Source organism: Sturnus vulgaris, chromosome 1 (genome assembly GCF_052056855.1).
Source record: "Sturnus vulgaris isolate bStuVul1 chromosome 1, bStuVul1.hap1, whole genome shotgun sequence".
Classification (NCBI taxonomy): Eukaryota; Metazoa; Chordata; class Aves; order Passeriformes; family Sturnidae; genus Sturnus; species Sturnus vulgaris.
Genome location: NC_142243.1, coordinates 18,091,345 through 18,161,961, shown reverse-complemented (window position 1 = coordinate 18,161,961; position 70,617 = coordinate 18,091,345). Strand labels below are relative to the sequence as shown.

General features: G+C 42.4%; 3 protein-coding genes across 4 annotated transcripts; all 3 read left to right on the top strand.

Moving 5' to 3' along the window:
• The first annotated feature begins 10,499 nt into the window (after positions 1-10,499).
• COMMD3 (COMM domain containing 3) lies at positions 10,500-14,039 on the top strand. Its single transcript, XM_088160604.1, has 8 exons — positions 10,500-10,663; positions 11,550-11,661; positions 11,766-11,829; positions 11,920-11,954; positions 12,262-12,322; positions 12,408-12,464; positions 12,568-12,627; positions 13,669-14,039. Exons 1-8 carry the CDS (start codon positions 10,531-10,533, stop codon positions 13,726-13,728), a joined length of 582 nt encoding a protein of 193 aa, XP_088016730.1. The 5' UTR covers positions 10,500-10,530; the 3' UTR covers positions 13,729-14,039.
• Positions 14,040-15,441: 1,402 nt separating this feature from the next.
• Positions 15,442-26,160, top strand: BMI1 (BMI1 proto-oncogene, polycomb ring finger). The gene is made up of 10 exons (XM_088160599.1): positions 15,442-15,979; positions 20,992-21,125; positions 21,528-21,624; positions 22,341-22,396; positions 22,519-22,569; positions 22,834-22,942; positions 23,034-23,079; positions 23,618-23,716; positions 24,053-24,133; positions 24,219-26,160. The coding sequence occupies exons 2-10, from the start codon at positions 21,014-21,016 to the stop codon at positions 24,546-24,548; spliced, it is 981 nt and encodes a 326-aa protein (XP_088016725.1). The 5' UTR covers positions 15,442-15,979; positions 20,992-21,013; the 3' UTR covers positions 24,549-26,160.
• Positions 26,161-36,233: 10,073 nt separating this feature from the next.
• On the top strand, positions 36,234-69,596 carry SPAG6 (sperm associated antigen 6). 2 transcript variants are annotated; one of them, XM_014882150.2, is made up of 11 exons: positions 36,234-36,298; positions 36,390-36,485; positions 47,052-47,218; positions 50,622-50,805; positions 57,403-57,608; positions 58,464-58,637; positions 60,231-60,383; positions 62,715-62,906; positions 64,066-64,182; positions 66,861-67,006; positions 69,201-69,596. In XM_014882150.2, the coding sequence occupies exons 1-11, from the start codon at positions 36,274-36,276 to the stop codon at positions 69,265-69,267; spliced, it is 1,527 nt and encodes a 508-aa protein (XP_014737636.1). In that variant the 5' UTR covers positions 36,234-36,273; the 3' UTR covers positions 69,268-69,596. The 2 variants fall into 2 exon arrangements, with proteins under 2 accessions (XP_014737636.1, XP_088016716.1); XM_088160590.1 differs by lacking the exon at positions 36,390-36,485 and having other exon boundaries at positions 36,245-36,298.
• The last annotated feature ends 1,021 nt before the right edge of the window (positions 69,597-70,617 follow it).

Sequence of the window (70,617 nt, the reverse complement as noted above, 5' to 3'; positions counted from 1 at the left end):
AAATCCAAAGAAAGCGGGGACAAAACCAGAGTACATATGTATTTAAAGACTCTTCCTTTGTTTCTAAGGATAAAAATCCCCAAATCAAAGAAAAAATTCAGAGATGACACAAAAGGCTACCCAATTATAGCATAATAAAAAATTGATTCAAATCTATTTAATTTTTATTCCAATTCAAATTAAATCAAATGTATCATCTTAGATAACAGAATATTTGTATATTTCTGTGAAAGTACTTAGATTTGCTATGTAACACACAAAACTGTCTTTCCCAATGACAGCTTACAGTGTAAGTGGAGCACACAGAGAGTAGTGCACCTTGGGAAATCCAGAGAGGAGGCTGTACATGCATATGTGTGTCCACAAGCATTAGAGAGGAAGATGGGAGAGAGTTTATTTGTTTCTCTTTGACTTCACCAAGAAAGTAAAAAATTTCTCAGCACTGACTTCTTGTAAAGCTCCTCGAAATCAAGACAATGACCATATCCCATGACTGATATGGAGCAAAAGTCACATTTCACTCATATGCTCACTTAGGTTTCTGTTGAAGATTTCAGGCTGTCCCCACTGAGTTTTTGGGGGAGGAGTGAGGGGAGAGAAAGGATGAAAGAATAACAACATACTGGCATTCCATTTTTAAGGCAAATTCAGGATAAACCTGGCCCTGCTAATACAATGATATGCTACATCTCATTCATTGCCTGTGAGAGGCAGAGAAGAGAAAAAGGGGAGGGGTAAGCAAGAGACGGAATGAGACAGAAAGCAGAAGCAGAAACAAAGATGCAGCATTGGGAGAGAAAATGAAAAGTGGGATGACATGGGGGAATGTGCACAAGATGCCTCTTCTTACATTTGTTAAAACTAAACACACACACAAACTATAAAGCTGAAATGAAAAGCACGGGCAAGCTTATTTGGCTTAATCCTTTCAAGCAGTGAAATTATTTTCTCTATTATTTTTTTCCCTGTCACTTCCTGTCATTTCCTTGCAATGCCTTCTCCTTTCTCACTTGTCTTTTCTCCTTTTCATTTTCAATGTCATCTTGCTTTGTTCATTTTTCTTTGCTTCTGTCTGCTTCTTTCTTCCTTTTCCTTTCTTCTCTTGCTCTCCCTTGTCTTTTTTGTCTTGCTCTTGCTCTCCCATGTGTTCTCTAAGTACATGAAGAACATGAGCACAAATAGTCAAAAAGCTTTTTTTTCCTGATGCTCCTTTTCTATCCCCATGTGGTTTTGTCTGTTGTAGATCTGTTAGGTTTCAAATGCACGTGGGGAACCCACTTGTAGTCCCATGTGTTTTAGAACTATCTACAGTAGCACACTGCAGGAAAAACATGTGGGAAGGGAATGTGTCAGAAGAGTTTCTCATACTCCCTCCAACACGTGGGCCACATTTAACAAGGTCAAGGGACAAGTGTGGCTCACAGGCATTAGTTTGACCGGTACGATAAAAAAGGATCAGACATTCTACTTTCTTTTACCTGCACACACTCTGCAGTTAATCACTCACACAAATACAGCTTATGCAGTCTCAATTGATCTACTTTTATTTTTGGGCTAGATGATCAGCTTAACATATTTTAGACAGAGAATATTATACCTTTTTTCCTGATTTGATTGTTCCAAGATAATGAAGTATATAAATGTAACAGAAGGAAATCTTTTTTCTTTCCTTTGTCTTCCCTCCTACATCAGAGCATCATGCACGCTGTGATCGAGCAGACAAGGCTCTGCCTGTTAAACTGGCTGGCTGTTCCTAAGGCAGATAATCTCTGCTGAGGGTTCCTTCTAAACTTTCCTGATACAACACCAAATTCACACAAAATGTCTGTGAACTGTTGGTTCATGTTATTCACATTTTGACACCTTTCAGCTGGCTTTCACAGATTTTCAAAGCACCTGTTCCAATACAACCTTTTTGGCAGCAACCAGTACCAGTAAACCTCTGATTTTCTTTCCTCTGTTGCTTAACCATTTCTAATAATGTAGATGTCAAAAAATATAATTAAGTGAAAGAAGGCAAATGCTGTCCAGTTCTCCAAGATACTGGACCACACTTCCTGCAGGAAAAAAAATTGTTTGCATTGTTTCAGAGCAACTGAACTGTTCTTCCCTGTCACTCATTTCTTAGAGGAAAGGTCCAGCTCACTTGCAAGTGGGCTGTTTGCCATGTGAGCAGATGGGCACAGGGTTTGACAGCCAAGAAATGATGGATCAAATTTTGAAATTTGTTGCTCAGTCTCCACTCTAGTAGTTCCTAATTGGCCTCAATGGAACTTTATTGCTGTAAAAATGGTATAATGGCAGCAACATTTGAGGGAACAAACACACATCCCGTGTAGGTGCTGCAAGCAGGCGTCGTGGCTGACAGAGGCAGTGAATATCTGCTACAAGCTGACGTAGCCCTCGAAGGTGAACGTGCTCCTGGTGAGCACACAGTGGAGCTGAAGGGACCTTCTAAGGCTTGTTTTGAAAGGTGGTCTAAGATACAGTCTTCTGCCTGCAAAGATCCTTCTAATAAATATAACCATATAAACAACTAAAGGATTTACTGATGTTTTATAATAAGCATAATGCAAGAGGAGGGAAGAGGATTTTTTCAGTGATGCACTGTTTGTAATACTTTATCTAAAATTGTTATCACCTCTATAATAAATGTAATTCAGGATTTTATATAGAAAATGGACCAAAATTAAATTATATTTGACTGCTCCAAAGAAATTAATAAAATAAATTTGCCTTTAGAAAAACATTATTTCCCAGATTTCTAAGAGCTGCTACAGCAATATACATTCACCTCAAATTCCTGTGTACTCAGTGAAAACATAGAATGTGAAAACAACACAGATTTATCATTGATCTCATCTATCTATCTATCTATCTATCTATCTATCTATAATACAGTTCTGGTTTGTATCATCAGTAATTTGAATTATTACTGATTGTTATTTAACCTACAAAATAGAGGCTTCTTAAATTTCTTCATATTGGTTGTACAGAGCTGTGTAATTTTAACCCTGTCTTTCTGTTGCCATTTTAACTGTATCAGCACTGTGTTAACTAATGCTAGCAGCTGCAAGACAGGATCTTAACATTTTGTTTACACTATAATTGCAATTTCTCACTTTGTGCTGCTTTCTTCTCTACATTTTGACAGATTCCTGATGCATTTGCAAAAATAGTTGAATTCTATGACTGCATAAATAACAAGTGATTATTGTTATTATAATTAGTGTTATCTTTAGAAATTACATTGTATTTTTAATAAAATTGCAGATACAAAAAAGATGATAAAAATCTTTATAAGCACCTACACAATACATTTCATTAATATTTTCAAGGAAAAGAAAGCAATTTCCCAGGGTCTCTTCCAATTTTTCTCCACCACCTTAGGCCCAGTGCTATTTGGTATGGACAGATTAGGGTAGCTGATGATTCCTATTGATTTAAATGTCGTGCTAGGAAGCCTAAATCCCCAAGAGCAATAGAATCTCCCCTATCACTATCCTACTGCTTATTGACCTAATTCACTAACCAACCATCAGGGTTTTCTCTCACAACAAATAAATCTTGCATGAAACAGAGAGTACATGGACACTCGTAGTTTTCAGTGGTGTTGCCAGTGTAATAAATTTAGAGTCACCAAAGCGTTCTTCTTTGTTTTCTCTGAGTGATCATAATGTCATTTGGTATTTAAAATGAGCAGAAACCACAACTGTATTTTTAACAGCAAAACTATTTCCACAGCCTGAAGTAAACTTGATGTCATATAAATGATGCAGACAATTCAGCATGTGTAAAATTCCATGTACTTCAATGCTCCAATTTGCCCGTAAGTTATTGCTGGAGCATCTGCTGAACAGGTTTAATGGTTGCAGCATCACATCCACTAATTGACATAATTCTTAGTTCCAGTGTTTACTGCTCAAAATTCTGATAACTAGTAAATTTTCATTAATTGAGCCAAACAAATGAAGAATGAGCCAGGGTTTGTTATGTTACTCTGGGTCTCACAGGGTTGTCATTTCAACTAGAACTTTTAACTTGGAACTCTGCAGATGCCTCTGTGGCTGAATAACTCTTGGTGATTTTACTGAGTTGAATAACATGTTTGTTTATATGTAAAAGCCAGGATTCTAAACTTGGTGGTTCTGTAAAAAGTGGTTGTTACAAGATATGAAATAAGTGAAGCAGGAGAAACCAAAAAATATACTACAGATATAAAATACATTTTTAAAAGGAAAAAACCCAAACCACATCATACTACTTTGATAGGTAGGTCTGTTTCAGAGGAGAGGCCTCATTCTGCTCCCACTAAAGTTAATTAGAGCAACAGCAAGATCCTAAATTACTAGTCCTCTCATCAATATCAAGTTAAGCTTTTATCAATGTAATTTGAAGCAGCATTAAAAGCAATAAGTGCTAATTTCTAATTGTTGATATTATCAAAGCAAGATCCTTTGCATACCATACATAACTCTGCCAGATTTTTATCACACTATAAAGGTTAACATAAGTGTTACAAGAAACATCAATGAGCTATGTACACTACGTTTGCTTTTGGTTAGATAAGTATGCTTTGTAGTAGTTGATATTCCCTCTAGATAATGGATATGGGCCAGATTCTCTGCTGACACAATGCAATATAAGTAATTTGAAGGCAGATAGGCTGATTCACACGAACTGCAGATCTAGCCCTAATTTATTTAGATACAACCAACCATCTTAAGTAAGTCAGTTTCCTAACTGTTACTCAGCCATTCCTCGCTGTTGCCAAAAGGGAACTGTGAATGCCAAGGTCTGCAGGACTTTATTTATCAAAGCTTCTTTTAAAGCATCTATCATTTTGGCATGCAAGCCTTGCTTTATGACCAGAATCAAACATTTTCATGAAACAGCAGGTCTAATTCTAGCAAAAAATGCCACATAGTGCTTGCTCTTTCTGCAATATTACAACATCTATTTCAACAATTTTTTTTAAATAAAAACTGTTTATTACATTAGCAGAATTAGATACTTTTGCTGCTTAATACTGTGGAACTGTATACAGAGAATTAAAAATGCTATGTCACGTACCTCTAAATACTGGATTAATGATAACTCACTGTCTGTATTTCTGCTTTTATCTAATTTGATAGGAAACTAAGTGCAGAGCTAAGAAAATCACATTTCTGTTGGTTATATAAATACAAAATTATTTTACATAGCAAAATTAGGTGCTATGCTAAATAACATTTTAGTGTCGTGACATTAAACATCTGGAGACAAATAGTACCTAAGCCACACAGCTTAATTTTCCTTTGAGGTTTGTCTATTTTTACTTACATTTCCTGGATGTCAGCTTATAATAATTACTCTTCTACACACATCACTAGCACTAATGTGACAGACTGTGAATGCTTCTCGACAATAGAACATAATATCCTCCTTACAGGTTTCCACCAGCAAGGCTACAATCTTACCATCACATGTATAAACATGTAAAAAGCTTTACTTTAAACATTAACAAATTTCAAATGTATTTGGCTCACTGTTAAAAATCACATAGCGATTAGACTTTTCTCAATACATTTACAAAATAAAGATAGATGTAAAGAACTTTGGGTACAATGTGTGTCTGTATCTGAGAGCTGCCTCAACTTTGAAGCATCTGTAAATTATGTCAGATCATTTGAAAAGTAGCAAAAAATTTTCGTTTAAGATCTGCTTCCAATAAGTGTTGCTTTCAAAGACAGAATAACAATATAAAAACTAAAAAGCAGCTCCTGGTATTTTTGTGAATATGACAAACTGTTCATCTGTGACACAGGACTAGACATGGAATTACAATAGCAATTCCAGTAAAGCAGCAGGGATGTTTGTATTTCTCCATCTGACATTAAAAGCAGCATGCTTTTTGTAGGCCTCATTTGTAAACCTCCACGAATTTAATCAAAGACATTAGAGTTTTGTCCAAAGAAAGAGAAAACACATCATGAACTACAGAGCTTTATTTCTCTGTGAAAGAAAAAGAAGGAAAGAGAACGACTGAAAAATCAGTAAATGCAGGACTTTCATTTAATTAGAAGGATTTCAAAATAAGTCAAAACACACAAAACAACAAAGCTGCTATCCTGGAGGGTGTGCTGTCTAGTACATCACAGTGACTCCAGCTCACATCCACGGATCTTTACTGATTCTTTTATTACTCAGGTTTTTTGCATGATCTTAGACAGAAAGTATGCAAATTATCCCTGTGATTTTTTTTTATTTGGCAAGAAATTATAAAATGTAAATTCAAATAAATTTCTAAAGTTTTGTGTTTTCATAAAATAAGGGGGTAATGGAACTGTTATAATACATAAGATTTTCCTGAATTGTTAAAAATCAGAGGAACTACAATGCTTTAAGCAATGATACTTCTCTGGTTACCTCTATTCCTGAGCATTTAAATAAGAACTAAAATATCAATAGCTTAAAAGTAAAATTAAAATGTGAAAGCTCTAGATCTTTCCTTTTTTTTTTTTAATTTTCTACACAGCCTAAGAATATCTGGCTTTTTTTATGTATGAAGGGAAAATCAGAAGACTAAGTTTTGACAAATAGAAGATAAAAGCAAGTTGAATAAAGCTATTCAAAATGTAAATAGATAAGACCTAGTTGTTTTTTAATAAATTAATCTCACTTAACTTCAAAAATACTACGTAGTAAAAAAAATGGTTTTCAAGTTAAATAGTCCAAAAATATTAAATACCTGGTAAAAAATGTATTCAACTACTACAGGTTTTATCTTAACAAAATAAATCAAATGCTTTCACATATTTAAATAAAAATCTAAGGTCCTTAGCTGTTAATCAGAACTATTTGCAAGCAAATAAAGCATGTTTTATTGAATAGTCCTTGTGTCTAGACAAACAAAGCATTTATTGAAATTAATACATACCAAAAATTTCTGAAAGCAAATATTTTCTTATTAATATGTGACAAGTACTGCATTTTCAGCAGATATAAGTACTGCTTACAATAATCATACCAATTAAATAATTCACATAATTGCCTGGTTCAAGGCAGTATTTTATTTAATATCGCACTTTTGTGCCTGTGATTATGAGAGAAATTTTCCTGGACTTTCTGGCACATGCAGGCTCCTTTTCTCTATTTCTGTGATTATGTCAGTTACTGGCATATGGATATCATGCTGTCTCTAAAAATATTAATCCAGCAAGAAATAAATTTTGTAGAAAACACTGACTTATTTTTACTGTTTTGATCTGCTTAAAATATTTTATTCAGAAAAATATATTTTGTAATGAAAAAGGCTTGATACTGACTCAAAAGAAAAGTTCAAGGAGCATTCCATTAATGTGTGGAAGAAACTCTTGGAATTCAGTAATAAATTGGCAGAAAACTGGTGTTAGAATATCATCTTACGTTACTGTCTCTTAACTCTCTGAAGAGCAATACACAGATAAAAAAATGTTAATTTGGGACTTTTCAGAAATACTTATGCCAATGTTTGAATTTTATGAATTAGTCCTGTGGAGATGCTAATGATTTCCCTTCATTTTGAATAGTTGAACTTTTTTGTTTTAAGTAACCAAATTCAAGCAGTAAAAATTACTATCTGGCATGGGCTGAGGTAGTCTGTAGTCTGTTTCCCTGATTAATTATTATTCAAGTATTTATGCATTTCAATCATAATTTCTTTATTCAACATACAAGTTAGATTTCTATAGGAAATTGTAACGAACAGCTCTTTAAAATGTGTATATGCTCTAAACAAGTAGTAAATTCTCATAGCAATCTTTCCATCTGAAGCCATCTCATTATCTTCTTGGAGGGAAAAAGAAAGAACAAAAAGTCAAGCTGAGAGACTGGGTAGAGGACTTAATAATATAAATTTTGTGATGAAATTGTGATAAGAATTACATGTACTACATAATCCTGCAATGAATCTTTAGCAGATGTTTTGCCTTTAAAGCTGGATGTTAATCTATAGATTTCAATATGCTATAAATGATAAGGGGATGTTGAAGATGAAATTTCTCTAAAGTACAACCATACCCTAAGTGTACCTATGTGTACCTTTTAATATATTTTAGGTGACAACCCTTTTTTATAGCCCTGGTCTCTTTACCTTTGTAATTCTACAGCTCAGAGCTCTGTCCTCTCCTCCATGTTATGATTTTTCTTCTCCTCCATTTTACGCTGGTTTTTCTTAGGTATCATGTATATATTTGACAACCATACAAAAAAAATAAAGAGAGAAAGCCTTATTTTGTCAGCTCACCTGCCTGTCAACACCCCTTTCTTGTTTCTTGCAAAAAAAAAAAAAAAAAAAAAAAAACTGTGACTTCTCTCTCTGCCAGACTCTGAAGCTTGGAGTTTGTCAATTCAGTGGTATTAATTTTATGTATCAAGCCAGAGGTAATATTTCAGATCATATTCCAAAACATTCCATGTTCATTCTTCACAGTATCATGAGGCCTAATATTGTACATGAGAGTTGGAACTGAGAGCCAGATCCTGCAGCCAGGAGATTTTCGTCTTTACCTTAATTTGGGCACAATTGAGAGCTAGGTATACAAATATGTGTTTTTTATAACTCAGTGGCCAGACAACCCACAGGAGGCAGGAAACTGGAGGCAGAGTGTTTTGATAGACAGCATCCATACTGAAGGAGATGCACACACTGGATTTGCAGAAAATATTAATTAATTAACATCACAAAAATATTAAAATCACAAAAAATGAGAAAGAAAAGAAGTTGAGAGATTATCCCAAAGATAGCATAATTCAAATAAACATAAAAGGTGCTGTGGTGTGATGTGATAAAGCCTAATCTTACCATCTGTACTAGGACAAAGCTGGAACTGGCCTCCAAAGCTGGACCAAGCTTTTAGATGGTGGATTGTAATTAGTGAGAGTGATGGATACAAAATTCCAAAAGGCTTTTTGATTAAATCAGCTACCAGTCAATTACCATGAAAGTTCAGAAGAAATTAAATTTCTTGTTCTTTTTAACATTGTATAGACATTATTTTAAAATAATGAATCTGGCAAAGGCCCCTAGCTTTCACCCATATTTTTTAGGCTGAGTAGCTTTCAGCATTGCATTTCCCTTTAAGAAATGCTCAGCAGAAATGTTTGTTCAATAAAGAATGCCAAGTAACACAGTAACATTCTTGACCATTCAGAATAGACACACACAAAGGAAAAAAAAAAGAGATCCAAAATATTTTCTGTACATGAACTCCAAAGGTCATATACATCATGATTCGTGTAGCACACTAAGGCCTTTTACCTTTTTTTGATTACATCAGTCCCAATTTGGTCCTTAGCTGAGATATAACCACACAGTATTTCATTGTTTACTTTCAAGTTACTTAAGTAAACTTTAGTATTTTTGAGGATTATGGCAATGCTTCAATACTTAAAAAATAAAATGCTGACATAAGAGGTGAATACTTCGTGAAGAATTTATTAGATTTTCATGGAGATGTTTTCAGATAGCAGTTGGATGCCTTTCGTAAATCACCACAAAAGGCTGTTTTGTCTATCTGTAACTATTTTTTGTATGTCAAAATGTGCAAAACCTTTTGCCAAAATGCAACAGCAATCCTGGTTAGAAAGTTAGATTAGGAAAACAGGAATTAGTTTAGTAGTAAGTTCACATTTCAGCTGGCCATAACCACAGGCAAAAAACGTGGTTTGACACACAAATCTCTAACCACGGGGAGAGGGGGGGAATATGTGATGATATACATAGACATTTCAGAAGCAAAATAACATTCTTTACCGGAAGAGTGGTTAAGCATTGGAACAGGCTCCCCAGGGAGGTGATGGAGTCACCATCCCTGGAAATGTCAAAAAACCCGATTGTGGCACTCTGTGGTATGCTAGAGTGGGCATGGTGGTATCCAGTCGAGGGCTGGATTTGATGATCTTGAGCATCTTTTCGAACCTCAATGGTTCTATGATTCCCTATAACAAAGGGATAATCCTGTTCCTGAGGATTTTATATAGCCGGCAACACGTTTTTGGGCTGAAAAGCTTCACACCAACACATGCACGCTAGACATCTATTGAGACACAAGCCCTTTAGGGATTTCATAAGATACGAGCACTTTCAAATTCATTAAGGGCTAATTACACCACAAAACACCCTTGCGGCGCATCTCCCACCGAAACAGCATCACCTCCCATTCCAAAACCCAAGCAGCGAGGGGGACGGTGTGGACACGAGTGGTCAGGGCGGCGGCGGAGCGGAGCGGGATGGGGTGAGGTGGGGCAGGGGAGCGGGGTCGGGCGCGGACCGCGCGGGGCTGCGGGGCTCCGCGGCCGCGCACCGACACCGACACCGACACCGACACCGACACCGACACCGACACCGACACCGACACCGACACCGACACCGACACCGACACCGACACCGGCGCCTCCTCTATCCTCCCCTCCCCGCCCCGCCCCGCCCCGCGGCGCGGCCCCGCCTCGCGCCCGCGATCAGCTGCGCGCGCGTCACGTGGGCGCGTGTCGAAGGTCACGGCGCCCACAATGGAGCTGTCGCCGTACGCGCAGGGCGGGTGGCGGCTGCTGGGCGACCCCCGCCGCTTCCCCCGTCGCCCGTTCGCCGCCCTCCTCCGCGCCGCCTTCCGCAGCCTCCTGGATCACCCGCAGGCCGGGTTGGGTAAGGCGTGGCGCGGAGGGGCGTGCGGGCCGCGCCGCTCCGCGGAGCGCGCAGGCGGGCGCGGGGCTCCGTCCGCCCCCGCGGGTGTCCGCGCGTGTCCGCGCTGGAGCGGGCGCTGCCCGCGCACACTCGCGGGGCGGCTCCTGCCCGCGGGCGGCTCCGGGGTGTCGCTGCGCGGGGTGTCATCGCTAATGCGCGCCCGCTTCAAGAAAGCTCCGACCTGTCCGAAATAGAGGGAAGGGTCGGGAAGGGTCCCTCCGCGCTTTCGTGTCCGCGGGGCGGCGTGGGCTGAGCAGGCGGTGCTCCCCCGCCGCTCCGCCGCGACCCTGCCGGCGGCTTCGCGCGTGGACGCGTCCTACGGCAACCCCAGCACGAGGGTGCACGGCCGTGCAATTAATTTTGCGGTGTTAATGACTCCGCCGCCGCCTCCGCGGACCGAGGGTGCCGGGCAGGGGCGGCGGACGGTCCCGGTGCCCCTCTCGGCCGGTGGCCCCAGTCCCGCTCCTCGCCGTTAACAGGCTGCTGAGCATCGCGGACGGGGCTCACAGAGGAAATTGAGGTTTTCCTTCTTTCTTTCTTTCTTTCTTTTCTTCTTTTCTTTCTTTTCTTTTTTCTTTAATGGGAAGGGGATGTAGAGGCGGCGGGGCGCTCAGCGCCGCACAGCCCCGCCTGGTACGGCTTGCCCCAGCCAGTGCTTCAGCCCCTCACCTTCTCCTCTGCCTCCTCACCTTGCCTTACCTGCTCTGTCCTTTGGCTCTGAAGCACCAAACGTGTTTCATTTTGAAGTTTTTGCGGGAAAGATAGCGTTCTAAGGGCGAGCAGCAGCCTTTGGTACCGAGTGCAGGGACTTGGCAAATGCCTGTCATCAGTAATTCATTTATTTTAGACGATCCAGACCTGAAAGATATTGACCCTACAGTATTAAAACATTGCCATGCTGCGGCTGCAACGTGTATTCTGGAGGCAGGGAAACAGAAAGCTGACATATCTGCTATAAGGTACTCATACTTGGAAGCTACACCATTTTTCTAGAGGTTGTTACTTAAAAGTATATTACTGAGTTAATGTTATCAGAAAACTAATAAATTCTTTTTCCCTGTAGCACATGCCTAGAAGACTGCAAACTGGATAAAGAGAGAATAGAACAATTTTGCACCGAATATCAGGTTTTTAAACCAATTTTAACATATTAATTTTTCTCCTTTCATAGGAATGTATTGAAACTAGCAATTTTTTTTTTTTTTCTCTTACTCCAGAAAAACAAGGATGCATTGGAAATCCTATTGGGAAGGTAGGTTAATCACTCAGCAGAGACATGATCTCACTTACAGTTAGTTTGAAACTGTCCTGGAAAACACTTCTGCGTACTTTAGGTGATTAAAGTAATATTCTTCCATTAAAAAATAAAGTGCATTTTAAACAAACTCTAGAAAACAGCTGTTGAAACTTTTCTTCATTTGGAATTCTACTCTAAAGTAATCTTTTAGAGCTTCCCAAGAAGCATTACCAGGATGATGAAAAAGTTCTTTATTGATGGACGCATTGGAAAATTACCTTTTCTTTTAGCATAGGGAACTTGTAACTGTTGTGTCTTTCAGCATAGGCAGATCTCCTCTCCATATAACTGATGTGTCTTGGCGCTTGGAATATCAGATCAAGGTAATTTTAACAGATCAAGGTGTTTCTTTAATCTGTTTTAATGCTGAGACCTGGCTTTTTTATATGTTCTTTGTTTTTTATTTAGAACAATCAACTTCATAAAACTTACCAGCCTTCCTATTTGGTGACCTTACACCTAGAGGTACTGTACTCTGAGCACCCTTAAAGGAAAAAATGCAATTTCATTATATTTTTTTTTAATAAAGTAGACATTGCTGTTTCTTTGCTTTTTTTTCCCCCTTCAGAACAGTGATTCAGGATCACACCCAGATGTTAGTTTTAGCTGTACAATGGAGCAATTACAGGTACTTGTTTCCTTCATCGTTCTATGCTTAGCCTCAATTGTGGATGTACATGGTTTTAACAGCTTGCCAATCAAAGTGAAATCATATACACTATGGCTTAAAAAAAATTCCAGTACTGGGAGAATAAGAGAATTTTCCGTAAAAGTTATCCAAGTCTACATTACGGAATTTTCAAATAAAGTTGGAAAGTGACTGAATTTAGTTGTGTGGGGAGTATTTTACATACGTGCATAAATATTTTGCCTGTTTTCATAACTGTAATCCATATGTATATGTGGGAGGAAACTAATCATTTTCTGAAACTCTGATTTCCCGTGCTTTAGAGAAATGATTAAAGAAGCTAGTTCAGTGATTTAAATGTGTCATGATTAAAAATAGGGAAGGAACTGAAGGCTCTTCAGTGGTGTTAATGACATGTAAGAAATGTCCTGAAACAAACGTTGATCTTTGTTTAGCGATTTAAATGTGTAACTGAACAATAGAGGTATTGTAATGCTTGGAAGTGACCAAACTGTAGAGGATCGGGAAGAGGGGTTGGTGGGAGAGGAAAAGCAAGATATTAAAACTTAAGGTTTACACCTCCTCTTTTTAAATGTGTCTCAAAAGTTGTCCTTCTGTCAGTAATGAGTGTTTCTAGTCAGTTTGCTGGCATAGTGTAATCTTAATGTGCTTTGGCTGGAGAATGGTTCTGGTAGAAAATTACACTCAAAATATTTTAACTGTTTTAGAAATCCATGTAGTACTTCAGAGCCTGAAGCAAATGACAGCATTAGCCATTGTGGCAATACCAATAAAATCTACGTGTTAATAGTAATTATGTATTTTAGGAGAAAATTAGGTTTCCTTAAGTTCCCACTTTTCTGGCTACATTGTAAAATACAGAGCTATTTAATTATTTGCTTGCATTGTTCATCAGTCACAACATTTCCTAGTGCTACAAGGTGCTGGTTTCAGTTGTATCTCTGTATAAAAAAAAAATTCAGTTCTTCTGGCTGACCTTTTAAAAGTGTGCTTATTCTAAGACACTATTTCATCTCTTAGGACTTAGTGGGAAAGCTAAAAGATGCTGCAAAAAGTCTAGAACGAGCGACTCAGATGTGATTGAAGGAAGGTGTCAGCCTGCTGAAGCACTCTCCTTCCAAAGTGTCTCCTAAATGACAAATGTCTTTCATCTCTTGATGCAAACTGGGGTTTTTTTTTAAGTTCTTGGATGTGAATTAAATGAAACAACTTTTTTTGCATCTGCATTGGTTATTCTTTGCTCATGTAAATTTTTTTATTAACTCCTGTTATATATTTGCTGAGCTGTCATGTTAAAGTATTCCTTCTATCTTATTTTGTATATTTTTACAACTGTCGCTGCTTATTTTTCTTCATGATCTAATAAAAGTTTATTCACGCCTGTTGTCCAATTTCTATGGATGAATTAGCTGTACCTAAAAGTAAGATGCTAAACGTTAAATCAGCTCAATGAGGCAAAAGCGCCTTCTTCCGTGCCGCGGCTACGGCGCGTTTGCTAAATCGCCCGCCGCGCTTTGTCGTTTCCAGCCGATCTTACATCTCTCCTGCGAGGAAAAGTTGGACCCCGGCGCGGGGGACAAGAAAGAACTCGGTTTAATCTTATGGAGCCGGGGCGCCTCACAGAAAGCCGGCAGACGCCGCGGAATGGAGCGGAGCCGGGTGGCGACTCCGGCTCGACGGCGCGGCTGCTGCCAGCATCTGCCGCTCGCCTTGGGCCGTGCGCGGCACCGCTGCTCTCCGCGGGGCCGCCCGCTCCGCCGGCAGGTGCGGAGGGGGCTCCGAGGCGCGGTTCCGTCCGCACCTGCCAGCCAGGGAGAGCGGCCCGCGGAGGATGCGCGGCGGCGGCCGGTGCCTCGCCGCGAAGCACGGCTTGTTCCTCTCCGCTCCTGCGCGCCCGAGCGGCGGGCGGCGTCTTATCCTCGGCAGAGGCGAGCACCGCGAGGGTTTTCCCGGTTCCCTCCCCCTCGCTCCGGCGGCTGCCCGTTCCGCCCGCGGGGTGTGGGGGCACCGCGGGTCCCCGCGACGCTGTCCCCTGCCGCCGCTTGGGGCCGAAAAGCGTCCGCGCGGCCCTCGAGGGGACGCGCCCCCTCGACGGCGGCGGCTCGCGCGGCCCCGGGCGGGCGCGGCGCGGCGAGGGGCGCGCGGCAGCGCGCACGCGGTGGCGGAGGCGCGAGGCCGCGGTGCGGGTCCTCGCGGGGGTTCCACCGGGGTGGGAGCGCGCAACAAGTGCGCGGAGGGAGGCGAGGGCTGCGGGGTCGGGAGGACGGGCGTCGTGTGGGGCCGGCGGGCTTGCGGGCTGTGGGGCTGCGGCGCGGGGAGGATGGAGAGGGCAGCGGCGGGCAGAGCGGGGGGCGCGGGGCGAGAGCGGGGAGCGCAGTGGCTGAAGGGGAGCCGCGGCGAGGGCGGAGGGAGAGCGGAGAAGGAGGGCGGGAGGCGCTGGGGCTGCGGCGGGCGGGAGCCGCGGAGCGGGGCCGGGGGTCGGGGCGGGCGGTGAGGAAAAGGAGGAAAAGGAGGCATCGGCGGCGCGCGGGCGAGCGCGTGCAGGGCCGGGGGAGGGGAGGGAGGGAGGAAAAGAGGAGGGAGGGAAGGGAGGGGGTGGCGGGCGGGGGAGGGGAGGGAAGGAGCGAGGGGGGAGGCGGAGGGGGAGGAGGCGGCCGGGTTGCGGGATTGGGTCACGGGGAGGCTGCCGGGCCCCGGCGGCAGCGCCGCTAATTCCCAGGCCGCCCTTAAGGAATGAGGCGCCCCACGTGACGCTGGCGGGGCGGGCGAACTCCGAGCCATTTTGGGGACGGTGTCAGTTTCCACTGTGTGCCTTCAGCGTTGCATTCTTCCCTCCTCCGCCCTCCTCCCGCCCGCCCGCTCGCCCGCCCTCCTTCCCTCCCCGGGTCCCCGCCACCAACTATGAAATAACAACAACAATAATACTCGTAATAATAACAATAATAATAAAGGAAGGAACGCGAGAGAGGCCGCGAGGCGGAGCGGGGGGCAGAGGGAGAGACAATGGGCTGGTGGAGAGAGGACCCATCCGGACCGGGGAGACTGTGCGCTCCCAGCGCCTGAGCCGCCCGGGCGGCCAACTCGGAGGGAGCGAGAGAGCGAGGGAGCGAGCGAGAAGGGCCCGCGAGGAGCGGAGGAGACCCGGGCGTTCTGTAACTAAAATGAGCGGAGCGCAGCGGCGGCGGCGGCAATAAGCTTATTGCAATTGACAGCGTCTGCAGTTCATTTCAAGATGGCCGCTTGGCTCACATTCATTTTCTGCTGAACGACTTTTAACTTTCATTGTCTTTTTTGGCCGCTCCGATCATCACCCACCGGCTCCGTTTTCCGGGTACGTATGAAGCGAGGTGTCGCCTTACCAAGGGCGGGGGGCGAAGGGGGCTCGGCGGCGGTTTTCGGCCGGTTTGGGGGCTGCAAAGGGGCGCCTAGGTGTCCCCCGAGCTCTCCGTATGGGAAAAGCGCTGACAGGCTGCTCTAGCCACACACACACATACAGACACGCAGCAGCAGCAGCCTGTGCACTCGCTCGCGTTACGCACCCACATTTGCAAATTTTAGTTCCTTTCTTTCTCCAGACGCCCCCTAAAACCTTTCTGTGCACATGGCCCCCGAGGAGAATATTTATATTTCCCGACCCTGCTGCCAGCCCGGCCCGAGCGCCCTTTGTTTAAAGGCAGATTTTGATTAAACAGGGACGTTCGTGAAATCTGGAGCTGCCTGGGTCAAGTGATTTCAGTCCTCCCCGAAAGAAATGTGTCTGGGGGGGGTTAAAATGTCAGATAACGCACCCATTTTATAGAGACGGAGCCAGCGGGGGGTAGCGATCCTCCTGGGGGGGTTGTTAGGAGCCGGGGCACCCAGCAGAAAATGTTATTAACTTAAGTTGGACAAGTACTTCTGTGAAATTGGATGGGTTGTAAGATGGCGGTTCCCAGTTGTTTCCAATGTCTCCTCTTACATTTCTGCTCTAAATGCTGAACTTTAGGGGTTTGTGCCTACTGGGAGAGGCAAGGGGTGGTCAACGCCGAGAAATAACTTTTTTGGGGGACAAGGATAGCACTTTTAATGCGGTCTTGGGGAGCTGGGGCGAGCGGTTTGCTGGAGCCTTTGGAGCAAAGGTGATGTGTCTGCGGGACGCGGAGGGGGGGTGGTGTGTGTGAATTTCTTTTCTCTGGTCGGTATTTTTTTTCCCCCTGAGCCCGGGAAGGGTAAATTTACATGAAATCCTTTGTCAGATCTTAAAGATGTCACGAGTGGGCTCCTCGTGCTGTTTATGGACAGCACTTGAAAGTTGCTGGTGTTATGTTTTTATAATTGAATGGCCTTGGCAATATATAAAGTGGGATGTTTCTCTGTGTTTGCTGTAAACATTTGCAAATAATCAGGTGAAAATAAGCAGGAAAAAAATCGCATTTCCATAAAAGTGAGGCAGTAACTTTTCAGCCTCTAAAAACTTTGATTCACTTCTCCACTCTCCAGAAAAGTCGAAGAAAACCTGGGCATGTGTGTCCATTTGCAAGCTTGGCGCTAAAAGAATTTTTTTTTTTGCGTAGTCTGTAGTAGTGAGAGCAGCTTCTGTTATGGGACTGTCTCTAAGACCAGGGACGTTCAGTACAGTCCAGTAAAACTACTTTGAGTGACTCTCTGCATCCCGTCCTGGAAACTAAGACTTGTGTAGCACTTTGCCAGAGACACGAAGCCTTTACCTGCCTGATCGCTTAGATATTACAAAATTAACATTTTAGTGTATTTTTAAAAGTAGATAGCTTGTGTCTTACGTCTAGTCCCAGGGAGGCGATTTAAGAGACTGGGGGTCCTTTTGCACTCTGTTGCCAATATTCAGGTCTTTTCTCGCTACAGCGAGTTGTGCAGAGATACTTGAGGTTCGTGTGCCTCCTCTGAAAGAGCTACTGTCCTCTCCTTTAAAACATATGCGGCCATTCTTAAGCGAAAGAGTAATAACAGGCTCGATAGTACAAGTGGCTCTGGCTGATAATGGGTGAAGATGTAGAATGAAGGCTTGCTTTATTCCTGATGAGAGTTTTCCGAGAGGAGATGGGTACAAAGTACACAAACCTACCCGAGCGATGCTTCTATTCTTTATGTATGTATTTTCTGTTAGAGACCTGTCGAGCAAGGTTTGATAGCTTATTGCCTTTATGGATTTTTAATAATGCAGCTGATTCTTAGCAGGAGAATGCACTTCTGTTTTTCTTCATTTTGACATAACTTGTTTAAGGCCTCTGTATAATCGGTTGGCTGGCAGTGTTTACTTCTAGCAGGTATTATCCACATATATTTTAAGTTTAGTTGTTCCATGTGTCAATGTGTAAATATATATTGTCCTGGCTAAGAGGCTGTTTATATTTCTGTGAAGTGTTGGCATTCACCGTGCGATCAGCAGGAGCAGAAAAAAACATCTGAAAGGGTTTCTTCGTACCAAGATATTAAACTCAGGCTGCTGTAGTAAAATGTGCTGTGTTCATTTACATCCCCGCAGGCACAGACACGCGTGTGCCTGTGCGGGTGGCTTTTGGGGAGAAATTAGGTGCCTAGTTCAGCTCGCTGGGGAAAATCACTGGTTTTCAAGATAGCTCATAGCACGTTGAAAATGTGCTAACTTTGGGCAATAAATAATCCGCATTTAGGGGTTGCTTCGACAAAACAGGTTTCACGGTTGAATTTAATCCCCCTCCATTTAGGAAGGAGCTATGCCTGCGTGAAATAAACGCGTTAATGTCTTGAAAGGTTTGTCCCAGTCTGTCAGGGCTGGGAAGGAATTCTCGGTCAGCCGACTTGTGTGACCCCGGTCACTGCTGGGTTTTTTTTTGGGGGGGGGGGGGGGGTTAGATATTTATGAATTATAAGGTACTGACTTGAACAAATAAAACACAGAACCGTGAAAGCAGCCTGTCCATGTGTAAGTACCTAAAGGGACTCGAGAGCCGCCGGCTTCAGGGCGCTGGGTTCTTCAGAGAGGCGTGCAGAAACTCCGTCTCTGCCTTTTCTGGGAAAAGCAAAACCTCGGTATCAGTTTAAAAGGAAGAAGCGGAGGGTCAGGGACCCTGGAAGCGACATTTAAACCGCAGTACAATGCAGCGGGTGTCTTGCTTTCCCGCACAGTGCTGGGAGCAGATCTGGGGACCTGGTCAGGCTTGGTGCTTCTGAAACTTTGCTTTTCTTTTTGCTGGCCGGCTATGGTTTGATGTTGGGGTGTTTTATCTGCTGTTCACTCGAGGGTTCTCCTGCAGCAACAAGAGAAGTTTCCTGGTCGGGGTCGCTCGTTGGCGCTGTGCACACTTCTGGCGAATATTGTACCCCTGTTCTGGTCAGTTTGGCTGACGTTCAAAGCTTTTAGAAAGTGTAGTGTGTTGCCTCTTGTTGCCTCTTTTTTTATTTTTTTTTTTTCTTTTCCCTTCTTTTTTTCCCTGCCTAACATTGAAGTTTGCGAGTGGCTGCTCGCATCTTGAGCATACGGTGCTGCGGTGAGAGGTGGCTCTCAAGCTCTGCCTCGGGAGGAGAGGGGAGCAAGGACAGGAGCTGGTGTTCTGGGAGCACTGACCTGGGGAAATTAATAGCTTGGACTGGAGCAACGTTCTTACATTACATTTTTCAGGATCTGGTTGACAGAAAATAATTTACAATTGATGTGGCTGACAGGGTTTTTTCCCCGTGTGTGCTTTTCCCTTTATCTGTTATTCCCTCTCATTTTAAACAGCGTGTATGCGTCTAGCGTTGGTGCCAGTGCATCCGATGGGGTTTTATGGATTTCAGACTATGAAAATGACATTTGTTTTTCACTCTTGTCTCTGCATTGTGTTGACAAGGTGTTGATTTAGCTTTAGGAATGATCTGGTCACATGGTCCTTCGCATGTTTACACTAATGTACCGTTTAAAGTCGGTTTGGGCTTTTCCCCCCTTCTCGGTGTGCTTTATTGCTGAAAAGGGAGGTTACTTAAGGAGCCGGAGACTTGTTTTCTCCCGTCCAAGCACCTTACTTTGGTGATGCAAATCGCTTTACATCTTTTGCAAAACTTTGCACCGCGCTTCGCCTCGTCCGCGGGATGATTTTCAATCAAGCGTCAAAGGTCGGAGAAGGAAAGAAAGAGAAAAAGAGTTGGGCGTGAGAGAAAGCTAGGAAGGAGAAAAGTGAGGAAAGCAGAGGAGAGCCGGGATGCCGGCGCGGTGGAGCGGGAGCTGGGGCTCGGCACCCCACTGGCGGTGCAGGGGGCTCGGTCCCCGGGAGCGCGGCGCGATTCTTCTCTCCGGAGGGAGGGAGCGGAGGGGGAGAGGAGCTATCTCAGACCAGCTCCTCGCACCGAGTCGACGTGGAGAGAGGCCCCTGAGAGGATCCGAAATGGCCGAGGCTCGGGAGGAGCCTCTGGCACTCGCCTCCGCCAGGCTGAGACCCCAAAGCCCGGCGCCGCCCCCGCCGCCCGGGCTGCCCCACATCGCGCCCGGGCACCCTCCGAGCTGTGGCACCCGACCCCACCCGGGCCGCTCCCGCCTTTCCCCTCCCCTCCCTTCGCAGCCGGGCTCCCAGACCCCCGCGGGCTCCCTGACTCCTCCACCCCCTCCGCCAGCCCCCGGGCCCCGCGTCCCACCCCCTGGCCCGGCCCGGCCCGGCCCGGCCCGCCCCCCCGGCCGCCCCCCGCCCGGCTCTCGTGTGTTCCCAGCGGTGGCAGGATGCCAAGTGTAAGTGTAAGTTGCTATAGCAACCCCCTCGGAGAGCGGAGCAGATCCGGATCGGCACCGAGCCGCAGCGGCAGCCGCCCGGACCCCCCCGGCGGGCCGGCCCCGCCGTCCCGGTGCCCGGCCCCGCTCCGAGGTGCGTGTGTCCCCCCCCCTCTCCGTCCCTCCCCCCGCCGCCCCTCCCCGCGCTCCGGAAATGCCAGGGCAGCCGCACCGGGAGGCGCTGGTTCCCCTTTGTGCTGCTCGCCGGCAGCCCGGTGCCCGCCGTGTCGCCCCCGGAGCTCCCCGCCGCATCGCCGCCGAGCCGCCCGCGCAGCCCGAGCCGGCCGGGGCCGCCGCGCCGCGGGAACGGCCCGTGCCCGCCGGGGAACGGGGCGGTGGGTGCCGCGGAACGACCGCCTCTCCGCGGGGCTGCGCCCAGGCCGGCCCGGGGCGGTGCGGTGCGGGGACGCCCCGCCGGCCTCGGGACCGGCCCTCGCCCGCCGCCCGGCCCCGCGCCGCCGCCGCCTTCGTCTTCCGCGCTTGGTCTTCCTCTGCGCCGGAGGATGCGATGCGATGCACGGGGGAAGGGGATGCGCCGGACCGCGGCACCTGGGACGCCGCCGCGCTCGTCCCCGCTGACCGGTCCTCTGTGTGTGTGTGTCTTTCAGAGCCGCTCCTCGCCACGCCAAAATGCACCGAACAACCAGAATCAAAATAACCGAGCTAAACCCCCATCTCATGTGCGTGCTCTGCGGCGGGTACTTCATTGATGCAACAACCATCATAGAGTGCCTCCACTCCTGTAAGTACGACCGGGCGCTCCGCGTTTTCCCCCCGCCGCTTCCCTCTTTTCCCGGCATCCCGGGAACACGGGAAAAAAAATCCTCCCAACCCCAAATCCCCCGAGGGGCTCGGGACCGACGCCCTCCTCTCCGACGGGAGGGGAAGTAGGTGTTCCAGCCGCGGTGCAGATTTTCTGAGGATGGCCCTGCGGTCTTTGTTAAAAGTAATAATATATGTACTATAAGGTCTCCTTTTCATGGTAATTGCAGCTTATTTGGGTAGTTGTTTAGCTTAAGCAGCGTGTTGCTGACAATGGACGATTTGCTCTAGCTTGCATAGTTTAGAAAATCGCACCTTTATCTATGCATATCTGAGCGGCACCTAGGAGCATCACTAAAAGCCTGTGGTGTTTGACTTACAGTCTGTAAGACCTGTATCGTGCGTTACTTGGAGACCAGCAAGTATTGTCCTATCTGTGATGTCCAAGTTCACAAAACTCGACCGCTTTTGAATATAAGGTAGGAGAAAGTTGCGAAGTGCACACTGCATCTCTCGTTTTGCTTTATATGGGGAGACCAGCAGTAGTCGGTGTCAATGTTATCTCTTCGTCTGCAATTTAAATCTGAAAGGGCTTGTCAATTTACAAGCTACCTCGTGTGTATGTACTCTCTTTGGAGTTTCTTCACGGATTAAAACTGAAGATGCCTCTGGATGTTTTTGTGGGTCTATTTTAGCGTACACTAGTCATTGATGCCTCTTCCCTCACCCCCATTCTCCTGTACCATCCCGACAGGTCTTGCCTCTTCTTTCTGTATCTCCAAGACATGCATCACTCCAACCACAGCTCGTAGTCATGAAAAATCCTACTGCAACTTTCCAAACTAAGAGGCAAAAGCCTTTGAAATAGCATTTGCCCTTTAGAAGCATTTTTGTGTCAGCACTGCATTTTGCTCTCTGTACTTTCTAGGGAGGACATGTACTTTTTAAGGCCTTCCTTCAGTCTGGGAGAGTTCTTTTTCAGTTGTATTAACACGGATGAGTTTTGGTTCAGAGGGGTATTTAGAGCAGGGTTGGTTTGGTTGCAAGGTCCTGTAAGTCAACTTTTTATGACTGGCCTCCCACTTTGTAGAAGATGCCTCATTGTTGTGAAAGTTTATCAGTGAAGAGCTGTCATTTGGATTAAAATATTGCTTCATCTGCTTAATTTTATGTTGTGGGATTGTTCTTTTTTCAGGTCAGATAAAACTCTCCAAGATATTGTATACAAGCTAGTACCAGGCCTTTTCAAAAGTAAGTAGTTAAATCAGGTATTTTATTAAGAGCAGAAAAACAAAACCAGAGCCTCTATCCTGTATCAATACCGTGAGTTATAGAGTAACTACTAAAAGAAAAATATATGCTTTTCCATCTAGATGAAATGAAAAGAAGAAGGGATTTTTATGCTGCTCATCCGTCGGCTGATGGTAAAAGCTTCTCGTTCGCAACTTTATTATGTGTAGCATTGAGCTAGATGTTTTTACTGTTTCCTTTTTAACTTACAAGTGATGTATTACCATCACAGAATTTTAAGAAGTAAAGCCAGCATAATAAAAGTTTATTGTTTTAACAGTCAGGTAGCTTTCATTCATTATCTTACTGTGAAGATTTTTTTTTTCTTGTTACTGAGAATTGCAATTCTTCCTGATTTGAATTTCAAAATGTAAATTATTGTGGAAATTTCTGTGCAGCTGCCAATGGCTCTAATGAAGACAGGGGAGAAGTGGCTGATGAAGACAAAAGAATTATAACAGACGACGAGATAATAAGCTTATCCATTGAATTCTTTGACCAGAATAGGCAAGTTCCAGAATGGCAAAATTTTTATGTTTACCTGTTTGATAGCACCTATAATTATTATTTGTTGTAATTGTGTAATTTCTTCTCTCAGACTGGAGCGAAAAGGAAATAAAGAGAAAGAAAAATCAAAGGAAGAGGTAAATAACTTTCCTTTACTCCAGAGGAAACATACTACACACACCCACAACTTTGGGGCAGGTCTGTAGCTGAAAAAAATATGTAGGTATGTGTATCTAGAACAAAGGAAGCACACCTCTTATTATGGCACTAAGTACAGAAGAGGTAAAGCATTTTCATAAAGCTGTATATGCAGGCAACTTTTTAAAATTAAAAATACCCGCAGTATTATTTTAAAGCAGAATCTGATTTTTTGTCAAAGTTTGAGAAAATATTTAATAATTTATTTTAAAATAATGTGTTGCATATATTTCCTAAAAAGATATTAAATATAATACTAATATTTGCATATAAATATAGTTACAATTTTAAAATACTTTCTCTAGAGCTATAATTTGCTGCTTATTTCTGATATGCCCTCTAAGACAGAAGGCATTGTTGTATTACAGTTCATAGTTTAGTAAGGTGTACTTTTTTCAACATGAAACGTTAGAATACAACATTGGTGGGGGTAATTGCTCATTCTCAGTAGACTGATTTTCTTTACTATGCCACTAGGTGAATGACAAAAGATACTTGCGCTGCCCAGCAGCAATGACAGTGATGCATCTAAGAAAGTTCCTGCGGAGTAAGATGGATATACCTAACACTTTCCAGGTACCCATGAGGAAAGAGTGGTTTGTTTGTTTCGGGTTTTTGGGTGTTGTTTTTGGTAGGACTCATTTTCTCATTACAGCCAGTCCCAGCAAGTGGTAACTTTCAAGTATTTCTGGTGTGTGCCATACATTATTTAGTTTATTTTAAAAATATCTGTCTGTAGAATTTGGTGACGCTGTAATTTTTTTAGTGCTGTAAATACCAAAGTATTAAGAAATTGTTCCTTGATGTGTTTGTGATATCTGTGACAGTGGGGCTACTTTTACCTTAGAGCAGTCATGTGCTGGGGGTAAATGCCTGGATGCTCCTTAATGCAAGGGTTCATATCTTGAACAGATCGATGTGATGTATGAAGAGGAGCCTCTGAAGGACTACTACACTCTAATGGATATTGCCTACATCTATACCTGGAGGCGGGTGAGTGTTTCCAGTGTGCCTCCCGGGAGGGTGCAGGTCATGGCCTGGGCAGGGCACTTACCAGGGTCTCCCTTTTACTTTGCAGAATGGGCCTCTGCCCTTGAAATACCGTGTCCGACCTACTTGCAAGAGGATGAAGATCAGTCACCAGAGGGAAGGCTTGAATAATAGTGGGGAGCTGGAAAGTGACTCTGGGAGCGACAAGGCGAGCAGCCCAGCAGGAGGCATCCCCTCCACCTCCTCCTGTTTGCCCAGCCCCAGCACACCAGTCCAGTCTCCTCACCCCCAGTTCCCCCACATCTCCAGCACCATGAATGGCACCAGCAGCAGCCCCAGCAGTAACCACCAGTCCTCCTTTACCAACAGAGCTCGGAAAACATCAATAAATGGCTCCTCAGCCACTTCATCTGGTTGATGTGCCAACCAGGCTACCACCCTTGCCCCTCCTTTATATAGATCTCTCCATGCCATTACAGCTTTATAGATGCTAATCCATGTGACTATCATCCAAATTGCTTTCTTTTGTAGTAACACTGAACTTGGCTATAAAAGGCGGACTAGGTGACATTCGGGATGGACCTTAATGGAAATGCAAGATTGAAATGTAAATTGTTTTCAGAGGACTGGGAAGCAAACAAAAGTTACACCTTCACCTGTTCTGAATGATGTGGAGTTGTTTCTGTCCCCATCATCTGGAGCCAGGAGTCTCCAGAAGTCAATACAAATCCTGGGAAGTAGTTTGTTAATCCAGACTAACTCCTCCATTGCGTTCTCTTCGATTGTTATTGTTCTTATACTGTTTTGTGAACCTGTAGAAAGCAAGTGCTTTTTCATCTTGAAATCCAACAAAATTGAAAGAATATGCATAGAAAAATGCATATATGTAGCCATGTCACTGTGAATAACAATTTTTGCGTATTAGCCATTTTGATTCTTATGTTGCATCTTTTACTTCTCTGTTGCTGCGCAGAACCGATCAAAAGAAAAGTAAACTTCAGTTTTACAATCTGTATGCCTAAAAGCGGGTATTACCGTTTTATTTACTGACTTGTTTAAATGATTCGCTTTTGTAAGAATCAGATGGCATTATGCTTATTGTACAATGCCATATTGGTATATGACATAACAGGAAACAGTATTGTATGATATATTTATAAATACTATAAAGAAAATATTGTGTTTCATGCACTCATGATATGGTTGTTAAATTTCTAAACTGGTTCGACCCTTGCAGATGCCACCTGTTTGATGTTTGAGCTTTGCTCATACTGCAAGAAACACGTTGTGTGTGAGAGCTACAGTATTGGGAAAGCACATTCAAGTCTCTGATAACCTGGAGGCAATTGGCAATCTTAAAAGGATTTTACTTGCTTTGTCTTTTTTTTTTTTTCTTCTAAGTGGAATATTTTTACTTTACCAAATGTTGAAGTGATACAGTGAAAAAAAGAAATCAAGGGACATGGAAGTTTTTGACCTGTTTGATTACCTTTTTATTATTTGGTGTGGTGGGACTGTGTTTTTAAAAGCACATGGAATCATTATAGAAGCCATAAACTATTTGATATAAATTTTAAGGAACCAGCAAGTGGCTGGGTGAAGGCATTTTATCTAAATTTGTTTTAATATATATGTATATGGTACAGTACTAACTTCATTAAAGTTTAACTGGTACTTAATATTTCCAATAAATTGTGGAGAATGCCTTCTCTTTAAGGGCCTGCAAGTAGGTGCATTTTATTAGAGGCTTCTAAGGGTGGGGTTTTTTCAATAGGAGGAACTTTTCCACCATAAAATATGAACAGCCCAGAACACTTTTCAGTTTGTGCTTTGCTTTGGTCGAACTTTGTGTGTGTTCATCACCCATCAGTTATACATTTGTGAGGGTGTTTATTCTATATGGATATTGTTTCATGTTTGTACGGAAAAATTGTAGTTAAACATTTCATTGTCTCCAGTCTGCAAAAGAAGCACAATTCTTATTGCTTTGTCTTGCTTATAGTCATTAAATCATTACTTTTGCATATAAATTGCTGTTACTTGTCCTGCTTGTTTTTATAGACCAGGTGATTGCAAATCCTCCACAAGGTTATTGCTTATTGATGTATGTCTTGTTAAACAAGAGTTGATATTTTTTCCTGTAGTAAACATGTACAGTTCAATTTCAACAGTAAAAACTTCAGTTTTATATACACGAATAACTTTCATTTATAGCTGATCAAATAAATAAATAAAAGGGATAATTCATTGAAAAGTAGCAAATTACCTCTGTTGATAATGTGGTGTTAAAGGACAAACATCTTGTTCTCGGGAAGTATTTCTTGGTGTACCAAAGATTTTAGTGAACAGTACAGTGTAGTATACTAAAATAACAAAGGGGGGAAAAAACACCTAGAAATTGCAGTGATTTGTTTTGGTTTGCCCTGTCTTGAAAACATTTGCTGTTCTTTATTTGACCCCGATTTATTCTTGAAAATAAGCAAATGGGTGCATCCTCACATCCCAGTCAGCCACAGGTTTTACCTCCTATCTGTTCGAACTCAGCCCCTGTTAAACTGCACTGTCTGGGAAGGGAAGAACTTGATTTTTGTGATGGCGAGTGCCATGTTCTGCCTGTGCTGCCCTGGATTGCTTTTTAAAGCCTCAGTGGAACTAAATACGTTTTAATATAAAGATATCTCTCAATGCGACCGAATATCTGTCTTGGCATGATTCCCTCAGCTACATGAATGAATCACACTGTACTGGCTGAATTATTTCACCCAAAAACCAGCACTGAACCTACAGCAGAGGTTTGTAAGTTAGCACACTGATCAAAATGTGCTTAATTTTACTCAAAATAGCAATTAATCACTACTTCTAGCATCAATACGGAGCTATTCTTGGTCTTTATGGACTGCCCGTGAAGCACTCGGCAGTAAAACAGGAGTTGGATATTTCACTTCGAGATTTACTAAGCTCTTGTAGTATTTTCTACATCTCCCAATTTGTCATCTCCTGTATGATCAAGAACAAACGCTGTGGTAGCTCTCTTGCCGAGCTGCAAAAGCCGCCGAGGATGTTTGTGCTGCCATGTGAAACTTTTGTTTTTCTGCTGGCCCTGCGCAGATGGCACTGCGATGCGTATATACTGCTAAGCACAACTGGGAGGACGATCAAAGATAGCATCTTGGTGTTCTACTTGTGAAGCTGCTATGTCAGCCTTCCCGGTTTCACAATATTTTCCTTTGCATATACATAGTGACAGGTTTTCCTTTCACATGTACCTGAATTCTCCCTGATAGAAATCTCTGCTCGGTACACGTAAGGGGAATCTTCTCATTATCCGACGTTGCATTTATATAGATGGAAGGATAAAGGCAAAGTCTGCTGCGTTTTCCTGAGCTTGTTCAACAAGCAATCTGGTCAAGGATAGGGGCAGGAACGGTCTGTGCCGGCTGGAAAAGGATGTTTTTCTGCCTTCGTCCGACCAAATTTTCCGCCCTGGTTCAGCTGCCTGCAGCTCCAAGCAGCGCTTTTGTGTCCGGCACGAATGAGGATCCAGCCCCGGGGAAAGCAATAGAGAGGGAGCATGAAAATCTCCATGCGCTTCTAGAGAAGACGGACAGAAACAGGGAGACGGAATGCAGAAATATGCACGGAGAGAAAGAGGAGCATGACGAGCTTGCTGAGCCGAGATGGTTGTCCCCCAGCACTGACCATTTCTCTCAACAACCTGCGCCCATGAGTTCCAGAAAACCGAGGCTGGCAGGCGGGTACCACCGGCCAATTTCCGACACCGGCAGCGTCCCGGCAGGAGAGAGAAGCGGAGTGCGGCACCGCCGCGGCGCCGGGGACCCGGGCAGCACCGGGGGAGCTCCAGGAAACGCTGTGAGAAAACGACACTCCCCGAGTTTTGAATGATGTAGGGCAAAGAAACCCGACGGCGGAGGTAAAGGCAGCGGCGGGCGCCCTTCCCGACCTGGCGATGCCTTTGGTCCTCTGGCCGCTGCCGCCGGGCCACCGCCGTCACCTCGGCCGCCGCACCGCTGCTCCAGGAGTCGCTGGTTTCGCTGGGGATTTTCAAAGCGCTGCCAAAGCAAGTCTTCCCATGGCCGGTACCGGAGCGAACTCTCCTTCCTTCCGCCAACCCTGCACCTCTTTTCTTCGCCGCGGCTCCGAACCGCTGGTTCCTTAGTCCCGGTGGCAGAGTGCTCTTACCTTCCAAACATCACTTCTGGACTGTTCATCTCTCACCACGCAGGAACTCCTGCAGTTCCGATCTTTGCCACCAAACTGGCTGACGAGGATCGGATTCTCTCGTCGTGCCGGGCTCCGATTTTTGGCCCCGGAACGGGGCGGTCGGCGGCGGCCCCCGTCGCAGGCACCGCAGCAGGAGGAGGGTTGCGGCGGCCCCGCCGAGCACCTCGCGCCCTCCCAATTTTAAAACGGTGAAATTCTGAGGCAATGTTTACTCAGATAAGTGTTTCCTGTTTCCGCTGTTAATTTTTAACGTTCTTGCTCCTACTCTGGGTACTTGAAACGGATTTCCTTTATTTTACTATAAACAGTTTGTTTTTCATCTTTTCTGCCCGTCTCCTGCCCGGAGGACGCCTGGAGAAGAACCTGCCTTCACCTCTCAAGGGCTGCGTATCTCCGCTTTCCGCATCTCAATGTCGTTGCCCCGTTCCGGGAGCTTCGACCCACGTTTGATTTGTGTTTTATTAACTCAAGGATGGCAAGGATTCTGGCAGCGAGGATTTTTTTCCGACTTTGGCTCCTTCACTCGCTCTCCCCGCGACCAAGAGAGGAGTCCAGACAGGAGAACAGAAAATATTGTAAAGCCCGGTGTGGACCAGGCAATTCTCGATCTCGCCGTCTTTGGGGATGGGATATTTGTATTTATTTAACAGTGATGTTGTGGGTTAAAAAAAAAAAAATCAATGTCAGTAACGGGTAGAGCACGAAGGATACGTAACACCCACGGCAAAGGAGGTTTTCCTGCGGGATATGGCAGGGAAAGGGACTTCCATCCCCACTTGCTGCCGCGAAGCCGCGGCCGCGACGGGCAAGCCAGCGGCAGTCACGGAAAGGCCGCGAGCGGCGGTGCCGGAGGCGGGCGCTGCCCCAGGGGTGCGAGGAGCCCGCGGGCCTCCCCGCCGCCGGGCGGGCGGCCGCTGCCCGCCCCGGGAGCCCAGCCGGGAGCTGCGGTTCTGCTGCGTTTCTCTCCGCGTCGCCTCCGCCGGCGGGAACGCAGCTTCTCGGGTCGGCGTGGAAACGTGGCGCCGGGCGCCGCCGGTGCCGCCAGCGCTGCCGGGCCCCCGCCGGCTGCCCCTCCACGGGCGGGCCGCCCCGCTCCGCGCCCCCCGCGCCCGGGCAGAGGCCATCTTGCGCCTGCGCACCTCTCGCGCCCGCGGAACTTCCCCCGCGCCGCCAGATTCGAACGGGGCTGCGCGGAGCGGGACCCGCGGGGGGACCCGCCGGCCGCTCCGCGCCGCGCCCGCCGCGCACGGGCCCCGCCAGCGTCGCCCCATCGACCTCCGCCGGCGGCCGCGGCGGGCGCACCGTCGCGCCTTTGGCAGCTCTCGGGCCGTGCCGGGTCCGGCCTGGGGGCGGCGGGCACGGCTGGCAGGCAGCACCCCCGCCCGCAGCCGTCCTCCGCTGAGGTGTAGCGGTGCCGCCGCAGGCTCCGCACTGTCCTGCGTCCAGTCTGCCTTCCCCCGCCTCCGGGCCTATAGGGTGCTTCTGCTAGCCCGGACATTTGGGGATGTGCGCAGCGGGATGGGGGCATTCCGGGTTTTCCAGCTGCAGGGCGCCGCTGTCCTATATCCCCGGCCGCCCTGCCGCAAGCACACGGCCTCCCACTGAGGCCGGCCGGCACCAGCCCTTCCCGGGGCACGGTGGGGCCTCGGGGCAAGCCCACCTCTACGAGGCATAGGAGGGGGTCGCGGTAGCCATTTGGCGTATCTATTTTCATGGCCCTCAACTGAATATCGCACCTCGTCTAGAGAGACAAAGGGGGCTGTATGTTCCTATTGCCGGGAACAGGCTGATGCCTTGCCCGTTCCGAACGCCGATGCTCTCAACGGTGTGGAGGGGGTACATTTTCCTGGAGCGGCCGGGTGAGAACTCCCCAGTGGCAGGGAGGCACTTTCCAATAGCAAAGGCAGCCAGCAGCCCTTCCCCCTCAGCGCCCGCCGCCGGGATCCGCGTCCCCGCTGCCTCTCGGCCGCCACATCCTCGGTGGAGGAGGCCGAGGCCGGCAGGAGCCGCCTCGCATCCTGGGGCCTCCGCTGAGCGCAGAGCTCCCAGGCACTGCTGCCGGCGGTGGCATTTCTTACTCCTCCTTCTCCATGTGCTAGGGATGCTCGAGAGTTGCCTTCTCAACAAGGCACTTTCTAATCTGTGAGACAGCATCGTGCAGCTGATGGAGGCCTCCAAGGTGGACTGAGTCTACAAAAAAACCAACCAACCAAACAAACAAAAAACCCCCCCAAACAAAAACAAACCAAACAAAAAATCCCCCAAAACTCAAACACAAAAACCAGAAAAAAACCTAACAAAAATAATAAAAAAACCTCACACTTCACCAAAGGACTCCCAAAAAAAACCCCTCCATATACCCAATCCCAAAACTTTGAAAGGGAAATGAAGAGAAAAACCCTCCAACAAAACAAACAACAAAATAAAATCCAGAAGAAAGCCCAAACAACTGAAATCAAGATACCCAAAAAGCTATGCTAGCAGGGTGCTGAAAGGAAGGTGTTGTTATGGCCAAGGTGCAGGGATGCTGAGTGAGTGATGCCCCTGGGAAGCAGCTCTCACTGCGCGGGGTGCGGAGCCTGCGAACACCTTCCGAAGGTTACCGGCACCGGCACCGGCACCGCGAGAGCTGAGCTGGGTGCGCCGTGCGCGGAGCCGCAGCTCCACCCGGCCAACGCGTGCTTCGATGTAGCCGGTCAGGACGTGTCCCTTCCGAAGCGATGGCACTTCGATTTCTAGGTTGGGTAGGCTGGCTGCGAAGGGCGAAGGGCTGCGGCTGGAGCCCCGGGGGACACCGCGCTGCTGCTCCCCGGGCTTGGCTTGTGCTGCTGGGCAGGCGGGGAGAGCCCCCTGCACGGAGGAGGTGGCAGCACGGGGGACCGGCGGAGGGAAGAGAGGGGCTCAGCGCCGGGAAGGATGCCTACAAGCCATGAGCTGCCATTTTGTCTCTTTTAAGTGTTGGCTTTCCCCTCTCCTGGAGCGCAGTGCGCCACGGTGGCAGTATCTCCCCTTGCCCTGCCCCTCCTCGGCCGTGCTGCAGGGAGGCAGCTTGGGGCGGCCAGGGAGGTCCCCTCGGGAAAGCGCCCATCAACCCCAGCCTTCCCAGCCCCGGCGCTCTCCCTGCCACCTCCGCCCTAGGTGCTCGGGGTTTGCAGGCTGTTCAGCTGATTTGTTGCTAATAGCAACCACACGACAGCGATTTGCAGCCTTTGCTGCTGCCAGCGCCTCTCGTTACACCTTCTTCTGCAAACCGGGATACAGTCGTCTGGCTGCTGCCTGTCCCCACCCCTCTAACCGCAGCAGCCAGGGACAATAACGGTGCAGGAGGACGGGACGGCCTCGGGGCGAGCTGCGGGCTCCGCTGGGCACCGCGCATATTTGGTCCTTCCACATCAAGAGCTAAACACTGGTTTTTAGCCGCAGCCGCGCAGGCTCCGCGCGTTTCGCATTGTGTGCTAGCATTGTTGAGAGCTGCAATCCGACCGGCGCGGGGGGGAGAAGCGCTGCTGGGTTTACATATGTAGATGCGGGCAGCGTTCAGCGCCAAGCCAACACACACCCTCCCCCGGAGCATCAGACACAAAGGAAGACGTCGCTCCTTTCAAGTCCCCAGAATAAATTAAGCTCCGGCTTTCAGTTTTGGAACGTCCCAAAAATATATATTTTTTTAATGGCACTGCACAGGCGCTGACGGTTCCGCAGGAAACCAGAGGTGTAACCATATGCACGTGGTGAAAAGGGCTCAGCCCTAGCAGCTAATATTTCCTGGTCCCATCCTGCAAGTCAACCTGACATGTTTTGCCCTTTTCTGGTTTATTTATCTCTTAAAATTTTTATTCAGCCTTTCCTAGTGTAATGGTGACTCACCAATCTCCACTAGCCAAATCCGTACCGTTTACACGTTTACAGTTACAAATATCTGCTCAAATGCCAGCGTTGTCCTCTTGGGTGAAGAAAAAGGAGAAGTCCTCTTTCTAGTGCATGTAAAGTGCCTCGACTTCACCTCTGTCTTCGCCTCACAGAAATAATTTACTCTATAGGAAGGTCTTACAAAGTGAACTCGCCACCGAAAATCTGGAGAGAGGACCCTAGAATGGCATGAGTCCCTGCAGTCCCGAGCCAAAACTCAGGGAGAAAAAAAGAGAGAACTCTCCATTCCTACGGTCTCTCTGACAGAGTTTTTGCTAAAATCAGGTAATGGCACAGTCCAACTTAAATTTGAAAAATAAACTATTCAAGGATTCAAATTAACTTTTGTAGAGACTGTACGTGGAGCTGGAGATTCTTCACACAGTGTTCTCTTTTCCAGAGAGCACTTCAGTTGCCTACATTCCATTCACTCCCACTAACCTTTCCACGTTCAAAGTCCCGGCTCTTAAAAACTCAGCACTTCCAACTCCGATCCGTGGGAGAGTTCACGCGTTGCTCTTCCCACCAAATGAGCTGAGTCGTGCAAATACGGGATTAAAAGCCCTAATTTCTGTAACCCTATGAATATCTCCTCAATGCCTTGATCAATTTGCCAGGCGTGTGTCAGGAGGAGCAGACCCTTCAGAGGCAGATGGGGCGACCCAGCGCCCCACCGACGGGCGTGGGGGGCAGCTCGGGGCGCTTCGGCTCCAGCCCGGGTGACCCGCAGCCCCGGCGAGCTGTCCCGGTGGCTTCCGGAACCGCTGGGGAAGCCGCTGCACCAAGGCACGGGAAGATCTCACCTTTCAATGGGCGTCGAGCAGTTTTAAGCCGTAGTGGAACATCCGCGGCTTGACCAGCCAAGGCAGAGCGGGGCATGAGCTGTCGAGGGGCAGAGAGCCCACTCAGTGCCATTCCAGCCGGAGGGTCCTGCGGGGGGGACCTGGCAGCTCCCGGAGCTGTCACCTGTTGCCTCGCACCCGCGGGGACGAGACCGAGCCAGAAAAACCCACTCCCTCGGCACGCCTCACCCCTCAAAAAACCCTAGGAGCAACTTCGCCCTTCCCCGCCTTGAGGAAAAAGGTGCTTCCCCGCCCCGTTCCGGGCGTATTTCTGAGTGAATCAAAGTCTGAGATTAAAGAACACCCACCAGAAACCGAAGGCACATTATTTATTTGGATAACTGTTGCCTATTCCCCTGGTCTCCGGTTTATTTTTTAAGCTGGCGTGTTCGGTAACGCAGTCATCACTAACACCACCCGCTTAAGGATACAGGTTTCCTACTAATGAGCACCCTAGCAGTAGGCAATGAAGTCTCACAATTACGTCATTTCCATAAATGATTTTCCGTCTTCAGTACTTTTGCGAGGACCGGTGACATTTCCGTAGACTGCATTTGCATGGTGTTTATTCCTCATTATTATTACTAACCATGTGAACAGACTTAGTATCAAGCAACGAAGTGTAACAGCAAGTCTTGGTGGCACTCAGGGTGCGTTTTGTTGTTCCTTATACAAACATTAGACTTAATTAGACAGATAAATCAATTTATCTGTAATCGACACATCTGCTTTTTTTTTTTTTTAAACCTCTGGAAGTAATTAATCACCATTTGTTTATTTTTTATTTAACTTAGGAACAGAAATAAGTATAAAGAAATGTGTTTAACAGCTGTTCCCTTCTCAAGTACACATGGTGATAATTTCCCAAAATATTTTCTGTGGCAAACGACCTTCTCACCAATCTGATTTTATTTGTCTCCTTTATTTGTAAAGAATAGCACACCGCCTGTTTAATTTGTTTGTGTAAAGATTTTTTTTTTCCGCACTAAATACTCTTGGAAACACGTAGCTCATTTTAGACCATGATATTGTGTATGTTAGCCCCTCTCTTCTCAGCTGAGCAAACACAGGATTTAAAAAAAAATGTAGACGTCTCTCATACACTTTCCTAAACTTTTAAAAGGTAGCTGAAGTACCTTCAGCATGCCAACTTCAAGGTATGAGACAAAACTTTGTATTACCTATCAGATAATATGTTTATATAGTGTCAGTCGTCTGATTTTGTACATTTACAGCTTTGCAGGTAAAATTACCAGCCTATGAAACCTTGAAGACACTGTGCAATAATATGTGGCTACAGAAAGTGACATTCTTTATTGACTATTAACTCTGATTTTCTGTTGTGGATCACAATTTCACTTGGAACAGCCTGATCGATAGCAGAGCTAACTATTACCTTCGTTCACAAATATCCTGCGTCTTGGGAATCGCCCTCAAAAGATACTGGGGGAGATGTAGAGTCTATTTCTCTTCAAGTCCTGATAACACTGATTTCATTTTAGAGTCCCACCGTTTGCATTAGTTGCTATACAGACCTCCAAGGCTGTGTTTACTTGTAGATGCAACCATGTCTTTGCCAACCAGTTATGAAGAGAATTATTCGTAATTAGTCCTTATGGCCGGACACCAGGATGGGAAAAAGTGGAAGGCAGTGCGCAGTTTACCTACCAGAATGATACGCTGCTGGGAAAAAAAAATAAAATTAAAGCCCCCCTATTATAGTACACAGGAACTTATGTCTGTGCCAGGCAGAGCCAGAGGGCTGCTGCCGGACCATCCTTCCCCGCCGTGCTGCTCCCCCTGCATCGAGAGAGCGGATGCTGCTCCCGGCCACCTGCGGCGGAGCGGGGCGGGGTGCTCTGCTGCGCGAGTCTTCTGCGCGGATGGGTGCGCTCGGGCAGATCATTTACTGCGCTGTGTATCGTGTGAGAAAAGCCTTCCCTTCCAGTGGGGCACGGCGTGTCTTCTGCCGCACTCCCGTGGCTCCCGGCGGAGGCGGTGGCTGTAGCCCACGGGCTCGTCCGCGGCCGTGGGTGGACGGGGACTCCGCGGCCTTGCGCGGGACAAGTTTATTCCCCGTGAGGTGCAAAAACCCCCTGCGTGGGTCGGGGCGGCGTAAGGCAAGAGGAGAGATCCCCGAGGAGGAATCGCGACGGTGGTGAGAAAGGAAAGAAAAAAGTAAAGTCAAAGGACCCCATTTCCCGAAGAATAAAGGCGCGGAGGGAGGCGAGCAGCTTCGAGCAGCCCTTATTTTTCTTTTTGAATTTTTATTTTCCCTCCGCACCCAGGGACCGGAGGGAAGCGGGAGCCGGGCAGGTGGACCCCAGAGGACTTCTCCAGAGCGGCGAGGCTCTCCCTATCTGCCCGCCGAGCCCTTGGCAAGTTGCGCAGCAGCGGAGCGGGACAAGGGACGCGCCCCCGGAGGAGCAGCGCGTCCCGCCGGTGCGCATCGGCGGGGCGGCCGCAGCGCCGCTCCCAAATGTCAGCGGGGGCGGGCAGGGCAGGGCAGGCCCCAGCCCGGCCGTCCGACATCTCCCCGCCAGCCTCGGCTGCGCGGGACTCGGCGCCGCGGCTGTGGCCGGACACGTCCCTGCGCTGAGCCCGGCACCGTCCCGCGGGCGCTGCGCGCTCGCTGCGCGCTCGCTGCGCGCTCCCTGCCCGTCTCCACCATTCCCCGGCGCTCCCGAGAGCAGCAGCTGCCTGCCGGTGAGAGGTGAGTGCGCACAGTCGCTGTACACATTTTCATGTCACGTCCTGTTGATACACCCCACAGGTGCTGTTCTGTGTGTGCTACAGACGTGACACAGCGGCGCTCCCCTCTCCGCGGAGCTGCCGGTCAGCTCGCCCTGCCAACCTCTCTGTAGGTGCCGATACCCACACCTGTACTAGCACGGCATGTGACACAGGTATGGGACCCGCCGCCATCTGGGCACAGCCCTCCGGGACCCTGCTCGTCCCGTCCCGTCCCGGGCACGGCCCGAGCGCGGCGCGCAGAGCCCCGCGGGGCGGAGCGGGACCGGGAGCGGCGGGCGGGCGCGCTGACGTCACTACCGAGGCCCCGCCCCCGCGGCTCGGCTTCCGCCCGGTTGCCGGGGAGACGCGTCCACAGCGCGGAAATCCCCGCGGGCGCGGAGCCCGCCCGGCGCCGCCATGAGCCAGCGGCAGGTCCTGCAAGGTAGGCCGGGCCGGGGGCCGGGGCTGGGGGAGCGGGGCTGGCGTTCGCCCGCCCGCTCGCTGACCCGGCGCCCCGGTGCTGCCGCCCGCAGTGTTCGAGCAGTACCAGCGCGCCCGGTCGCAGTTCACGCAGGCGGTGGCCGACCTCGCCGCCCGCCCGCAGAGCATCGGCACTCTCCGAAGTGCAGGTACGCGGGAGCCAGCGGGGCCGGGCCGTGCGCGCCCGCGGGGTTTTGCGTGCCCCGGGGCGGGGGAGGGAGCAGAGCGGGGCCGCCGCGGCCTCTCCCTGTTTGTTTTTTCTTTTAATCTCCCTCCTCCCTCGTTGGCGGCTCAGTTTCCAGAGATTTTTTTTCCTGTAGGATTTGGCTTCCCGAGTCCCCCTGGTTGCGGCGGTAAAATAAATCGCGCTGCTCAGCTGCGGGAGGGTGCCCCGCGTGCCTGTGCGGGATGGATGTCTCTGGCTGAGACCTCCGGTGTATTTCAAGGAAAATTTTCAAGTATAATTATTTTCAAAATTTACTTCCTCCGATATAGCTTTACGTAAAGTGCAGAAATTGAAATTCCCGATTAAGCCAGCACTAATTTGCCAAGGAAATTCTACTTTTAAAATAAATAATTTTTTAATACTGGCTTTAAAAGTTGTTCCTAAATTCTTCGATGCTTTCTGCCGGCAGATTGGCTCAGTTTAGGAGGGATTTGCTTTTGTTATATTGCTGCCATGGGATGTTGTGAACCAAATTGAACATTTTTAGAAAGAGGAGCTGCGGGAGCACTTCTACCAGCTGTTGTGCTGCTGGCATCTGGCAGACCCACTCCGCTCGGCCAAAGTTCCTGAGCTTAAAAGAGGAAAAAGAAGTGCCTGGTAATTGATTACCTGAATGACAGTTTGAAAATGTGCTATAGATCAGTGGTTGGTTTGCCATGTGGTATTCATGAATTGATTATGTTTTGGTGTGTCTAGATTTTGTTTTTAGTTCTTGTTTCCCAGATCTAATAAAGCTATCAGTCTTTTCTCAAATACAATGACATCTAACAAGCTAATGTAAAAGAAAACCAATAGTGTAAATATTTACAACTTTCTGTTATTGTATTTACAACCGTTTGCTAAAATAGTTTTATTAAAAAAATCTGTCGATTAAATTCTTGCTAAGGAAACATTTCCTTTCATTATGGGAGAGATGTTGACACCAGGCCTTTTGTATTACCTTACTGTGGCTCTTGATTTTTTTGTTTTGTTTTCCATCTTTCGGTGAGTTAATGCCACTGCTGTAGTTTACACAAGTGATCTCTGTTTGCCAAAGGGACATCTTGGCTACAGGAATAATTTATGCCTTATTTGTATGAAGAGGTCCCTCTGTGTCCTTTTACAGTCCTGGTTTTAGCAGCTCCCAGAGAGAGAGATCCCATATAGGCAGGCTTCTTATAGCTCAGCATTTAAAAAATGTATTCTGTATTAAGAAAGCAATCAAAGTGCCAAGCTAAATTAATTTGCATTGTATTTATTTTTAAAATAACTATTCTGATATAATCTGGTTAGTAACTTTACCTCAGAACTGATTCATTGCTTGTGCAGAGCAAATAATTGGTTCAGAGGCCTGAAACTTTCTTCTGCACCCAGCTGGTGTTGGTCTGAAGGTTAAATTTGCAAGGATTAGGCTCTGGACAGCAATGTGGAAATGTGCGTTTGTGTAGATTATCCTACTTGGCTCTTTCTGGTCATGAGCTGCTTTTCCACAAACTTTAGTTTTTCAGATGCTGGATAAAAAGGAAATGTCTGCAAATATGACTGTTACAATTTATTTGGATGGCCCACAAATATTTTACCATCTTTCCCACCTGTGTCTTTAAAAATACTTTCCAGTTATATGACTGCGATGAGAGCTGTTAATTTTGGCCTTTCCTGGATGTGCTAGACACAAGTTTTAAAACCTCCTTCTAAATTATGTGTGATTGTTTTTCTTTAAAACTTCCCACCAAATAAAATTGGTCCTTTTAATAAAACAAATACTTTGAGGCATAGCTGTCCAGCAGATAACTGGTGTGCCTTTTATGGTCTTAATCCAGTGAGTGCTGGAGCAATGGTTTAAGTAAGATTCCTGTCTGTACGTGTATCTCCATATAAATTTGTATTTAAAAGGGTTTGGGGCTTGTTTCTTTTTCTGGTGAATAAAAATTCTAGCCATCCGTTATGGAGATTGCTGTTTCAAGAAGATTAGAGAAGTCTTTTCCTGCTGTCATTTTACATTAGCTATAGGAGTCAGGGGCACCTTTGCAAGATTCTTTTGTTGGATCTCAAAAGTTGTCAGGGTTTGGTATCTTTCTGGCAAAAGCAGGAGGCAAGATTACAGTGACTTGAATTTGAACAAAATTAAATCCTTAAAATGTACATGTACTCTTATATTAATGGCCTCAGTTTACATTCCTGGAATAAGAATGAAAGATGAGTGCTCAAGGAATAAAGCATCTGATCCCATTTTAGAAGTCCTTTTGATAAATACTTAACATCTTATAAGTAAAAGAAATACTAGTTTGAGACCTTAATCTTTGCAGAGGTGTCTTTGGATACCACACTAACATAATGAAAGATGGAAGTGTTGAAAAAGTAATTTTTTATTACCCTTTAAGCCCTTCTTCTGTGGTATTAAACCAGGTGCAGGCAGTGGTATTGTTGCACATCGCAGCCTGAAGGGAAGCAAGCAGCCAGGATCAGAGGCATGAGTTCCTTATGCTGGCTTGACTGTTGAGAAACCTTAAGGTACCATTATTGTGGAGACTCCTATGTATGACCTGTAAGGAAAACTGGTGGGAAGCTGAAAAGAAGGTCAGAGAGGGCCAACAGGAAGCCCACCTTTTTTTAGGGCATCTTTCTTCTGGAGCTTTGTATTTCATGGAGTTCTGGAGCTGCTCTTCCCACCAGGCAGAAGTCTCAAAGATGGTGTAACCAGGGGACTGGAATCTGACCCTGGGCTTCGACACAGGTACATGGCACTGGCTCTTTCCTGGTAAGAATGTCCTGGGGGTTTAGTGCCTGGAAACTTAACAGCTTTCTGGTGGCAAGAAAATGCAAGGAATGACCAGAGAGATTCTTTTGTTGGAACTCATTCCTTTGTGTTTTCCAACTCTCTGATTTGCTTTCATAAAGTTGTTTCTTATGATTATATACTACCATGACTAGTTATAGGATTTGTCATTTGAATGTTAAATTAGTTGATACTTGGGGAGAAAAATCTGCTTCAAAACTCCTAACCTTTCCATTTAGTAAATATACATGTGAAACAATGACAGACATTTTATCAAATCTTGTTTCTTGAAGGCTACTGACTAATGGGAGAAGGTACTTTGGTAGTAACAACTTTAAATATACTCTTTAAAAATAAATCTATTCATTTGGCAGCTACTGCTCATGAAGTTTGGTACTAGAATGTGTTATTCAGCTCCATACTCCCTCATCCTTCCAAAATTTAAAATCCCAGAAACAGGCTATTTTCAGTTATAATGGCAGATGAACTTGAGCTCTCGTTCTTGCACAGAGATTTAGGCAGCTCTGTCTTTTAGAAGAGCTAGGTGAAAATCTGAGGTGCTTCTAGTGTGTTTATAACAGTGGTAGTCACTGGGTCTAATTCTTCGGTTTTTTTCCTTGTGAAGTGCAGCAGTCTGTGAAGGAACAACCCCTTTGAAATTGCATTTTGTTTTGTTTATTTTTTGAGGCATTTGCAATTCAAGATTCATACATGTATCAGAATAATTACTTCTAGGTATTCGTTTTTGATTGATTATTTGATTATTTTTATTTCTTTATCTTGTGTTAGAACATATGGTGATAAGAAAGTTGCTTTTAATATGTGAGTTATTTAAGGCTATCATTGTGATTAAGAAACAGTTTAATCTTGCTACTTTGACTTTAAAGATATTGCAAGATCAGCTTTTTAACCCCTTTCTTGGGGCTAATCACATTCTTAAGTGTGATGGCTGCAGAAGTCATGGGGAAAGCTGAGCATGGAACATGGAAAAACAGATCTATGTGGTGCAGCAGCCTCTGTGCTGGGCTCTGCACACCTGGCTTCCCTTCACATTGCTGCTGGGGTGTTTTTATCATCTTGGGCAGATAACTTCAACTGCTGTTCGTCTGCCTTGCTGGCCGGTCTGCAGGGTTCCAGGAAAGTTCCAAAATGTCACTGTAAATGAAGATCCTCTCCCAGTCAGTCTCTTCCAGCTGTCCTCCCACTCCATCAGCCCACTGCCCTGAGTCCAGGTCTCCCATTATGCCTGGTATCAAGCTGCTTCTCAGGCCTTATACTCCAGTCCTGAGCCCTCTCCTCTGCTTTTACCTCTGGGCTTTTTCTCCTGTACCTGTTCCACACAACCCGTGTTGGCAAGAGGTTAAAGCCTGGAGGCAGGGCTTATCTGAGTCAGACTAGGGCTCCACCACCAGCCCTTGTGGCATGGCAGACTTTCCCCTATTTTGTGGCTTGTTTTTCTGTAGGTAAAGGATGATGTCATCAGTGTTAGTTCTTTCCTGGCTCCAGACCTATTCCACTGACGACAGATTTTAAAGCTATATTTCTGAATCTCTGGGTTGGTTTTAGGAGCATTTATTTTTAAGAAAATGCTGTTCAAATTGTTTTCCCTCCTCCAATTACATTGAATCTTTTTGCCTATGTTTTCCTCAACTTTTTGTTCTCACGTATGCATTTTAAATGTACTGTTTTTGAATGTGACAGTTGGACACTTGACCCTGTGTAATCAGAACCAGACCCTTGGGACAGGATTTTAGGATATAGTTCTATATTTTATATAATATTAAAGAAAGTGATTTGATAGCACTGTGCTTAATAGAAAGCCTGGGAGCATTTGGATCTTGCAAGTGGGTATGAATGGACAGACTAAGTGGCCAGTTCCAACACTGGAGTTTATGTACCCTCTTTTGTAAAGGATGCACACAGCTTTGGGTTTTTATTTTTTTTGATTGGTTGTTTTGTTGTTTGTTTGTTTGGTTTGGTTTTACGTTTTCTAAAAATACTTTTATTTTGAGTTAAAAGCTTTATTAAGCTTTAGCAGCAGGGGAAATGGGAGAGGATTATACAATAAAAGGCATAAAAGACAAAAGGTTGTCTTTGCAGTTGTAGTAGATCAGGTATGGAGAGTGGCTTTTCCAAAGACTTAATGACATTGTGGTGCCTGATGAAGGGAAGAAGGAGGCTGTTTTAAGGAAAGTACAAGAGAGATGACAGAGAAGGAGAAAATAAATGTAGCTGAAGCTGGAGGATTGACTTTTTCTGTAACTCAATCAAGTGAAAGCTCAGCTATTCCAGGATACCTCCTCTTCTCAGTCTCCTGGCCTGTCTGGAGATCTGCAAATAAGAAGTCAAAACCAGAATTTTTTTAGAAACTTCAGTCTCATCGTAACCAGTGCACATTAGAAAGAAGCAGCTCCTTGTGACCGCCTTGGTTTTGGTGTGTCTGTGCACAATTGCGTGGTGGCCACTAACAGCCCTGTAAGGGGTATTTTCAGAAATTTGTCCTCTTCTAACAGGATTAGTTCTGCTTCATTAATGCAGAAACAGGGTCTGGCATCTAAGGAGGAGAAACTTTCTATTCCTCAGTCCTTCAGGAATCTTTAGTGATACTGTCAGAGTGAATCTTCATGATGTCCCGCACTATCTGTCTGGTAGTTGCTGTACGAATTATTTATCAGCCAGTCTCTGTTACCAAACTGTATTTATGTTCCCTTTGGTCTCTGAAGGATGGTAGTTGTGCTGTGCATGGAACTGTGGCACCGAGGAGTCCTTTCTCGTGGTGAGTCACACTTGAGGAGTATGTACTTGAGACTGGCATACTCTGTTGTCTCTGGAAGAGGCTGTGTCAAGACGAGTGAGTGTGAAAATTCTCTCTCACTGCTCTTCTGGAAAATTTGTTTTAAGTAGAGATTTAAAACCTACTGTTATGCAGCTCCTAGAAAAGGGTAGTTGAAGATAGGGTGTTGGGGTGAGGCAGAAATAAATTTCCATTTTATTTCCTTGTTAAGTCAGCTGAATTTGACATGAGGAGCTCTGAAAAATCAAGCTGATATGATGCATGTTGGAGTGCTAATGTTAGCTCTTCAATACAAGAGTGTATCTAGAGACAGCAGTAGTGTAGAATGATTTTTTTTCCACATTTTAAAACAGAAATTATTTTTCCTTTAAGGAAGAAAGATAAGGTAGGAATAGTCATCTTCAGATGCAGAAATGAAAAGAATTTCCAGTGTAATGATGTTTCTCTGTTTTGTGACTAGTCAAGTTTGACAAGGATTTGATGGGGATGGGAGGAGGGTAGAAGTATTTTGCATGAATTCCAGGTTGTTTTCCCCAAAAAATCGAAATGGCCAGCCAAAGATTGCTGTCTCCAGAATAGTGACTGTTTGTTTCCTACAGAAACTTAGAATGAAAAAAATTTGGAACCTACTGCTGCCCCGAGTGAGTTTTTTTTTTCATTTGTTTGTTTTCCAGATAGGCAGCAGCCAGCATTTGCTTGCTAAGAGAAAATGCATCAGGCCTGTATGTAACAGCTCCACTTGAGAAGTGTGTGTTGAGAGTGATTCAGCTTCTTAAGTGTGTCGTTCTTTGAAACAAATTTGAGTGGGAAACGGAGGATAGAAAGGGGAATCGTTCCTTGCCCAATGTCAGTCAAGTTTCTGTGATGCAAGAGAGAATATTTGGCAGTAATTCTCTGTTACTCAGTTTCTGAGTGCTAGTGGGAACTCTTCCAAAATAAATCTAGTCCAATAGTCTAAATGCCTTATTTTGTAGTTCACTTTCTGTGTGGTTGCTTTTGAATTAGAGTTAATGAATTTCCTACTGCTGTCACAACAGACTTATTTAGAAGAAGACCAAAGAGTTCTAAAGTTTTCAGCAACAAGACACTGCTACTCCATGATCTGTATGGCCCTGTTCACTTGAGTGAATGGTCAAGATAAAAGGAAGTAGTAGGAAGTTTCTTGCCTGTTTTCCTGCTCTAAGTAATGTTAAATACATTGGAATTTAATTAAAAATGCTGATAGGAATCCTGGCTTGGACCTCTTTGGAGGAGTAGACTTTGCTGTAAACAGGATAGATGAAAGGAGGAGATCAAATAGAGGAGGTCACCAAATACAGCTGTCTCTGGAACAAAGAGCTGGGTTGGGCCCAGTGCAGGAAAGCCTCATCCTGTGTCAGGCACAGCTGTCCTTTACACCACTATGTTCAAAAGTCATAGAAGAAAAGGTTGGATATCTTGGCTTTCCTATAGGTGTTTTAGAGGAGACTGTAGCATCTCTATGTAGCTGTTTTCACACTCTCAGAATTCTTTCTTTTTTTAAGTGCTGTAAAGAAAGAAATATTAGGTTTGCTGAGGATACAAAAATGATGATAATGGTGAAAGCTCATCAAGCAGTTGGTCTTGCAGAGTAATTGGAGGTGATGGAAAGCATCTTGGAACAGAGAAAGAAAGTGGTTTTAAGAGAAGGTAGAAAGTAGAGGTAAAAGCTTTTAAATATGTTCAATGCACAGGCATGGTGTAGGCTTAAATATACTTCTCTCAAATCTGTTAATTTGATGTTAATTTGATTTTACAGCACCAGGAATTGTTTTTTCTTTGTCTCGTTCCTCCAAAACTTGTTCCATTATAATTATTTGCCCACTGTTTCTTCTTACATTCAAACATGACTTTAAGAAAGGACCAGCACAGTTGCTATTATTTCTAAACCTGTTTTTTTTTTCCTAACTTTGCTATAACATTTTGTGTCCTTTCTTCAAATAGTAACTCCCATTTCATTTTTCATCTCTTTCCTCACTATAAGTTGTACCACCTAAAGTACTTTGCAGTAGAACATTCTGTGCTAATGCTTAAATGTCATCACCAAACTTTACGTGGTTTATACTGTCATGAAATGAAGGGCATTGGTCATGGGGAGGCATGCTGCTTGGAAGCATTTTCAGATTGAAGTTTTTTTAGGTTGTTCCAAAAGTGAAAGCTGTATCAGCTAATCTTGAAAATACAAAATATATAAATCTTGCATTTGGAACAACTCAAAGCATATATGTATGTAAACCTTGTTAAATGTGGTTTTACATTTTGCTGTGCCTAGGTATGTCATAAAGGTCAGAAATGTGTCATATGGTCTGGACCTAGCTCCCCAGCAAAGTGATTCTAGTCTGTTTAATTTCACTAGATTTGAGATCATCAGAATTGAACTGTTTGACTTATCGTGGTTTAATGTCTCAGCCATCAGGTTCTTGGCATTTTTAGGGTCAGGACACTGATGCTGAAGTATTCCTTTCCCTCTCCCCCAGTAGGCTCTTTTATATCAGTAAAATTGTTTTTCCCTCCCCCCCCCATTTATTAAATAATCTTGTTTTCAAATTATCTCAAGTCAAAGGCTCAAATGTAATATCTGTACAGTAAATACGAGTGAACTTTTCCTAACTGTTCCTGCCTCGCTGAAATACCTTCAATGTACTTTGTAAGAACAGTGTGAGGTCCCCTTAGGAATTTCAGCAGCTGTTTGATCATGCAACTGATGTTAAAGGGAAGGACAAGAAAATGCCCTCCCACAGAGGGTGTAGCTAGATGAGTTGCTAGAAGATAAAAGATGATACATGGCATTGACCCCAACTCATATATTTGTTTTTAATTTTCATTTGTCATATAAAGTATTTAGTGGTTTTTGATATGAAGGATAACTTGCTAAGGACACTATACCTGCTATGGAGATTTCATGAGAAGATGTCAGTACAATGGCCACATTCTGAAGTAGTGATTTCTGCAAACTGCTGAATGAATTCACATTGATCTTACAATACTGGAGGATCTATCTTTTGTCGTTTGGTAGACAGGAGGCCTCTTTCAGCTCCCAGTGGCTTTAACAGAAGGGTGAGCAGGCCCCAGCAATATTATAGACCTGTTTCCATAGGTTCAGTTTACTTTTCTGCTTTTGTTATGTGTCCCCCTGAAACCTGTGTTATTTTGTCTTGTGAACATGCTGGGAGGCTGTACCTTTCATGACAGTGCAGCTTTTGTCTAGAATATTAACCTTCCTTCAAATCAGTTAGTGGATAGCATGGCCTCCATGGTTAGTTTTTTGTTTCCTCCTTCCCAGCCCCTTCAGAGCCATATATAGATGATCTGGCTATTTTCTTCTTGCTAGGAGCAATTTGGTTTTGATGTAAAATAAAGGTGAGAATTTTACTGCTGCTCTACTTACTATTTTTTCTTTTTAGGGAAAGAAGTATGCTCCAGGTGTAACTTGTTTCACCTCTATCCCTTTGGACTATTCCTTGCTCTGAGGTCCTCAGCTTTTCCTTGTCATGGAGTACCTGTTGAACACCTGGGTGTTTATTACTTGCCATTAGGCAGTGATCCCCCTGTTGTGGCACTGTCACACCAAACAGGCCTTTGTTCAGTGCTAGTAACCATATGAGTCCCTGAGAAGGGAAGTCCTTGCTTTCTTTCACTGTTGCTCAAGTAGATCTTTATATTTGTAAAAAAAAATGTAGCGGAAAGGACTGAGAGAGCTGATATGAAGATACCTGTAACTCTTGAGTGCTTGTTGTTCTGTTGTAACACATCTTCATTTTCAGAGACCTCTGCTTCCTAAGGTGTAAAGCATCAAAATGTTAATTCATGCAGCTGGCTGCTGCAGGGACAGCACATTTGAAGGATCACAAGTAATTTTCCCTTCCCAGACCTTACAAATCACATTCTTTATATAACTATTTGGATCTCGTTTTTTATCCCTGCTGAAGAGCCTTAGTTTAACTGGAAGAGTTTCCACATGCAGATTGGTCATCTTTGATCATCCGTGTTCCCTTTCACTGGACCTTTTTCAGTTCTACTCTAGTGCAGGATATTAAATGTGGGATAGTGATGATTCCTGCTTTAGCCTCTACCCCTTTCCAAATATTCTTGAGCACTCTGTATACTTCTGAAGGTAAAGAGTCTTCTCTATTACTAAGAGCTGGGTTCTCTATGGAACTGTCTGTTCTGTCATCAAGATTTTTCTTCTGGTTGGTAGTAATCTGTCTGGGGTCCATCACTGCATATGTGAGGTTTGAGTTGGGTTCCCTGCATGAGCTCCATTTCACTTGCCATTTTGTTATCCAGTCATTTGATCTGTAGTTTCCTATAGTTTCCCTTGCTGCTACTTTCGCATTTTTTATGCTTAGGTGATACATTGTGAACTCATCAGTGAATGCACATCATAAATAATAACATGATAAGAAAATCTACAACTCTTCTATCTGGAGTGTAATGTATTATGGATATTGCTCTTCAAATCAGTCAGTGCTTATAACAGATGAAATGTTATTTGGTGTAATTCAATGTAGAGGTTCTGCTGGCATGATGAATGAGGGACGTGCCAATGTCTTCTCACCAGGATCTCCAGGTGGAGTTTCCCGTGCACACTGTACCACATGCATTTTATGTATGTTTGAATATAACTTAGTTTCTTGTGTAAACTTTAAGATTTATTTTATAGATATTTGAATACACTTTATTTCTACATGTGACTCTTTTTATATTTCAGAATTGTTTTGTACCTATGGAAAGTGAGCAGAAACATTGCTATACATCAGCAGTGCTATCCAAGTGCCAACTTCATTTCAGCAGAACACCTGGATTTCCAACACGTTCTTATTACCTAGAAGAGTAATTTAATAGATTTTTATGAGTAAAGGCAAATGTTTAGAAAACCTTTTGCTTACCAAATTGACTTTTGTCTTCCTGCTGCAACTCAGGTATAGTGTGTCTGTTGAGACCTCTTTTGCTGGATGTTGTCCCAAGCATTCGACAGACTGCTGCCTTGGCTCTTGGGAGACTTGCTGATTATGACGTGGAGCTGGCAGAGGCAATCGTGAAGGCAGGCATTCTTCCACAACTCATATGTTCATTGCCTGAGGAAAATGTAAGGCATGACTGTTCTCTTAAGTAATATATTTTTTAACTATTATACAGGGAAAGGGAAATCTTTCTGTATCAGCATCTGCTGTTATTCTAATAGGACATTAAAAGTATCAAAGTCAGAGCAGCATGTAAGTTTGAACCCCTGAGAGATCACTGTGTACTGTATGCCTAAGTCTGACTTCAAATAAGCTTGACTTTAAAATATTGTGTTACTGTTTAATGCACTATAGGAAATACATTCATTGCACTGTAACGTTTTTAAAATGTTGAGTGATGCATTGTAAAAGGTTCCTCTTCAAAAAGGAGACAGTTTGGAAGCTGTGGTGATAATTGACTGGGTTTTGTTCCTAATACCAGGCACGTGTAAAATAGATATAAAACCCCAGAACTTCTGTAATGAAATACTTTGTATCTCCAAACGAAGGCCTTTGGAAATCTGTAGCATGAGAAAACCTGACACAGGAAAATATATGGAAAAGTTTTCATCTTCATATTTGTCAAAACCAAACAAAGTATAGTTACAATTGCGATGCAAATAAATCTGTTGGTCTCTTTCACTCCCTTCCTAGCATTTTACTTCAAGTTCTGTGTCATGATGCTAACCTAGATTAACAGAAATGCTTTGAAGTAAGGTTCCTAACATCTGGAAACTGACAGTCAAAGGGTTAAGTGCACTGATACCACAACTATACTTATGTTGCAGCTTTGATTGAGGAGAAGTAGGTTTTCAATGGAAATATATTTTGGGAGAGCATATATTTTAATTTTCGAGGAAAAACAGATATAAATGTACTCATTGCATACTTTTTGCGCATATAGAATCATTGCCTGTACAATTAAAATTGAAAAAGAAAACACTAAAGAAAAACTTTGATGGCAAGATACTGATATAGTATAAAAAGAAAATGAAGTTTTTAATTAGACAAGGTTATAAGCATTTTGGTTATTTTATTTCTATTTTTAAGGTAAGATGCAGAACAAAACTCCATCCACTGTTGGTTTAGAAACTACCTCCTGCTACAACTTGAAACCCTCATTAAATTAACTCGAGTACCTTGAGATAGAGTAATTAGGGGAAGCAACAGCAAGACTTGTGTGAGGTCATGGAAAGCCTGCTACGCCTTGGTGACTGAGGGCAAGTGAAGGAAATTCATCCAGTTCATGGAGAGTTTAGCAAGCAGACAGTTTGTCACTTCACACAGGCAAAATAACGTTTTCCATTCCACTCACTTTTAGTGTATCAACATCTGTATTTAAGGATGAGATTCTTTGAGCACACAATGAATACTTTTCCTACTGATCTATGGGGAACAGTCACAGGGCAAGATCCCAGATCAATGTTTTATCAATTAAACAGAGAAAAATTCAGTTTTACAGCATATTCTGACTATACCCGTGAGTGCGGTTTGTTTGTGAAGAATGCGTTTTGAATAATGAAAACAAAGGAGTGTTTTTCTTTGCCAGGAACATAATTACTTAATAGAAACAATATACCCATATTTGTACAGACATAAACTTATGTAAACAAATATGGCTCCATCAAGTTCAGCAAAACTTACATTATCTAGGGATTTGACCATTAATATCTACTGTTTCCCTTAACTTCTGTTCCCCCTAAATAAGGTTTAATGCTTTGCTTGTAAATTATGTTTAATGTAAGGTTTACCTGCTTGTAGACCTTAACTTAGAAAACTGGATTTTTGACATAATATCAGTACTGGTAAACTAAGGAAGGTAAGGGCACGTGTTGGAGCACTGAAAGATGACTGTGCTTATTAATCAGTAGCATGCTCTCTGATGTGGTTTTAGCCAAAGCCAGTCATCGAACTACTCAACAATCCTTGGCCATGGTTTAAGAGATAGCACAAGGCAGGAACAGTTTTCAGTAGCATAGATGAGGCCATTGTACTTTGAGGAAAGAGGAGTTTAGGTGGATGGATGTGTTACGCTGTGTCACCTTCCTTTAGAGCCAGGGAGTAGGCCTGGGTATATTTTATTTCCTGGGGGCCATTGCAAATACTGTTCTTTTGCCATATCTTAGTGCTTTAGGTCAGGCTTTTGAAGGTGTTTGGGTACCTTACAGGATGCACAAAAGCAATCACATGGCTCTTTGTTTTTCTGGACTTGATCCAGAAGGGATGTGGGCTTTGCATTGTTTAAATTTTGGGTACCCTGACAGTAGGACTAACACTGTAAAGTGCCCAGGCTCCCTGTGCAGAGCAGGGGAGAATCAAGCATCTTGGGATGAGATCAAAGCCAGCTGGCATAAGGAGAGAGAGCCCTCTAGAGCTTGTCCATAGGGATCATCTGTCAATGCCCAGGCTGGAGGGCATACTCCAGGCACATAGCCATAGCTGCAGGTTACTTGTGTCCCCATGAATCTTGTCCTTCACGAGGAACTGTCTTTCTCACAACATGGTTTTCTATGGCCAGAGTATTTTAACTGGGCTCTGGATTTTGAAAATGTAAGGCAGTAGAAGAAATGTAATCTTCAGCATCCATATCCTAATGGTCGTTATAAAACTGCAGGAGGAGATTGAAATGTGAATCTTTGAGGGAAGACTTAACTGTGCTTTTAGAAGAAATCACCACTGCAGTTTACATGGGAACCCCATGCTGTGGGCAGTGTCATGTATTATATACATACTGAAAGCATTATTTGGTCCAGCACTGAGGGAGATGGGCAGAATTGAGAAAAGAACTTAGACTTCACGTGCTCATATGACAAAAGGGCCAGGTGCTTAGTCCTGTTCAAATTGAGCTTTTTCTGGACACAGGCAGGAGTAAAATTGCAGGCTGATGGATGAAAATGGAGGGTTATTCAGTATTGGGTGTTGGTGAGATGGGTTTTCAGTATCCTAGCTGTGGGTTTTAGGCAGTATTTAGGCACTGCAGGATTCAGATCCTAAACTCTTTTATTGGATCTAATTCTCTCTGTTTCAGTTTCCTATTTACAAATATAAGTAGTGTTTTCTCATTGAGATGTTGTGAGGGTATCAATTTTAGAAAGTGTAAAACCTTGCAAGTGTTACAGATGCGTAGAATTATTTTAGGAGCTTGCTCTGCATAACCTATGTAACCTGTTTAAATATGTTAAGAGTTATTGTTTTTTCAGCTCTTGTTGTTCACTACTCACTTAAACAAACAGACTTACCTAGTTTTTTTCCATATCCTTCTATCTCTCTTGTTTTTTCTGTTTGTTTATGCACTTGCTGCAGATTTTATGCCGTGAGCTGCCCCAAAGAACTGTAGGTTCATTGTTTGTGTGATGCCTAATGGTCCTGATTTGGATCTGTATGAGATATGGCTGCTACTAAAATAGTCTAATTTAGGCATGTCTGTACTATATTATGCTTTGAACATCTTAATGTTAGTGAAAGTTTGTTTGTTTCTGATTTGTCTAGCGTTACTACAAGAAAGCAGCTGCATTTGCACTAAGAGGAATTGCTAAACATTCTCCGCAACTAGCTCAGGCAGTGGTTCAATGTGGAGCATTGGAAATGCTGGTGATTTGCTTGGAGGATTTTGACCCTGGAGTCAAAGAAGGTGCATCTTGGGCACTTGGGTATGTTGCCCGACACAATGCAGGTAACAAGTTTCATGTGTGTTATCTTTTAGCCTAATGTCATGTGATGATAATAATAATAATAAATTGTGTTATTTTGATGAACAGAACAAGATGTTTTTTCTTCTCTACTGTTAAAAATTTTAAATTTGGGATAAAATCCTAGTGTGACTGTACCATTCCAACAATGCTGTACCTTTTTGTGGGAAACTGGCATACCTGACACCAGCAGTGCCCAGTTATGAGAGGTGCTTTAAGAGGAGATGTGTTGGGTCTGTGGCCAGAAAAGGACACTCTGCTTTATTCCTCTTCATGAAGAGATTTCTGAATCTTTATATATTGTGTAGGTGTCATTGCAGAGCCAGGTTTCTTTTGCTTGACATTAGTTCTTTTGTATACAAAATTGAATGGAGAAGCCTAGGGAGCAAGTTTCATTCAGCTTACAGTAGTGTTTGCACGATAAATAGGCCAAATTTATTGCACCATGTTATCATTAGCCAGTGGACCACACTACTCTCTGAGAGTCAGGAATAGATCCTAGGAATCCAATATTGAGCAGTTCACTGCTGTCTCACAGGCAGTTGTATAACTCACTGATGGTGTCATGTTCCTATTTAAAAGCTGATCCACGTGGCTGATAGTTCTTTGACCAGCTATTTATATAGTTCAAGTAAAACTTTAGACTGTGAATGAAAGAACTGAGGAAAGAAACTGCTAGCTGGAAGGGGTGGGAGAAATGGTTAGTGTTTGTATTGTTCAAAGCTAAGCTAATTTTAGGATCATAGCATTAACTCGTGGTTTTATATTTGGTTTTGGCTCTAAAAAGTACATAGACTGATTTTGAAAGTGATTTTTTTTTTTAATCAATATAGAATGTTGGACTGCAGAAGGCATGGGAGATTCCCCTTTCCCACTTAGAGGGTTAACTTACTGGGACAGTCTCCAAAGTTGTTGGCACCTTTCTAACAGACTGCATTTTCTGGGGAACAAAATAATTCTTGGGACACCTCTCTGGTAATGATGTTTTATCGTTTGGTCATCAAGATTGAATTCCACCCTTGGTGGAAAATGTTCCTTCCATTGGAAAGATATTTATTTAAGTATCAAAGACATTCATTTGTATAAATGTGTGCAGTGTATGTGTGTGTCTGTGTTATTCTTAACATAAATATTTCTGCAGTTTTGTTATGTCACTAAATCAATATTGACTCACTTCAATTGCCCTTCATGCTATTCACTGCATGAATGCTGACTGAGCTTTAGGGTGATCCAGTTCACTCTGTGACAGCATTGTCTGCAAAGATGGAGGTGATGTGGGGGTATTGAAGACAACAAATTTCTTGTACAAATTTTTATTCCGTGGTTATGAATAATTTATTTGCCGATGTTGAATGGCTGCATACCTTATGTCAATTTACAATGACAATAAGAATAGCATCCTCAGAAATTAGGTTGAAATTGTGAGTGTTACCAGGCTGCAAGCATCAGGACATAGACAGATCACTAGATGTAATCAGTTAAAAAAAACCCGAATGCCAGGAAAGCCTGCCAAAAGATTCCTGAAAATATTGCCCAGGTACAGCCAATTTAGGGATTTACCTGCCTCTATAACACAGTCACAGGATGTCTCTAAAATGATTGTTGAAAGTAGAGGAGTTGTACTGAAAAAAGGTCACTCTGTGCATCATGTGTTTCTTACACTGCTACAAGCATGCCTTTGCAACATGATATTGTTGGAGATGGGATACAGAAATAGAGAAATGGGATAGAGAGACTTTTTCTTATCATTAGCTGGTATTTACTGTTTAAGAAACTCTGGATTAGACTGACATGCTCCTGTTGACAAAATTTGGTGCTTATGATTTTCTGTCATTGACTGTCTGTGGACACATAATGCAGCTTAAAGTTTAAAAATAGAGCTGGGTGTGAAATGGTTTCCCCCAGCCACAAAAGGTTTTTCAGTTTCAAAAATTGTTCCAGTTCTGGACTGGGACAATATTAAGATGAGACTTTTTCTCTCTCCTAAAAAGATTAGGGGGTGGGGAGATTTGTTTGCCACAGCAAGAAAAGTTCAATAATTAGGGCATATCTCTGGGATTAAAGTCCTGATTTGTTTTTGGCAGGATGTGAACCTCTGTCTTCATGAGTGCAGTCAAAGTCTCCTGGCATTCAGTGATAGCTGTTTGCAATGGTGAGGGTCTCTGCTTTTAATCAGAAATTGCATCATGACCCAGTAAAGATACTAAGAACTGAAGTGAGTGTATGTTCTCATGAAAAGAGCCATTTGAGAAATTTTCATTTTGAGAAATTGAGGCTTCCCTCCCCACCCCCCAATGAAAACACTTTCTGCTTAGCAAGTTCTATACTGACTTCATACAAAAATCTCTTAAAATGCAATTCTTCTGTGAACAGATGTCTCCAGAAGGCCTGTGAGATTTTAGGTAAAGACAAAAGTCTCATGAGGTTTCAAGATGCTAGAAATCTTGCTAGGTCAGATTCCAAAACTGCTTTTGCAATTCTGCTTTTTCTTTTCCTTTGAGCTGAATTTCAGATACTGATCTTACTCCAAAGTGTACAAATCAATGTGCTGTGATTTTGCCATTCATTTTTTCTACTATTTGCCTTTAAAAAGAAGTGTAAAGTGTTTCAAATACCATAAATACCATTAGGTCCGTGAAAAATATTTTGTAATATTTTGCTTATACCATATTCAGTTAAAATGCAAAATTGTTTTCTTTGAAGTATGCAAATAATTTGGATTTCCATTTTCTTTGTCTGCATTAAAGGTGCAATTTATTGTCTCATACCTGCTTCAGTATATTGTAAATATACTAAAAAGGTTCCTCAGCTCTTCAGTGATTTTGAGTCTAACCTCCATCCTCCTTATGAAAGGTTTTCCCACTGGTTCCAGTGGAATCTTTAGCACTGTGATTGTAGTGGCCTGCATAAATCTGATTTTGAAGTGCAGCCTTTGGGTTACTAGTGGGAATTAGAGTCTTTCTATGTGGCCATAACGTGATCACAGAGTCCTCAGAAAAAGACAGTATTGGTGGTTGTTTGGGTCAAAACCTGTTGTTTCCTGTGGATGCACCTGCTACCACAGCAAGGTCTGTTTGAGAGCCCTGGTCTCAACTGAAACTTGCACTTCCTTCCAACCAGGGGTTTTTCTGCTGCTCTGCTATGGAGATATAATATTGTATATTGTCAATATAATATTGAACTGATTTTCTTTCTCTGGGGACAACCTGGATATTTATTTTCTCACTTTCATCTTTTTTCCTCATCTATTTTTTGAAATCCATACTATTATTGCCAATGTGTTAATATTAGTAGGGTTTTTTTTTTTAACACCTTAAACTAGCTTAAAATAAGCCTGTTAGACTTCCCATTGTTTTCAGTGGGTATGTAGGTAGGATCTTGACTCCACCTTGTTGGTTTTCCCCTCTTCCTGATCGTGTAAACTCATGGCAAGTCTTCAACTTACTTTGAATTAATTTCTTCATCCCTGATGAGTACTCTTGTATTGAGACCAACCAGTGCAACTCTAGTACAACTTCTAGTTGTACTAGAACTGATGACATCTCAGACTCCAAAATCTGTCTTTATTAGTCTTTCTTCTAAATCTATTTGGGTCTTGTTTGCAGTATCTCCACTTACTAAAATCTTCCTTGTGTAGATCTGGGTGAAAGCAATTAATTTATGGTCAGTTTTGAGCCATAGTTCTTTTGCATTTGAACATGTGGAGTTCAATTTCCTTACTTCCACTCACATAGGGAGAAGTTCAACTTTATCATCATGTACTTGGGCAAGTTCCTTAAGTTGAACCCCAATGTGAGTTCCATAACCTTCTGTGAATTAAAAGAGGTCCATACATTAGCTTTTCTCTGCTGTCTTTCTCCTCTGCAGTTATGGGTCTGTTTTTGCCCTTATAATGCAGCCTTGATGTAGTATTTGGAAGAGTATTTTTGTAATTTGTTTCAGTTATTTTAATTTTTCTGACTGAATATTTAGTTTTGAAGATTTCTAATTGCCAAGTTTGTTTTCACCTCTAACTCCTTTTCAGTCTTAATTTTTCCCCACCTCTGTCCGTGTTTCTAATTGGATGGCAAAGTTTCATGAATCCTTTGGTATATAATCCACATTAAAGATATTCTACAAGTAGGAAGATTGATTGAACCTTTTCTTGAGGGGAAAAAAATAATTGCAATTTATAATAGAATCATTAATACGTAGAATTGTAATTTTGGGCTGAATTTGCAGGGAAACATGATGGGAAATACTATATTTCCTTTCTTCCCTGCCTCAGCTTTTCTGTTTTTCTGACAGTCCATTTACGACTTGTCTGTCTTGACACATGGTCCAGCCCTCCATGTGGTAAGTTATTAGCCATGAACCTTATAAACACCACTGGAAGAAAAACCATTTAATTACCCATGACCAACAGTAACCATCAGTATTTAAATGATATCAGACTTCTAACAGCAAGAGCTGATTTAAATTGAATCAGATTTAGTTTGCTCTTTTGAAATAACTTTTACGGTTACTTTTGCATGCCTGAGTGTAGCTGTGACCCGAAAGTATTTCTCATTCTTTCTCTGCTGGAACTTCATGATTTTAGCACATAAGACATCAAAGAAGCCCATTTTTCTAGCACTGTGTCCCTCTTGGCATCAGATTCTTGATTTGAGCAGCCTGTGGGCAGTGGAGCTGGTTGGTGTGAAGTTCTGAAGCACGGTTGGAGAGGTTAATCTGGTCTGTTGCTCAGTAGATCACCATGTGCTTCACTTGGTCAGTGGTCAGCAGCAAAACACGACCTGAAGAAACTGAGCATGGCTTTTACACAAAATGCTGACTGTAGCTTATACCACTTATATTGATAAGTTCCTTTTAAGATTTGTTTTTGCATGCATTTCAGGTACATTTCACTTCAGATTTTTAAAACTGAAGATACGGCATTTGAATTTTGTTGAAATTTTATGATTTGTGTATTTTGAGGATGCATGCACTGCATTTTCAATCAAACGTATATTTGAAAAATGAACTTTGTAGAGTTAATTTTACAGATTCACAGAATGTTCTGAATTGGAAGGGACCCACAAAGATCATCAAGTCCAACTCTTAAGTAAATGGCCTGTACAGGGGTTGACCCCACAACTTTGCTGTTATTAGCACTATGCTCTCGCCAGATAAGCTAATTTCAGGGCATTGTTTAAAAATTACTGCATGATTTATTTTTTTATGTAATATTTATATTTATATACTCTAGCCAACTAAGCTGATTTCAGGGTATTGTTTAAAAATTACTGCATGATTTATTTTTTTATGTAATATTTATATTTTCTTTAAAATATTGTATCATAAAATAACATACAGTGTAAATATTTGACTTATCACATGTATTGCAGTGTGTGGCTATAACTCACTAATTGAAAACCAATCTGGTCTGGAACATTATTTGGATATTAACAATGTAATGATGACATGACTTACAGATTTCATGAAAAACTATATTAGTCTATGTATATTTAATGAAGTATGCTGTATTTTTCTTAGTATGAAAATCTCTTTATGGATGGACTATAAATCAAAAGCTAAGTTAGTCTTGAAATACAACAGCCATATGTTGCCATGGTACTGTAAGTCAAGATAAATGTTAAAGATAATAATGGATATGCATAATAAGGTGTAGCAAAACTGAATGAAGAACCTAATAGATTATTGAATCCCCTATGGTTTTTACCACTTTTTCAACACTATTTTAAAATAGCACAGCTTGGTTATATTATAAATTTTGCTTCTGATATCCACTAATTCTCATTTTAGGACTGTGATTAATGCTGCATACACAGAGAGAGCTAATGAATTTCTAATAGTGTAATTTTTGTCCATGTCAGCTAATCACACGCTCAGATTTTTTTTTTGTTGTTTTTTGTTTAAGGTGCAGTTAGTTAAGGACATTGTGCTAATCTCAGACACACAATATCACTGATGATATTTCTCATTTGTCTAATTGTTTGTGATAACATTTTCTTGTCATTAAAGTATAAATTCTGTCTCATCCCATATATGGTAGCAAAGACTAGTTTTGATCAGCAAGTTCCATTTTTGCCATCTTATATGTAAGATAAATCTTTTCTGAATTTTTTTTGTATTTTTGTTTTTGGCATTTGATCTATGCTAATATCTGCTTATCATTTAAAGAGGGTAAAATGCTCTCTAATTAGCTGGTTGATAAAATTTTGGTACTTTGGCTTTCTGTGTTGTTGTTAGCCATGCATAAAATGCTTTCCTATTGATCAGTGTAGAATAGCCAGGATTTAAACAGCTGACATCTGCTTACTTTAAAAAAAGAAAAAGAAAACAGAATAACAAACCATTTCAGCCTAATCTACCTCAAATGTGTGCATGTAAATGGGGGTCCATCTATTGACCTGCATTCTTTTCAGTTGTGGATTGGTCCACACGGTTTATGAAACCAGGAGGGCTGATTTGAAATGCAGATGTCGAGACAGTGAACTACACCCTCCCCTTTTTCCTTTGCTGTATCTGTCAGGGTGAAAAATGGCTTGCACAAGGGTCAGTCACCCATACTCACTTAATTACTTTCCTTGGACCTACAGAACTGTCACAAGCTGTGGTGGATGCAGGCGCTGTTCCTCTTTTAGTGCTCTGTATCCAGGAGCCAGAAATTGCTTTGAAAAGGATTGCTGCCTCAACTCTCAGTGATATTTCAAAGCATTCTCCAGAGTTAGCACAGACAGTAGTGGATGCAGGAGCTATCGCTCACTTAGCTCAGATGATCCTGAACCCTGATGCTAAACTGAAGGTACATTTAATTTTTTTTTTTAATCTCCATTATACCAATCATTACTTGAGATTGAATCAAAGACACGGATGTGCATATTTATTTAGAAGCTCTTGGTTTGGGTATTACAAAATGTAACCATGTAGTTAGTGACAAAGAGTTCTGAACATATTTACAAATTTAGCTGCTGGATATAAACTGCAGCTCTGTGAGGAACAGCTAAACTAATCCTTAAAGTGAGTACTATGGGGTTTTTTTAGAAATATATAGTATATGAAGAATGCAACAGATACTTTTAATAGATAAAATTTGCACATTTCAGTTACAAAGAAGGTTTTGCATACTAAAGATTATATGATAAGGCAGTTAATAGTGAACTTATTGTATTTTAGAATGTACTATCTGATGTGAATAGCTGTTGTCAAAGGTTAAATCACTAGCATTTAATTGACAAAAATATTGTTTCTTATTATAAATTTTCTATCTAACTCTACCAAACAGAAGACAACATAAAATGCCACAAAAATTTCTTAATATAAATCTGACAGATCCAATTTCTGTAAATAAAAATACTTTCTACAGATTTTGATAAATTTTAGATTACGGTTTTAAATGGTGTATATATATATTTTTTTTTTTTAATGCATACAAGCTTGAATGGGATAAAACAAAAGCAAAACTTTTATTCAGGAACCAGTGAATGTTCTGTGCCATTATATTTGTGCATGAATTGACTCAGTGAATTGTAAAATAGCTGTAATTGTTTTCCCTATCTTGCTTTGTTTTCCTTGATGCAATAGATTTTTTTGTGCAGGGGTAGTGTGTGCTGTGGGATGTTTGTATACTATTGATTTTATAACAATTTTTATTTACTAGCGTCAGGTGCTGTCAGCTCTAAGCCAAATAGCAAAGCATTCAGTGGATCTTGCAGAGTTGATGGTTGAAGCAGAAATTTTCCCAGTTGTGCTCACATGCCTGAAGGACTCAGATGAATATGTCAAGAAAAATGGTGCAACTTTAATTAGAGAGATAGCAAAGCACACGCCTGAGGTAAAACCTTGAAAATGCAAATACAAGGTCATATCATTAGATTTTACACTTTAAATAAAATACAGGATTATTCTGTCATTTGCTTTTCGAAAGGGAGGGCAAATAGCTGTTTGGCATGTTCATTGGAAAATATGGAAATGCTTGCTGATATTATGAGATGTGTATTGAATATGAATTGGGTTAGGAAACTGGGAATCATAAAATGTATACCTAGCTACTTCATTCTGTGAGATATCAGCACAGAGAGGGAGTTCTTGGCTGACAGTACTGTCAGTCCTAGATATTAAAAATATTATGAGAAAAGCCTCACAGAAGTCATGATACCAGCTAATAAATTGCAAGATCATCCTTTAACAATAATAGATGATGTGTGTCTTTCAAAAAATCTTCAGGGGTGCTTGGATCACATTTTAATTATTCTTCTAGTGACAGTGAAGGTCAAAAATTTTCTTATGTATTATTAACCTGATGGTAACTTGAGTTTGTAATTTGAGTTTGAGCATTTACAGTGTTTTTGCCCATAGGAGCATGGGGATGTTTGGCAAAGTCAATACAAAATAAATAGGAAAACCATATAATTATAACTAAGTTAATCTGCCAGACCACAGAGATAATTAAAAGGCTCTAAATATGATTTTGGAATGAAATGTAAGCCATGTATTTGTGCAACACACTAATGCTGAGCGTAGTAATTTCAAAATCACGATACTAACTTAACAACTGAGAAGTATTTAAACATGAATGTTGTGCAGTTTCATCAGCCTGCCAGTCTTTAAGCTGGTGATAAAAGTTTACAGTCTCTGGGATATACCTAAAAGCATGGAAAAAAGAATAATAATAATAAATAATTTTAATTTCTATGCATGATTGATAAAATAGATATTCTGCTGCTGTCCCTCAAGTGATGTGAGATACCTTTGGTAGAAACCCATGTTGCACAGCTTGATTATCATTTATAAGCAAGGATATGTAATTTGGCATTCTGGGGCAGACTCACCCATCAAGTGTGTTCCCTGGACACTTCCCTTAGAGCATGCTAACATGGCAGAATGATGCAGCCCAAGTCGGCTCTGCACATCCAGAACAGTTGTCCTTGGCTTCATGCCTTGGCATGCTTGAGGATCCACAAAGGATTTTATGCCACAGAGATAATTTAGAATGCAGGTGAGAGGAGGAATGGGCCTTTCCCTCTGTCACTGCACTGACTGTAGGATGTTAGTTTGGGAATGAGGGGGCACTAGGATGAAGCAGTATCTGGCTCAGTAGGTGCATCTTCAAGATCAGTCATGTGATAGACTGTCATTTGCACATTTCTCTGGTGTGTGAGGGTGGAGTTGAGAATATATAATTCCATGCTATACAGCATCAAAGATTCAGAACCCTTATTTCCTTGCAGTAAAGTCAATCAAACACAGTAGCAAATTAGCCTCACTCCTGAAAACTTGATGCTGCACTTAGTTCCCAGCAGTCTGTATGATACATCACTCTTATTCCAGCTTTATTTTGTAAAACAGGAGCAATACATTAAAAGGCTTCTCTGATGTGGTTCTTTCTGCCTGTTGATACTTCACAGTCTTGTGTTTATCTTTTCAGCTCTCACAGTTTATAGTAAATTCAGGTGGAGTTGCTGCAGTGATTGATTGTATTGGCAGCTGCAAAGGGACTGTCAGACTGCCTGGCATCATGACACTTGGTTATGTGGCGGCTCATTCGGAGAACCTGTCAATGGCAGTGATTGTCTCCAAGGTCAGCTATCACTTTGTTCTCTTCCTGTAGTTCTTCAGCAGTATTCTTAGGTACAGATACAAATTAGCATAGGCAGAGAATGTATTTTGTGACAGGATTATATACTTGCTTTCGATGAATGCACTTTCTCCTAGTATTGCTGCTTTCTATGACTGAAATTATATGGTGACCTGATAAAAGGATGTCTTTATGGTGTTGAACCTTTTACAAAGCATCCTGGATTAGTTGGTATTACAGTGCATGCTTTTTCTGTGTTGCAATTGCATCAGTACAAAAAATGTCACTGAATTTCTGCTTCCTCTTAAAATGTATATTTGTGACTGCATCAAAACCTTCTTTGAAACAACTATGTTTAATGGCATAATGGTTCTTCGTTGTACTAGCATGATTCTGCTAGTACTAATAGAGTATTTTGCAACAGCTATCTTCAGACTTGAAAAGACCTCAGTTTCTAATGTAGTGTAGTTTGATTCAGTTGTGCAAGTGACATTTCAAGTGAGTAAAGCCATACATTTTCTGGTTTAAATACATTCTTCTGGGCAATAATATAGAAGAGGGAGAATTTGCAACGTTTGCAATAGGTGAAATTAGTGCCTGGCTTTGTAGTCTGATGTGAATAATACTAACTAGTGACAGAAGGAAAGAAACAATTTCACTAACATTTTTGACCCATTTTCACACTATGTCAGTCATTTAAAACATATCTGTGAGTGGAGCAACAAAACAATACAAACAAAGGAACAGAAATGTCTTCTAGTAGAAATGCAAGTTGAAAAATGGAAGTTGCTTATGTATATACTATATACAACATAGTACAGTATGCAGGGAAAGTAGGAATGATCAAAAAAATGCTCTTCTGTATTTTAAAACGAATGAAATAGATGCTTTTTTATTGACGTGTCTGGAGACCCTTCTTCTCTGGATGTGTGTGTCTTTCCACTTGCAGGGATGCCTAGAGGAAATATGCTCCTGCTGTTGAGTGCTTGACATTAAGTGGGATGAAACCAGGATTAAGTTCTGGAGGAAGCCCCTAAATTAGAATGATTCCTATCTTAACTAAATGGAACTGCTGTGAGAGCTGTTGTAGGGATCTGGGCAAACTTTGATGAAATTAAATATGTTAATGAATGATCTAGAAAAGAAATAATAATAAACCTGAATAAACCCAAAACCCATTTAAGAAAAACTGCTTCAGGGGAAATTAAGCTTGTGGAGTGGTACATAGCGCTGAGGCCAGGGATTGGTAAACTGGAACCATTTGAAAGAAATGCACTGTGGCAATAACCATATGCAGTTAGACACTGATGATGTTGTGATGTAAAATGATAGTTCCATTCCATGGTACTCTAACCTGGAAAGGATGAATTTTGAACAATGATTTTTGGGGTCATACTAGACAAACACTTCATTCTGGTCTTCTGCTGTAATGCAGTGGCAAAACCCCACACAATGTAGTCCTTTGTGGTATGAAAGAGTAGAAGATGAAGTATTATTGGAAAAGAGAAGTTAGTCTATTTGTTGTAGTAATATCTATAGCTTCACTGTCTGTCTTTGAAAAGTATCTTGGGGATAAAACCCAAAATAACAAAGCAGAAAACTGTGCAGAAAAGAGTAAAGAAGGATTCATGTGATGGAGAGAAAGGTTTTTGGGATAGAGGTTTAGTAGCCTTCCCTTACCTAAATTAGCATTAAATGTTTCCTGTTGGAGTGCTTTGGCATAAAATACCAACTGCTAAGTAGTTGTGGAGAAAGTGTAACGACTCTGAACCAGAGCAACTTTAGTAACAGCTGGATGTGAGATCTCCATCTCTTGATGTCTGCAAATCAAGAGTTGAAACCCTTCTTGAAGTGATTGGGTGAGTCAAATATGAACTACTGAACTCAAGAAGAGGTTGATAAGTTGAAATTTAGTGCTGTGGATAGTAAAAAAGAAAGACTCAGTGACTGAGCCCTTCTAGTCTTAAACTGATTTCATAGAATCATAAGCACTCAGATTCTTTTATTTTCAGTCTGAGGAAAACTGCCACATTTACTCAGTACAGCCTGAATGATATTGTGTATTCTTCTAACACCTTAAATTTTCTTGTTTGTTCAAACTGCTTTCTGATTTAGAACATTGAATCTGTTTCTTTTTAACTATATTTATTAAGATTTATTAAAAATTCTTGCAAATCATGGTGCTATAAAAGTATGACACCACTAGCATGCATTCTCTCGCAGCTTTTTAAAAGAGTGTAATTAGAGAAACATTTTCTAACTATCTGTATCTGTTTCACATTGCCATTCCCTGGTCTACATTTGTAAAGGTTGTGCTTTTGATTAATGCTACAGGGAATATCACCACTGTGTGACTGCTTGATAGAAGAACATGAAGATCATATTAAGGCAGCAGCTGCTTGGGCCTTGGGACAGATTGGGAGACATACTGCTGAGCATGCACGTCATGTTGCAGTAGCAAACGTGCTGCCCACACTGCTCGATATCTTTGTGGACACACGCAGCTCAGAAGATCTTAAAATGAAAGCAAGTAGATTTGTAGTGTGGTATAGTAATTGTAATCAAGAGGTTTAAGTGCTTAAAAACTACTAAATTATATGTGTTTTTATTGATGCTTACTGAGCTTTCCTGGGTGCAGAGTGTCTGAAGGCTGTGTCATTTATTAGGGGACTGGCTGCATATGCTGTATACCAAATCATATGCTACAGCCACCACAGTCTAATCTCTTTATTTTTTTCCCAGTTTAGATCAGAGGTGCATAGACCCATAAATGCTGTAATTTCTTGTGACTCATTTCTAATTATCCACTTCTTTTTTTTTGCAAGTATAAGCTCTTGCAGAAAATATTATAGTCCTTGTAATAATTTTGTCTACATTTTTATTATTATAATAAAACTGTAGCAGCTAATCAAGGCTCTGCTCTTTAAAACATGCAACTGCCCATGTTTAAGGCCTTTCCTTGTGTGGGAGCTAGTAGAGTTGCAGTTTAGTAAAGTGTGTTTCTGTGTAACAGTAATAGTGTAATAGGACAGGATATGATCTCCCATGTTGCACTATGCTTCTGTACATTCCACTGAAATACCACATTCCAGATCTGTAAAGTAACTTCTATACAGTAATTTCCAGTGGTCCAAATATATTGAAGCCAAATTGGCTGTACCTGTAATCCTGCCCAGGAAGGTCACTACTGCTTGTATCTGTCAACATTGAGTTTGTTTTCAGAAATATGCACCAATGCACAATTGTTTCACTCTCTCTTTTCCCCCCTGCCTGGACAGTACTGCACTTTGCTATCCCAGACCAGCAGCCTCTCCTAGTAAGCCACTTCTAAAATATAATCTTTTAAAACGTGTTTTGATTTAACTTTCTTATTATATTAGAGTACTTCAATTTACCTAAAGGGTCTACTCCAGCTTTCATTATAGTCAAAGGAAAATTGCCATTACTTTGACCATAGATAACATAATGATAATATGATGCACTGTAGGTTTTGAGGTTTAATAAATCTAAGTAGAGAACTGATTCTTCATTAAGTGACCTGATAGATATCATAGTTTCTATTCAGAAATTGTTCATTGAAAATTTTGATCAATTTTCTTTTTTGATCAGACTTCAGTGATATATATGAATTCTTGTTGTTTTCATTGATATCTTACTAGAGAAAGTTTATTTTGCATTTCGACAGACTAAGAAAGCCTTAAAGAACATTCTTCAGAGATGCACATATCTTCCAGCACTTGAACCACTGCTTCATGAGGCCCCTCACAATATTATGAAGCATGTTATTGGGCAGTTTAGTAAGGTAAGAAAAGGCTCTGCTTGGTGAGTAATATGTTCATTGCTAATTGTTTCCCATTTAGCAAGGAAGCTATCTTTCCAAAGAAGTCTCTAAAGGTGTCGTTTCCTCAGGATCTTCAAGCATGCCTTTCAAATGCAGTTTGGATCCTGTACAGCTGGATACTGTTTCATTTGGAATCTACCATAATTCATCCTAAGATTGGGAAAACAGTTTCTTATAAGCAAGGTGTTTTTTTCTTCCTTGCCTCTTGAGATTAAGTGGAATATTAACTCGCGTGCAAATATTTTTACTGAGCCAATGTATCACATAAATCCCTTTCACATCTGTTTTAGATAAACTACAAGCTGTCTTTACAGGAGTGACTTAAGTCAGATATTTTACAATAATATAAAGACTTCACTCCTTTTATCCTGATTAATTTTCAGTCTAAAATAAGTGTAAAAATTCCAAATCTTTTCTCATGGCTCTCAAAATTTAGAAAGTTATTTGTTAAAAACATTGTTGATTTGAAAGCAGCATGTAAAAGTGATACAATTTATTAAAAATATTTTAAATTTGTAAGTAATTGCTAACTAACTGAGAGACTTGGAGTGTCTCTCAGCTCGTGTTGGGAATCCTGTTTGACGATAGACTATGATTTGTGCAATACTCTGCAGTGTAACCTGTTAGCAGGGTATACCAAGCTCTGTTGATGGGATGTTCTTTCTGGAAATGGCCAAGTAAAACACTCTTGATACTCAGTTCTGATTATGACAGATCTGGAAGCACTGCTGTTGGTAGTGCAGATTCCTGATTATGTTGCCACACTTTAATTTGTCCTGTCTTCTTGCTAAGGCTGTTCAAACACTGGAGATTTGCATAGAATCCACTCCTTTTTGCTTCTCCATTCTGGCTGGAGCTATTAATGAGCATAGCAATTGGTTATCCAGTGTATATTTGAATATTGCTTGCTATTGAAATGGTTTTGTGCCCTTCATATCAGCTGATATTTTGTTTTGTTTCATTTTTCTTCTTTGCCTATACATTATTAAACTGTACTTGTCTGGCATTTGCTCTTCTGAAGTATACTCTTTAAGTTGTCTGTAGTAAAAGCATTTTTCTCTCCTGTACCATAGCTTGGGAATTTCCTATTCTTAGAGCTGTGGTCTGTTACTTCTTTGGGCTTATTTATGGCACAATAAAAGCCTTATTTCCAAGCTGTGCTTCAAAATGGGGTGCTATTTGTTTTTCATGCTGGACTGTGCATTTTAGTGTTAGTGTTTTCAGGGTTTGTGCAATTCTGTGCTGTCTCAGGTTGGACTGGGGGAAGAGTCTCTCTCTCTTTAGGACCCCTTCCAAGAGAGTTTTCTGCTGTTTTATCCAGCCTGGAAGTCACAGTGTGGAGGAGGAAGGCAGGGAAAGGGCCATATCCTGTCTCCTTGCTAGTTCCTCCTTGGCAGTTCTTGATGTGGGAGATATGTGAAAACAGACGTCTGTTCAGTTCCCACAACGAAAAAATCACAGTTGTTCCTGACACTTGAGTTGAACATATAATAGACTGTATAACTCTGTGCTCTCCTGCTTTTTCTTTACCTGTATGTTGATTTTGTACAGCCTAGAGGAACCACAGAAATGAAGGTTGTTTGCATGTATGCATGGAAGAAATCTTGTTCTTTTTCTTCATCCTTTTTTGAGGCTCTTGTTTTACACTGAAATTTTACACAGTCAAATTTATGGCTTAATGTCTGACCAGTGTGGAAGCTTACAAAATGCTTTTGCCCTCTTCATCTGTAACTCTCAGAGTTGGTTTTAAACGCATCTGGTTTTGCTGTAGATGCAGCTGACATCTTGCATTATCTTTCTGTCTTTTTCTCTCTCTATTTTTTTTTTTTTTAATAATATTGCAGCCCTATGGGCCTATGGACTACATGCTGTCATTCTTCCTCGCCTGGCCCAGCCCCCACCTCCCTCCCTTCATTCCTCCCTCCCTGCCGTCCTCTGGACAGAGCTGCGTATTGGCATCACTCAGGGAGCACAGAATGTTATTGTCTGATCATTTCTGCTTCTCATCCCCTTTGGCTGCAGAAACTTCACGTTTTTGCTTTGTGTGTGTTTGTAAAAGGCTTCCATGGCTACACAGTGTGTTAAAGGATTTTAATATCTAGGAATTTAATAGTAGCGTGTAATGCTTCAAGGCTGTATTGTTCACTTGCAACAATTCTCAGCATTGTTTTCATGCACTAATCTATACTAGATCATTATAATGATATAAAATTCAGCTCTACAATTAAACTGTGGGAATTGACATAAAAGACCTGAATAACTTGGTTTAAGTGGAACAGATGCTGTTGTTATTCCATGTTAGTGTTCTGTTTTTATTATCTATTTATTCTCCACAATATTATTGTCTCTGTAGGAATAATTCAAGAAATATTATTTATGTAAGGATAAATATTAAATTCATTATTTTTATATGTTATGTATTAAAGTATGATAAATTATATTGTAATCATAAAGGGCTGGTTTATGGTTTTTATCCCTATACAACTGGGTGTTATAATACAGTAGTCATTACAGATGTTGTTTCTCTGATTTTCCAATTTATATGTCCTCTGAATTAAAAACAAATAAGCAATATTTAAGCCTAGTGATATACAGATTAATTAAAAATAAAATTTTTAAATGTGCTATTCCGTGTGTAGGTGTTACCACATGACAGTAAAGCACGTCGTCTCTTCGTAACAAGTGGTGGACTTAAAAAGGTTCAAGAAATAAAAGCAGAACCTGGGTCACTTCTTCAGGAATATATCAACACTATTAACAATTGCTATCCAGAGGAAATAGTAAGGTAGGGATAATGAAATTTAAAAAATTCATACTTCTAACACTGTTAGATGTTTTTCATAGGAACAACACAAAGGAAGGATTTAAAATAGTAATTTAACTCCTATGTGAATTTTGGTTTTAATAAAACCAAAGTGTAACTTTTGGTTAATTGACCCAGCAGTAACACAACCTCTGGATGCATACATTAGAACGCTTTCTCTTTTTGTATTTGGAATTAAATTTCTTTGTCTGTCAACAAAGCCCAAATAACCAAGTTCTTGCAGGAAAGTGTGATGAAAAGTCAGTCCTGCACTGCCCACATGAACTCTGAGTCTTCAATACAACTATTCATATTTATGAATGTCTGTGGGAAATTTATTTTGGAAACTTATTTGTGCATTACTTAGTCTCCAAAATGCAGGTATTGGTGAATCTTTGGTTACATGTTTGACTTTCCTAGTAGTGTGTGTCTGAATTAGTGTATTCAGAGACTCCTTTGAAACATCCTCTGATGTACAGAGGGTCCAGAGGCTCTCCTGCACAGTTGATCTGCCCACAGCTGCCCTTCCTCCCTGAGCCTCATCACGAGGCTTAAGTGTTATATAAAAGGACCATACACCAGCTGTCTGCACCAAGTTGAACTTTGCCCTTAATGAATACAGAAACACTATTAAATAGCTTACAGTCAAAATGTCACCATCCTAAATTGTAATAATGAGAGAAATGCCCTCCTAGATTCTAGATATCCATTTACCACTCCTTCACTCCATCAACACATCAGAAGGATGTTGTACTCATGTACTCCCTCTACAGGCTCTGAAAATCTGCATCATCAATTTTAATTATAGCAGCAGAGTTCTTCAGCTAATAGTAGCTAGAAACTAAGTCTCACAAAATGAAGCCCTGCTTGTCTCCACAAAGAAAAGCCAGTGGCTGTCAAATGGGTAAAAGCTAAGTCATAAAGAAATCTTAGTCTGCAGCTAGTACTTCAGCAGGAAAGAGGAATTTGTTTATGCTTTTCTGGATATTAATAATGTTTCTTTGTTATAGCTATTTTTTCCCCCCTCTAAATGAAAAAGGTTTACTCATCTACCCTGGGATGTAATAAAGAAAAAGCACCCTTCAAGCATCTCCTGCTTGCCTGTCTGTGCTACTGCCTGATGTTGGTTCTGCTGCCTGGGGCACAGCAGCTGTGATAGAAGCCAGCTCTGGGTTTGTCCTGGAGACTTGTTATTTTAGGCTGTTTGCAGACTGAATACAGTAATGCATTGGAAAGTTAGCTTTACAAATCACAGAAGTAATATGAGGTTAAAAAAGAGTTAAATTATGCAGAAATTATCCAGAAAAATGAAAATTAACAAGGTAAATAGACTTTCTTTAAGGGAAAGCATTGGGGATTTTTTTTTTTTTTTTAGTATATTTTAGGTCTACATTACATGGAGGTATGTTCCTCTCTCTCTTTATAGTTGAAGCTTTCAGGGCTCAGAGGTGGCAATTCACATGCCTGCAAAACCAGAAATATACTGAGTTGTATGTTTTTAGAATAATACAGTGTTAAATTTCAGATACTCTTAACCTGGAAAACAAGAACTAAATGCAGCTTTGATGCTTGCATACTGGATGCATGTAGTTGGTCCATTGTGGAAAACCAGTTGAATGACAGCAGGACCATAATGGCACCATAGAGTCCTACTCTAATGAAAACCTACTGGATAATGTCCATCCTTGAGAGGCATTAGAGAGAGAAGGCTACTGTGACAATTTTTTTAGTCCCAGGACCAGTGTCCCTCTCATGGATGTAGACTTCATGTGAGTTTCAGAGTGTGTGCTTATGTCTGACAAACAGCAGCAGACAGTTCTGTGTAAACTCGTGCTTTTTTATTAAAGGCCATAATCTCAAAAGAAGCCAACACCTACACTTCTTAGTAAAGACAATGCTTATGGCAGCTGAAGCTGAACCTATCTAAAATGTAGCCACTTACCTACATGCTCTAAAAGAGGCTAACTTATATTTTTAAAAACTTAACTTCTAAGTATAAATGATAATGTAAGTTGAAAAGCAGGTTGATAAAACATTGTAGAGGAGTAACTGTAGAATTCCTTGACCAGTGTTTAATTCTAGAATTTCTTCCTGATTAGTAGAAATATGCATAGTTTCATTATTTTGCATAGAACATGCCTTGTAGTCTCACACAAACAAAATGTTTCTCTTTCAGGTATTATTCCCCTGGATATTCTGAGATACTTCTGGAAAGGGTGGAAAATTACCAACCAGTTTTATAAACTTCAGTGTTTTATTAGAGCTGCATTTCACATTTATGCCTTTATGACTGTAATACAAATACAGCTGTTGAAAACCTTGCTTGATTTTCAAATCTCCTATTCTTTGAACTACTGAAAAAGCTCAGCAATTCTATTAAGCTATATTTTGTTCTTTATAAACTTGTTTGTTGCTAAGTTTTTGTTCCTTTTTTTTTCTTTAATGTTACTACCAGATATTTCCACATATCTGAATGGAATTTCATGCAGAGGTGATGATTTATCACAGAAACTTTTTTAGAATCAGTAATTTCCTTTTCCTTCCACAATAAAGGTTTGTTATCTCATTCAAATTTTAGCCTTCTCAGTACTATTACCATTTCCCCCTTTTGCCTTTGCATATTGTTTAAAGCTTCTTAAGCTGGATGAGGGGAAAAAAGCTGGCTTCTGTGCTTTTTGTAATTATGGAATTCTTTCTGCACTGAGATATCTCCTACTGCTGCCTTTGAGGAAGTAAAGTGTTGTGGTTTTTACATCTCCAAACATGTTAGTAGCAGCTAAATAAAGAAATAATCATATCTGAAGATGATACACGGGCAGAATTCTGCATGATATGATAGTGAGGTGATTCTGGACTGGTAGATAATACATCTCCTGCAAAAGTCCTCCTAATTAAGGCAGGATTTGCTGTGGAGGAAAGGAGCAATACACTGTTTGTCCTGTGCATTATTGTTCTCTTGAGAAGGACAGAATGAACTCAGAACTTCCATGGATGCAAAGGGAAGGATCTTGGGAGCTTTGGTTCTGCAGGGGTCAGCAGCACATTTGTGTAGCTCAGAAGAGAGGAGATTTGCTTGGCTGCAGGAACACTGTTAGCAAAGTTCTGAGCACATTCAGAGGAAATCTGAGGACACTTAGGTCGCACTGATTGGACTGATGGAACTAAGGTGGCTTAGGATTTATCCTATGTAACTGTCATTTGCCATTTTTTATTCTAACACTTTTTCTTTTCCTATTTTTGCATTTGCAGCAGTTTAGGGGGGGTGGTGTGTTGTTTTTTGGTTTTTTTTTCATTTTTCCCAAACACTACTAAACAGTGTTTCTGGAATGGGACATTGAAATACTGACAGCTACAAGGAAAGACTATTTGGAAACCTCTACTGGAGAGAAACTTACCTACTTTCTTAAACATATGGCTGAATGGGTTTATAAAAAAAACGATAGTCTAATCTATTACTTGTAAAGCAGAAGCGAACATTGATTGCAGTTGGAAATTATTTAGAGTGGCTTTTCTTTGCCAAATATCAAATGACTATGTTTTTATTCTTGTCAGCATATTTTTCAACTGTTCACAGAAACGTTGGTGGGCTATCT

What these genes read in the sequence shown, in the direction of transcription:
- COMMD3 (XM_088160604.1), top strand. Translation starts at nt 10,531, where the DNA reads ATGGAGCTGTCGCCGTACGCGCAGGGCGGGTGGCGGCTGCTGGGCGAC. An exon ending in TCACCCGCAGGCCGGGTTGG is followed by an intron (nt 10,664 to 11,549) that starts GTAAGGCGTGGC and finishes CATTTATTTTAG; the next exon opens with ACGATCCAGACCTGAAAGAT. An exon ending in GTACAATGGAGCAATTACAG is followed by an intron (nt 12,628 to 13,668) that starts GTACTTGTTTCC and finishes TTCATCTCTTAG; the next exon opens with GACTTAGTGGGAAAGCTAAA.
- BMI1 (XM_088160599.1), top strand. Translation starts at nt 21,014, where the DNA reads ATGCACCGAACAACCAGAATCAAAATAACCGAGCTAAACCCCCATCTC. An exon ending in CATAGAGTGCCTCCACTCCT is followed by an intron (nt 21,126 to 21,527) that starts GTAAGTACGACC and finishes TTTGACTTACAG; the next exon opens with TCTGTAAGACCTGTATCGTG. An exon ending in ACATCTATACCTGGAGGCGG is followed by an intron (nt 24,134 to 24,218) that starts GTGAGTGTTTCC and finishes TTTACTTTGCAG; the next exon opens with AATGGGCCTCTGCCCTTGAA.
- SPAG6 (XM_014882150.2), top strand. Translation starts at nt 36,274, where the DNA reads ATGAGCCAGCGGCAGGTCCTGCAAG. An exon ending in ACCCTGATGCTAAACTGAAG is followed by an intron (nt 57,609 to 58,463) that starts GTACATTTAATT and finishes TTTATTTACTAG; the next exon opens with CGTCAGGTGCTGTCAGCTCT. An exon ending in TTATTGGGCAGTTTAGTAAG is followed by an intron (nt 64,183 to 66,860) that starts GTAAGAAAAGGC and finishes TTCCGTGTGTAG; the next exon opens with GTGTTACCACATGACAGTAA.